At 41.8% G+C, this 66,929-nt stretch overlaps 1 protein-coding gene across 8 annotated transcripts; it reads left to right on the forward strand.

The window, feature by feature from the left end:
- Positions 1 to 23,722: 23,722 nt before the first annotated feature.
- Positions 23,723 to 60,400, forward strand: LOC124249801 (zinc finger protein 568-like). Of its 8 annotated transcripts, XM_046681199.1 has the most exons (6): positions 23,723 to 26,115; positions 26,889 to 26,936; positions 42,993 to 43,116; positions 43,430 to 43,525; positions 53,914 to 55,008; positions 57,010 to 60,400. In XM_046681199.1, the coding sequence occupies exons 1-6, from the start codon at positions 25,972 to 25,974 to the stop codon at positions 57,150 to 57,152; spliced, it is 1,650 nt and encodes a 549-aa protein (XP_046537155.1). In that variant the 5' UTR covers positions 23,723 to 25,971; the 3' UTR covers positions 57,153 to 60,400. The 8 variants fall into 8 exon arrangements, with proteins under 8 accessions (XP_046537155.1, XP_046537150.1, XP_046537154.1 ...); XM_046681194.1 differs by lacking the exon at positions 57,010 to 60,400 and having other exon boundaries at positions 23,726 to 26,115; positions 53,914 to 56,856; XM_046681198.1 differs by lacking the exon at positions 57,010 to 60,400 and having other exon boundaries at positions 23,729 to 25,914; positions 53,914 to 56,856.
- The last annotated feature ends 6,529 nt before the right edge of the window (positions 60,401 to 66,929 follow it).

The following is a 66,929-nucleotide window of genomic DNA, read 5'->3' on the forward strand; positions in this document are numbered from 1 at the left end:
CGTTGCGTCCCTGGCCAGGTTAAACGCACAACACCTCCAGGCGGTTGGAGTAGAAAAACCGAACCGCGGAGAGACCCAGCTCGCTGGCGGCCCTTGGGAACTTTGGGACGCTACACTTGGCAGCCTTCAACACCTTCTTGCCCTCCAAAGCCTTTGAGGAAACTGTTAGTGATAATCACATGGACCTGGAAGAAACTGCTAGTTTTTCGTCGTGGTTCCTTCGAGAATGGCTGGAGCCCTTTCGTGACCCACAGAATTTCCGTCAGTGGCCCAACTGCGGGTCTATGCCTGAGCTGGGTCTCCACAGCCACTAGCTGAAGGAAGGTGGTGGTTTTGGGCGGGGGGTTGACTGGGGCGAGAGGTTTCGCGGAGGGTGGTGGGTGGCAGAATTCCTGGAAGGCACGGGGAGAGGCAGGGCCGCCTGGGCTGTGGCCCCAAGGCATGGGCCTCCTCTGCCCACGTACGTCTAGGGGAGGCACCGGTCCCAGGGTCAAGAGACTTTCGGTTGACTCAGCCATCACTTGGAGCACGACTGGGGATCTTCGTCGCCCCGCCTCACCGGATTTCACCCTTCTCGCCGCCCATCTGACCCCATGCCCACCCACTGCGGTCCCGATTGCGGTCCACAGAGGTGCTCCGGCGTGCGCGCCTCTCGCCAACCGGTAAGGCTGCCACTAGGGTGGTGGCTATGGTGGCAGCTTGGGCAGCGGCGCAGGTTATTGCGGCAGTGGCGGCAGCTACCTAGAGATGTGGGACCTCGGGACCTAAGGAGAGGAAGGCAGACACGCTCTGCCCATCTGTCCCGCGTCTCCCAGCCGTCCTCCTCTCTCCTCCCCCACTCCAGGAGCCCAACTCCGGGAAGTTGAAGCCGGGCTACCAACTGCGCATGCGCGGGCTAGAGCGCCTCTGGCCTAACAAAGGCCACCGTAGTTGCTAAGCAACGTGGCCGCAGAGTTCTGAGGGAGCCGGAGCGCCTTCTGGTGGTGCAGAGGAGCAGGCACAGGCTGTTTCTGCTGCCTTAGAGGAGCTGTGGCCTATGTTTTCCAGGGGATCCTGCAGAAGGGAGGGAGGGAAGGAAGAAAGCGTGGTGTGAAGCAAGCCATCTTCAGTCTGTGTCAAAATGACCTTGCAACCCCACACTGCATGACCGAAGACGCTAGCCGGACAGGTCCTCAATAGGCAGTACCTCGCTTTCACATTTCACAGTTGCGTTTATTAGAGATTAGGGGCATAATTTAACGACGTGCCACGGTCCTTGCCTCCCTCCGCACATGGATAACGTCAGGGTCTCTGAAATTGTTTGATATATAACCAAGAAATTCTTGCTTCTGTTACATTCAATGTACATAATCTAGAGAAGAGCCCAGCTGTACTCTATCCCTTTTTTTTATAACCTACTTGTAAGTTTTTCTTTTTTCCTCTTCCCTTCATGTCCAGTGTTTTGTGAAAGAGATAGAAAGTAGACTTAAATTCACACACCTCAGAGCGGTTCCATCAGAGCAGTTTGTTGAACTGTTTTCCAGGGGATCAAACACCTCACGCTAATCGTGGAATAAGCTCCTTCACTAATATGACTTAGACTGTTCATTTCAGTCGACAAAAGTAAAAAGGAAGGAAAGGAAGGTGGATAGATGAATGGGTGGTTAAAGGTCCCAAGAGTGGAGGATGGCCTGGCAGGGGCCTGGCTGACTCAGCAGGATCAGGAGACTATCGGCGGTCAGACTTCCTCAAGTTGGCCTTGACGGTGTGCCTGGGACTGTCCGAAGAGGGGTCTGTCCAGTGGCCCCAAGAAGTCACTGCCTGTGTCCTTCTGGGTGGCTTTGTTCACTCAGGGGCTTCAGCAACTGGAGCCATAAGCCGAGCCCGTGGAGCTGCCTGTCTGGGTGGGCACTGGGAATGGGCACCCTGCTGTCTCCATTCCTCCCGGTCACCTTGTGGCTGTGTTCCTGTGTTTCACTGCGTGGCTGAGTGTGAATTATTTTTCCTCCTTGAAGTCTCTCCTGGGTTTTCCTAAGGTGCGTCTAGCTTGGTAATGGCTTCAGACTAGCAGTTGTAGGACGCCCATGTCCGTCCAGAGAGGCACCTTTTCAAACAGAACACAAAAGACCTTATCAGGAATTGATTTTACACTTGGAGGAAAAATGCCAAAAGAAGTCAGAGAACGTGGTGATAACTCCAACGCCCAAAGTATCACACCTTCCCCCAATGCTTCAATCTTCTCTAACGCTGGTAACACGATCCAGAAGAGAGTGGATTTGGGACGTCGTCGGGACTGACTCCACTACAGACTTGATGGCCAACTCGCCCCAGACGCAATGCCAGTTGAGCTGTCTGTTTTGGCCTACCAGCACTTCATCTTCTGGCTTCCACTCCTTTTCCTGGGAAGTCCGACGCTGGGGGCTGGGTGCGGTGTTGGCCACGCGGGGGTGGGAGTTCTTCGGTACCGGGGTTTTTCCTCGGAAAGCCCTTTCTCTCTCTCTCCTTTTTTTTTTTTTTTTTTTTTGGCTTGGTCGACCCTGTCTCCAACCTTCTCAGACTTTGGGTGGGCACTCTACATGTTTCCTCTTGGGTCCTGGATAGGATATTCTCCATCGTGACCCCTCTGGGGGTTCTTCTTGCGGTCCAAAGCCTGGCTGGGGTCATCGTGGTCAGTCTGGGGATCTCCAGAGTCTGCCTCAGAAACACTCTCTGCATCTTGTCTTGCCACCTCCCAAGGCCGCAGGTGTGCGATGCGATCTTTCTGTCCCCTGTGCTTGCCTTGGCTCTTCACTCTCTCGCGTGATCCAGTGCTCCTCCGCTTGGCTGCACTCGTTCGATCCCCGTGGGCTCACGTTTCCTTCCGCGGCGCCTCTCCTGTTCCTCAACCCTTCTGCTCAGCTCGTGGCTTTCGTTCTGCTTCCGTCACGGACCCTCCTCTTTTCCGGTTCCTCGGTTGGCTTGGTTTGGTTTTTCAATTCAGAAGAGAGACTGACCCTTCCCTGTCAAGACCGAGCACTTCCCTTCCGAGTCTCGCCCCGGCGCCGTTCCCGGACGCTCGTCCCTCCCCCTGCACCCCCTCCAGGAGTCTGTCTCTCAGCATCATTCACGTTCAGGGACAACGCGCCGCTTTTCCCTCGGGGATCCGACGACTTCTGGTGGGCGTGCCCAGAGGTGGGGTGCTGCCCTTGCCGCCTCTTGGAACACGACGGGAGGGGCCCGAGCCCCCGAAAGGCCTGGAGAAGACCCTTCCTGACCATCGCACGAGCCTAGAAGAGACTGCTTCTTCTCCAAAGGGGATCCTCTGAGGGCGGCTAGAGCCCTTTCAGGGTGATCCCCACCGTGGAGGGGACAGAGGCCTGACAGGAGAATGCCCGTCTGTGGCCCAAGCAGCCACCGAGGGTCTGTGCCTGGGCCGGGTCTCCACGGCCAGCTCCTCGACGGCCATGCCCAGGGACCACCTGAGGGCAGGTGGTGGTTTTCGGGTGGGGTGAAAGGTGGGGAGGGGAGATGCTTTCGACACCTTCCTGGAAGACCCTGGGAGAGGCAGGGCCCGCTGGGCTGTGGCCCCAAGGCATGGGCCACGTCTAGGGGAGGCTCCGCTCCCAGAGTCAGTAGATTTGCAGTTGATCCGACCATCACTTGGAGCGGGACGTGGGGACATTCATGGCCCCCGCCTCAGCAGATTTCATCTCTCGCACCCCAATCCCACCCCATTGCCCCCCACTGCCGTCCAGATTCGGGTCCACAGAGGGGCCCGTCATGCCCGGGTCTCACTCTAGTAAGACTGCCACCAGGGTGGCGGTCATGATGGCAGTTGGGGCTGAGGCTGTGGCAGCAGGGGCATCAGTGGATGTTATGGTGGCAGTGGAGGCAGCCACTCAGAGATCTGGGATCTCCGGGACCTTAGGAGGGAAAGGTGGAGGCGCCCTGCAAGCCTGCCCTCCTCTCCCTTCCTTCCTCCTCTCCCTACCCCTGTCTTCCCACTCACGGAGCCCAGCCTCCTGCTGCTGAAGCCGGCCAATCAACTGCGCATACGCGGGCTCTCTCGAGCCTCCCAACGCCCGCTCCCTTTGCTAAGGTACTTGACCGCGAGGCTCTCAGGGAGCGGGCCCGCCCTCTGGCGGTACCTAGGCGCAAGCACAAGCTGTGACCGGTGATTTCCTGAGGCGGCTGTGGCCCATGTTTCCCAGTGGGTCCTTCAGACGCTTGGATGACAGGAAGGAACAAGGAAGGGATGGAGGGAGGTAAGAAGGAGGGAAAGAAGGAAGTTAGGAAGGTAAAAAAGAAGCAAGGGAGGTAGGAAGTTAGGTAAAAAGGGAGAAAAGAAAGATGGATAGAAGGATGAATGGGTGGTTGGGGCTCCCAAGAGTGGGGCAAAGCCGTGCAGGGGCCTGGCCGAGAAAGCAGCGTCCGGAGCCAGGCGGTGGGATCCCTTCCTCAAGTCGGCCTGGAGGCTGTGCCTGGGACTGTCTGGCACACCCTCCAAGGGGTCTGCCCTGTGAGCCCAAGAGGGGACTGCCTGTGCGCTTCTGGGTGGCTTTGCTGGCTCAGGGGCTTTGGCACCTGGAGCCACAGGCCGAGCCCAGGGAGTCACCAGTCCCCGTGGAGGGACGAGGCTTGCCCGCTGGGCCTGGGCACCCTGCCGTCCCCATTCCTCCCAGTCCCCTCGTGGCTGCGTTGCTGTCTTTCGCTGTGTGACTGAGTGTGACTTGTTTTTCCTTCCTCCTTGAATTCTCTCCTGGATTTTCTTAAGGTGTGCCTGACTTGACAATGGCTTCTCACCGGCTGTTGTAGGAAGCCTCTCTCCATCCTGAGACACACCTTTCCAAACACAAGATCACGAGAAGACTCGATCAGGAACTCATTTGACACTTGGAGGAAAAATGGCCAAAGAGCTCAGAGAAGGTGCTCAGGCCTCTAACAGGACCACCCTTCCACCCCCCTGCCCCCAGTGCTCATGATCAAGAAGAGGAGAGTTGTTTGGGAGAACAGGACCAACTCCACTGCAGACTTTATGGCCAACTCGCCACTGACTCATTGCCAGTTGAGCGGTGTATTTTGGCATACCAGCACTTCATCTTCTGGCTTCCACTCTTTTTCCTGGGGAGTCCAACCCCGGGAGCCGGGGGCATGGTTGGCCAAGGGGGGGGGGTGTTCTTCGGGACCAGGGTTTTTCCTTGGAAAGCCCTCTTTCTTTGTCTTTTTTTTCTTTTACTTTGTTGGCCCTGTCTTCAGCTTACTCAGACCTTGGGTGGGTGCTCTACACACTTCCTCTTGAGGTCCTGGATAGAATATTCTTTTCTTTTTTTTTTTTAAGATTTTATTTTTCCTTTCTCTCCCCAAAGCCCCCGGGTACATAGTTGTATATCTTAGTTGCAGGTCCTTCTAGTTGTGGCATGTGGGATGCCGCCTCAGCATGGCTTGATGAGTGGTGCCATGTCCGCGCCCAGGATCTGAACCAGGAAACCCTGGGCCACCTAAGCGGAGCGGGCGAACTTAACCACTTGGCCAGGGGGCTGTCCCCCAGGATAGGATATTCTTGATCGTGACCCCTCTTGGGGTTCTTCTTGTGGTCCAAAACATGGCTGGGCTCATGGTCAGTCTAGGAATCTCCAAGTATTGCCTTGGAAACACACTCTCTCCATCTTGTCTTGCTGCATCCCAATGCTACAAGAATCCGTTGCGATCTTTCTGTCCTTTGTGCTTGTGTTGGCTCTTCACTCTTTCCCATGGTCCTGTGCTCCTCGCTTGGCTGCCCACGTTCTATCCCTGTGGGTTCACTTTTCCTTCAGCGATGTCTCTCCTGTTCTTCAGCCCTTCCGCCCAGACTGTGGCTTCCATTCTTCTTAAGTCACGGCTCTACCTCTTCTCCATTTCCTTTATTCGTTTGGTTTGGTTTTTAAACTCTGTAGAGAGACTCTCTTCTCTTTCTGGACTGAGCATTTCCCTTCTGTGACTTAATCACTTGTGTCTTTTGTGGATGCTGGTATCTCCCATGTTCCTTTCCATGAACCTATCTTTTGGCACAATTCACATCAAGGAAAATGCACCACTTTTCCCTTTGGGTTCTGATGCCTTCTGGCTGGCGTCCCCAGAGGTGGGGTGCTGCCATCACCAGAACTTGGAACACGATGGGAGGGGCCTGAGCCTGGAAAGCACTTCAGAAATCTCTTACTGACAATCACACGGGCCTAGAAGAAACTGCTCCTTCTTCAGCGTGGTTCCATTGAGAATGCCTAGAGCCCTTTTAGGATTATCCCCACTGTGGAGGTGACAAAGGCCTGACACAGAGAAGTTCCTCAGCGGGCTAAGTGCCCAGCAACAGTCTATGCCTTGGCTGGGTCTCCATGTCCAGGTCCTCGACAATCACGCCCAGGTACTATCTGAGGGAAGGTAATGGTTTTCAGGTGGGGCGAAAGGCGGTGGGGGTAGGGGAAATGGTGTGTTCAACACATTCCTGGTAGGCACTGGGAGAGGCAGGGACTCCTGGGCTGTCACACCAGGGCACGGGCCTCCTCTGCCCACGTGTAGGGGAGGCATTGGTCCCAGGGTCAGTAGATTTGCAGTTGACCCGACCATACTTGGAGTGAGACTTGGGGCATCTTCATGGCCCCTGCCTCACCGGATTTCGTGAAATCCCTCCTGCCCGTTATCTGACCCCATTTCCACCCACAGCGGTCCAGATTCAGGTCCACAAAGGGGTCCGGTGTGCCCATGTCTCACCACCCAGTAAGGATGCCACCAGGTGGGCTGGCTGGCAGTGATGGTGGCAATTGGGGTGGAAGCTAGGGTGGCAGGGGGCAGTGGTTGAGATTATGGTGGTGGTAGAGGCAGCCACCCAGTCATCTGGGATCTCTGGAACCTGAAGAGATGAAGGTGGAGGTACCCTCCCCACCTGCCCCGCTCTCCTGTCCTTCCTTCTCTCCCCTACCATTGCCCACTCCCTCTGGGAGCCCAGCTTCCTACTGTTGAAGCTGGCCAATCACCTGCCATGACTACCCACATTGCTAAGCAATGTGACTAGGAGGCTCCTAGCGAGCTGGTTCGCCCTCTTGTGTGGCAAGGCGCAAGCACAGGCTGTGGCTGGTGCTTTCCTGAGGTTGCTGTGGCCCCATGTTTTCCAGTGGTTCATTCAGACATTTGGATGGAGAGAAGGAAAGAAGGAAGTCAGTAAGGAAGGAATAAAGGAAGGAGGATAGGAAGGTAAAAAAAGAAGGAAGGAAGTTAGGTAAAACAAAGAAAAGAAACGTAGACAGAAAGATGAATGGGTGGTTGGGGATCCCAAGAGTTGGGGAAGGCTGGGCAGGGGCCTGGCTGAGAAAGCAGCATCCGGAGCCAGGTGGTGGGATCTCTTCCTCAAGTTGGCCCAGAGGCTGTGCCTGGGACTGACTGCCACACCCTCCAAGGGGTCTGCCCTGTGAGCCCAAGAGGGGACTGCCTGTGCACTTCTGGATGGCTTTGCTGGCTCAGGGGCTTCAGCACCTGGAACCACAGGCCAAGCCCAGGGAGCCGCCTGTCCCAGTGGAGGGATGAGGCTTGCCCGCTGGGCCTGGGCACCCTGCTGTCCTCATTCCTCCCAGTGACCTTGTGACTGTGTTGCTGTATTTTGCTGCATGGCTGTGAATTTTTGTTTTCTTCCGTGACGTCTCTCCTGGGTTTTCTTAAGGTGTTCCCAGCTTGGACCAGCAGTTGCAGGAAGCCCTTGTCCATCCTGAGAGACATTTTTCCAAATTCAATAACACAAGGCCTTATTTTAGACTTAGAGGAAAAATGCCGAAAGAGATCAGAGAAGGTGCTTATGACTCTAATGCCCCCCCTCCTCACCCTCTGTGCTAGAATATGACCTAACCCTAGGGCCATTATCAAGAGGGGGAGAGTGGCTTGGGGACAGCAGAATCAACTCAACTGCAGAATTTGTGGCCAGTTCACCACTGCCCCACTGCCAGCTGAGCTGTCTGTTTTGGCCTCCCATCACTTCATCTGGCTTCTGCTGTTATGACTGGGAAGTTGGTCCCCCAGGTGTGGTGGGAACAAAAGTTATTCCTTGGAAGATGTTCTTTCTCCCTGTCTCTCTTTCTGTGTTTTCTTATTTTTCTTTTTTGCCTTGTCTGCAAGCTTCTCAGACCTTGGGTTGGCTCTTGTGGCCCTGGATGGGATATTGTTTTGTTTTGTTTTGTTTTTTGTCTTTTGTGGGTGTTTTTGAGGAAGATTAGCCCTGAGCTAACATCTGCTGCCAATCTTCCTCTTTTTGCTGAGGAAGACTGCCCCTCAGCTAACATCCGTGCTCATCTTCCTCTACTTTATATGTGGGACACCTGCCACAGCATGGCTTGACAAGCGGTATGTAGGTTCACACCCAGGATCCAAACCAGCAAACCCCAGGCCACCCAAGCAGAATGCACGAACTTAAGCACTGCGCCACCGGGCAGGCTCCTGGATAGGATATTCTTGATCATGACCCCTCTGGGGGTCTTCTTGCAGTCCACAGCATGGCTTGGGGTCATGGCCAGTCTGGGAATCTCCAAATACTGTCTCAGAAACACACTCTCTCCATCTTTTTTTGCTACATCCCAATCCTCCAGGTGTCCGACGTGATCTTTCTCTTCTCCGTGCTTGTGCTGTCTCTTCAGTATTTTCCATGATCCTGTGCTCCTATGCTAGGGTGCATGCATTCTATCCCAGTGGATTCAGTTTTCTTTCAGCTGTGCCTCACCTGTGTATTGCCTAGTCTCTTCAAAACTCATTGTCATGGACTAAAGAGGTGTGTAGCTTGGAGGGCTGAGGAGAGGTATTGGCATGCTTTTAATAATATAAGTGGTCCCAGATGGAGGATTTGAGAAACAAGAAGGAATGATGAACAAAGAAAATGCTAAAATGTGTGTAAGTAGAAAACAGTATTGACAGTGGAACAAAATAGCAGAAATGACTGACAGCATTTAAAAAGACAATGAAAGGGCCAGTCTGGTGGTGTAGTAGTTAAGTTCGTACTCCACATCAGCAGCCCAGGGTTCCCAGCTTCAGATCCCAGGCACAGATCTACATGCCACTCATCAAGCCATGTTGTGGCGGCAAAATAGAGGAAGACAGGCACATACAAAATAGAAGATGATTGACACAGATGTTAGTTCAGCAACAATCTTCCTCAAGCAAAAAGGGGAAGATTGGCAACAGATGTTAGCTTAGGGCCAATCTTCCTCACTAAAAAAATGTGTATATATATATATATATATAGACAGTGAAAATACTGGAAAACAGTGGCATATAATTCAAGAGATTGGTGTGGGTTTGATTTAAATTATTTCAAGTCCCTTTATTGTTACAGATAGGCCTAATGTTTTGAGACTCAGATTTAGTAAGCTGTAAGAGACCTGAAATAATTGTTCCTTAAAACAAGATAAAAACTTGGGCCAGCCCCAAGGCCAAGTGGTTAAGCTTGTGTGTCTTCTTCGGCCCCCCAGGGTTCACCAGCCCAGGTCCTAGGCATGAACCTACACACCATTCATCAAGACATGCAGTGGTGGCATCCCACACAGAAGAACTAGAATGACTTACAACTAGGATATAAACTATGTGCTGGGGCTTTGGGGAGAAAAAAAAAAAAAGAGGAAGATTGGCAACAGTTGTTAGCTCAAGGTCAATATTCCTCACCAAAAAGTATACCTTTAAAAAAAATAAGGTAACTGATTTTTCTATCCTCACATTTAGTAGTCTGCAGTTAGGTAGTACAGGACTGGTGTAGATCTTCTTTCTTGTTTTCCATCACCCTGAGGATGGTGACCTTATTCACCCAGCCCAAGATGGCACACCATCACATTCACATCCCAAGGAGCCAAGTGGAGGAGGGGGCAAAGAGGCACATCAGTTTACTTTAAGAACAGGAATCTGAGGTTGCACACAGTACCTTCTGTCACGTGCTTCTGGCTAGCACTTACTAACGTGGACAGACGTAGCTGCAGAGCTAGCTGGGAAATTACCAAGAGTTATGACATCCAGCACTGGTGATGAAGCAAGTAAATGAATATTGAACCATTGCTTTTGAGGAAATATTATAATGACATTTAGAACTTAAACTTTGAATACCTGTTTAAAAATCTAGGGCTTCTGTTTTCAGCTCTGACATTTGAGGAGCTTAGAAGCCATCGCTTCTGTCCTTACAACAAGAGAAAAAACTGAACAAACTGAAAATGAATGACTTTTCTTAAACCTATCAGAGAATTGAGGTCACAGGGAAAGCCACCACCCTGAATTGTGGAGAGATGGAAAAATGTGGGTGATAACAACCAAGATCAGTTTACTTGGAGCAAAAGCCACTGGAGCCATGAACTGTTAGGATCACTTAAATGATAATTTTGATGAATTGCTGAAGGGTAAGTATGGATTAGTTTGAGTATGAAAAACTCTGGGGGCCCAGCCTTACACACTCCCTTCTTTCATGGGTTTTACCTCTAGGAACCCCACCAGATTCTCAGGGTGAAGATTTTAGACAACCCTCCCCCCCATTTTTTGGGCAGGGGAAGAGGCAAAGTAACATTTTGAAATACAATCAGAATGTTCTCTATAACAAAGGCCATTCTCCTCGGCAAATGGTATTACCAGAGCCTTTTCTCCTTGAGGGAAGGGCAATTAGCCAGTGCCAGCCCCCTCTAGGCTTCCTGTCTCACCAAAGGGAAGAAGAGAAAAAAGCCTGAGAAATACTGAAGGTCACATCCCAGGGACTCAGACCCACTCAAAGATGAGATTTGGCTATAAGATTATAGAATGCTTCCCCTCCCCCACACCTTATCATGACGTCAGTAGGGTTCCTGTATAATAATAGTGGGTTGCAACTACAAGAGCTACAAGACACAGACTCTAAGAAGGAGGTCTTAGGGAATCCCAAAGACAACAGGGGGGAAAAACAAGTTGTCTAGAGGAAACTGAAGCCTCTGGCCCCTATAGCTGTAGCAAACATTAAGCTTAGTCCATCTACTGGCCAGATCAACATAAAATCTCACACTAAGGCCTCTTAACTTCAGTTTTTATTACCCGATGCATCATATCCAGCTTTCAAGAATTACAAGTTACACTAAAAAGCAAGAAAAAACAGGTTGAAGAGACAAGGCAAGCATTAGAACCAGGCTCAGATATTACACAGATTTTGGAATTATTGGATAGGAAATTCAAAATAATTTGATTAATATGTTGAAGGACTTAAATGGAAAATGTAGACAATATGCAAGACAGATGGGTAATATAAGCAAAGAGATGGAAATGCTAACAAAACATCAAAAGAAAATGCTAGGAATCAAAAACAAATAAAGAACACCTTTGATTGGCTACACCTTTGATAGGCTCATCCGTAGACTGAAAGTGGTCAAAGAAAGAGTCAGTAAGCTTGGAGATATGTCAATAGGAACTTGCCAAACTGAAATGTAAAGAAAAACAGGAGAAAAAAAAAACAGAACAGAATATCCTAGAACTGTGAGATAATTACAAAAGGTGTAATATACATGTAATTGGAATACCAGAAGGAGAAGAAAGAGATAAAGGAGCAGAAGAAATATTTGAAGTAATAATGGCTGAGAGTTTTCCAAAATTAATAACACCAAACCACAGAGCCAGGAGCCTCAGGGAACACCAAGCAGGTGAAATACCAAAAGATCTACATCTATGCATATCATACTGACACTGGAGAAAACCTAAGACAGAGAGAGAATCTTGAAAGAAGGCAGGGATGGGAAGGTGGGACACATTACTATAGAGGAACAAGGCTATCAATGTAATTCTTTCTTTCTTCAGAAACCATGTAAGCAAGAAGACAGTGGAGTGAAATATTTAAAGTGTTGGGGGAAAAGACTAGAATTCTACATCCAGTGAAATCACCCCTCAAAATGAAGGAGAAATAAAACCTTTCTCAGAGAAACAAAAATGGAAAGAATTTGTTGCCAGGAGGTCTGTCTTGCGAGAAATGTTAAGAGAAGTTCTTTTGAGAGAAGGAAAATGGTATAGGTCAGAAGCGAAAGGAAGGAAGATTGTCAGAGCAGGAATAAATGAAGGTAAAATAAAATCTTTCATTTTTCCTACTGTTTGTTGACCTAATAGATATCTTTTCAAAGTAATAATAGTAATGTGTTGAATTATTACAGCGTATGGATAAGTGAAATCAATGGCAGCAGTGTTATAAGGGATGGGAGAGAAGAATTGGGAATACTCTGCACTACCTGTAAGCAGTATACTCTTATTTGAAAGTGGACTTAGATTAGTTGCAAATGTACGTTTCAAACTCTAGGGCAACCACTAAAAATTTTTTAAAAACTATAATTTATATGCTATGAGAAAAGAGAAAATGGAATAATAGAAAATACTCAAAACCAGAGAAAGCAGAAAAGGAGAAGAGAAAAAAGAAAACAAAGAACAAATACAGTGAATAGAAAACCGTTACATTAATAGTAATATTGACAGTACATTAACAGTAATATTAATCCAACTCTATCAATAATCACTTTAAATGTAAATCATCTAAATACACTGATTAAGAGAAAGGCTGTCAGAGTGGGTTTTTTAAAAAGACTCAACTTTGTGTTGTCTACAAGAAATCCATTTTTAAATATAAAGCCGCAAATAAGTTAAAAGTAAAGGGGTGGAAAAATATGTACCAGGCTTAATCAAAATAAAATAGGAGTAGCTATATTAATTACAGACAAAACTTATTTCAGAACAAGGAAAATTACAAAGGGAAAAGAAGGCATTACATAATGATAAAGGAGTCAATTCCCCAAGAAGTCACAAGAATCCTTAAAGTGTATGCACCTATGAGCAGAGTGTCAAAATACATGAGGCAAAAACTGAACTATATTGATAATAGCCAAAAATGGAAACAATGAAAATGTCCACCGACACATGAATGGATAAATAAAATATGCTATATCCATAAGATAGACTGTTATTTGGCCATGAAAGGCATGAAGACTGATACTTGTTACAACATGGATGAGCCTCAAAAACATTATGCTAAGTGAAAGAAGCCAGAAACAAAAGGCCACCTATTGTATGATTATTCCATTTATATGAATTTTCCAGAATAGACAAATCCTTAGAGACAGAAAGCAGATTTGTGGCTGCCAGGGACACTGGGGATGAGGGAATGGGGAGTGACTGCCTAATGGACATGGGGTTTCCATTTGGGGTGATGAAAAATTTCTGGAACTAGGTGGTGGTGATGATTGCACACCGCTCTGAAGGTAGTAAATGCCACTGAATTATACACTTTTAAATCGTTCAAATGGTAAGTTTTATGTATGTGAATTTTATCACAATAAAAATCACTGATAAAACTGTAAGGAGAGGGGCCGGCCTGGTGGCGCAGCAGTTAAGTTTGCATGTTCCGCTTCTCGGCAGCCCGGGGTTCGCCAGTTCGGATCCCGAGTGCGGACATGGCACTGCTTGGCAAAAAGCCATGCTGTGGTAGGCATCCCACGTATAAAGTAGAGGAAGATGGGGAAGGATGTTAGCTCAGGGCCAGCCTTCCTCAGCAAAAAGAGGAGGATTGGTGGCAGATGTTAACTCAGGGCTAAGCTTCCTCAAAACAAAACAAAAAGAATAAAAATAATAATTTAAAAAGTCAAACTTTTCAGATGAAATTCTAATGAAAGTGTACAGTTAGCTGTCCTATGATTTTCAAAGGGTTAGTTGGAAGTCTCCATTTCTGTATGGACCGTGTCCCAAGCATTACTAGGTAGGGTGTGTAGGGTTTTGCTAAAGTAAGAAGGATGGATACATGCTTTATTTAATCACATTACATTGGGCTTTCTCTTTGGATTTAGTGTAAATGTCCTCAAACTTTGCCCAAAGGCAACATAGATTTTGGTTAGTTTTGTTTCTGGGAAAATTTGATGGTTTTGAGGCCTGTAGACCAGGGAGAATGGGTTCAAGATCTCTAGTAAGAAAATCCCACGTCCTATTGATCTTCACTGGGCCTGGTGACAAGTCCTTTCACGAGGAGTTGAGTGGGGACTGAGTGTGCTGAACCAAGTTGAAATGTGGAAGGCAGAGGCCCAGACTCTTGGGGTACATTATTTCCAACTCAGAATTGTGCAAATGAGGGAGACAGAACAGAGAGGGGAGACAGCAAGTGAAGGAAGGGTCAGTGCTATTTTAAGATTGAAATCAACTTTAAGGACTTATGAAGTCTTCAGAGCACTTAAAATCAAATAAATGCAGTAAAAAAAATACAGCCTACGTTAAAAGTATTTTTACATATCTATATAAAATTGTATTAGTATAAACCTGCCAAATGGAATTTTAGACTGATTATAAATGGTAATGTTCATATTGTAGTTCTCATATTTTAAAGCCTGTACATAGGTCTGAAATATTATTAGGGCCTTGGTTAGTCCCTATGTATCAGGCTGTTTGCCCACCATTACTTCTTTCCTTTACTCTATCCCTGACTCATGTCACTAAAACTTCCCTACCCACTTCATTAATGACGAAAGGTTTTTTTTACTGTTTCTCTTTTTAAAAACTGAGGTAAAATTTACATACAGTAAAATATAAAAATCTTAAGTATGCATCATTTGTATATAATTGTGTATCCTCCACCCTGATCAAGAAATAGATTTCTCCATTCCCTCAGAATGTTCCCTTGCCTCCTTCCCAGACAGTAACCACCACCCACTTCTGAGATAATCACTCTGCTGACTTCCATCTCCATAGATTAGTTTTACTTGTTTTAGAACTTCATATAAGTCTTTGGTATCTGCCTTCATTTGCTCAGATATTGTGAGATTCATCCATGTTGTTGTGTATAGTATTAGTTTGTTTCTTTTTATTGCTGACTAAGGGTACCACAATTTGTCTATCCAATCACCTGCTGGTGGATAGTTGGATTGTTTCCAGTTTGGGGCTCTTACACACAAAGCTCCCATGAATATTTGTGGACAAGTCTTCGTACAGAGCTATGTTTTCATTTCTCTTGGACAAATACCTTGGAATGGATTGGCTGGGTCCTATAGAGGGTATATGTTTATGAAAGTTCTTAATTTTTGATCCTATTAATTCAGCCTCAGTAGTTTCATTTTTCTTAGCTTGGCAAGCCATGGAAAATTAGCCACAGTGGCAATTTATACTGATAGTCTTGTACACCAATAAATACAGATAAGCGTCAGCTGTACCAGGCTTTGGGCAGAGTGCCAGTGTAAAAGCTAAGCCACTGCTTCAGCAGCTGTTTCTGAGGCATAATTAGAGGCTGTTTTGGATAACCAGCTGCTATGTATCCTCTAGCTAAATTTAACAATGGAGAACAACCTGAGCACCATTTTACGTAATACTCCCAACCGCCTCTGTTAAATGAGGTTGGCGGACAGCTCTACTATGACTGGAGCCCCATTCCAACGTTGTTTCTTACTACTGGTGACACCTCTGCATGTATTAGGGAGGCCCAAGTCACATACAAATTTGCTGTATTAGCCTCAACCTTGGTGAAGTTTTTCTTTCTTGTTGCATGTTGGACAATAGCTTTCTAAGGTCTCCTCGTGTCTAACATGCAAGTATGATTTCTGCTATGTCTAGGAGTTGCTTAAAGGGACAAATACTGAGGCTAGGGAATAAATTATAAGTATTATCTGAGATATGAGGCAACTGAACTGGTCTGATCTTTAAATCAAAACAATGAAGTGAAGGTGAACACGACAGGTTTACAGCAGAAGGCAATAAGGCATGTCCCCCGGGATGGCTGATGCCCCTAGTGTTCAAGGTGGAAGTGGGGCACCTCTGAATAAAAGAATTTTTCTTTTGCACTCTCTTAGTTAGGACACTGGTCCAGTCCTTAGTTGAGTGGGGGCATTCAAGTACTATGGGAGGCAGATTACTGCTGGGCTTGAAATTTTCATTAAGGAGGTAAATGTGCTCCTATTTTCTTGGGAGTCTTCGGTCATATCAATTAGAATACAGAAAACCATTTAGCTATTTCTTCAAAGAAGACCAAGTAAACATCCCATCCCATCATTTGTTTTGTAAAGTAGTGCTTCTCAGGGCCGCCCCGTGGCTGAGTGGTTAAGTTTGTGTGCTCCGCTGCAGGTGGCCCAGGGTTTCGTCGTCGGTTCGAATCCTGGGTGTGGACATGGCACTCATCGAGCCATGTTAAAGCAGTGTCCCACATACCACAACTAGAAGGACCCACAACTAAGAATACACAACTATGTACCTGGGGGCTTTGGGGAGAAAAAGGAAAAAAATAAAATCTTTTTTTTAAAAAAAAGTAGTGCTTCTCAAACTGTGGTGAAGGACAATGTTTTTTTCTTTCCTTTTTAAAAATTTGCAATCTGTTTTGAACCAAGACTTTTTTGGAAAATATGTAAACACAAATTGCTTGAAAAATAAGAAAAAGACATACAAGACACAAGCCCCATTTTATTTTTAGTTTCAACAGACATAAAATTAGATTTTCATAAATATAACCAGAAGAAGCATAACAGAGAAAAAAATAATATAAAAAACTGTTCACATTGTTCATTAACAAGTGCATAGGGGTGAATGATATACAGAATTACTATTACACTATTACTATTAACTTTTTATCCATAATCATAACCAAACATAAGGGAAATAATTCTCCATACTACGTCTATACACACAGTTTGAATGAAAGTCATGTATAACATTTTTCAAAGTTTCAGTGACAAATGAGCTATTTAAGTTGTGGAGTAGGAACTCTCTCCTGTGCAACCCAACCCCCACCCACCTGTCACCCTCACCTTTGTCCACAGGCCCCAGCATCTACCCTCTTTCTTCCCTGGTAAGAAATGCTCCATTTAAAGTATTGCCAGCCTCTGCCCCTCCAGGAAGTCTTACTTTGGCCCTTCCTCACAGGTTTTGCCAGGGGTTCCTCCCAGGAGTGATTTTTGTTCCTGAGGCCTTGTCCTCTTACTTCCCTCCAAAGAATCTGATTTGCAGGTATCTTTAGTTCTAAATGTGATTTCTGCCCATGTCTTAAGCTCAGAAACATTGTCTCTTTACCTGGAATCTTCACTCTGGGCATCAAGTTTGTATCTTTCCTAGAAGAAACCAGTTCTCTGGTTGTGGGTACTTGTGTTAGACACTGATGTTTGACAGACACAACAGACAGCCTCAGCCCACTTTTTCTTTGCTGATTTCCATTATATATGTTGGAGGAATTCAATATTTTATTTCCCAGCCTACCTTGTAACTAAAGGAGACCACGTGTCATGAATCTGGCCATCAGATATAAGCAGAAATATTCGTGGGTGAGGGGTGTTTGAAAGTATTTGCTTTCTTCATAAAGGGATACAATCAGCTAGCACAGTACTTGCCCTTAATTTTTGCCAACAGCAGAGACCAACCTTGAGTCCATGATATGGCACCATTCCCTGTGAGGACCAGCCGGCCACGTGGCAGAAGGTCGATTACAGTGGACCTTTTCCATCATGGATGGGACAGAGATTCATCCTTACAAGTATAGACACATATTATCTTAGATTTTCTTTCCCTGCCTGTGATGTTTCTGCCAGCATCACCAACCACGGACTCACAGAATGCTTTATCCACCATCTTGGCATCCCACACAGCCTTTTGTCTGAACAAGAAACTCATTTCACAGCAAAGGAAGTACGGCAATGCATGCACGCCCATGGAATTAACTTTCTTACCCCATGTTTCGCTACCTGGAATCAGCTGACCCCACTGAAAGGTGGAATGACTCACTGAAAATTCAGTTACAGTGCCACTTGGAGATATCACCCTGAAAGGCTGGAATTCTGTCTTATAGGATGCAGAATATATTTGAATCAGAGACCATTATGGCCTCCCCCACACCCTAATACATGCTCCAGGAATGAAGGGGTGAAGTGGGAGGGGCTTCTCTCACCATAACACCTAATAGCAGACTCACAGAATTTGAGCTTTGCTGCTATGGACATATTAGTCCCCAAGGGGGCAATGTTTCCGCTTGGGGACATACCGGTGGCAATGGTCATACTGAATTGGAAGATGAGACTTCTTTCTTGAACATTTTGGGCTCCTTATAACACTGACCTAACAGAAAAAAAAAATTAATCTACTGGATGGACTGATTGATCCTAATTACCAAGGAGGATCAGGTTACTGCTATACAATTGAGGTAGGAGGGCTATGTCTGAAACCCAGGAGATTCTCTGGCATTCCTCTTAGTACTTCTCTGCCCAATAGTAAAGGTTAATGGGAAAATGACAGCAATAAAAAGAAAAACATGATCGAGGACTCAGAATCTTCAGGAATGAGTGTTTGGGTTACTCTACCAGGTAGAGAACCTTGAGCATCTGAGGCTGTCACTGAAGGCAATGGAAATACAGAAAGGGTCGTTGAAGATGCAAATCACAAACATCAACTATGACCTCATATCCAATTACAGACATGAGGACTGTAGTAGCTTTGCATATTTTCTCTTTGCTAGTTATATGTATTTGTATATTCTAACATCCTTTTTCTTCTCTTTCGTCATTTTTATTTTATATGCAAGTTGTTGGAGGTTAACTTTACAATTTACTCTTTAGGCAACAGAATATTCAGTAGGACTGTAACTGAATTTGAGAAGTAATTAATGTAGCCATAAATAAATTAATTAATAACTAATATAGCCAACTGTTGGGACTGTGCATTTTCACATTTGGATAGCTGGTACCTTGCTAGGTAGAAATGCAGAGTTGTTTTGTTGCTGTACGGGAGCTCAAATGTGTGTAGAAAAGTATGCAGAAACTGAGTAGCCAAAGCAGTTGACAATGCCTGGTTATCAATTTATTGCCTCTCAGCTCCAAATTTACTCTTCAATACCTGCTCTGTGAAAACGGACTGGATTCTTCCAGCGTTTCCTCTTTACAGTGAGTATGATGTGAAACTTTGTCAGTAGAGGGCGCTGGAGGAGGAAGGGGCTTCTCTTCCTGGTTCTGGCTGCTGCATTTTGCTTTTTCTTGCTCTTGCTTTGTGGTCCATGGGGTGCGTGTATATGAAAACATTCAACGATGCTCAGCACCAGCTGTGCTCCAGAGCATGCAGTCTCTTGGAGATCTTGCCAATCTGGCCTGGGCTCAGTGACCACCCTGCTGAGGCCCTCCTGATGAGACACTCACGCACATAGTGGAATCGCAACTCTCTCTGTATACCTGCCCATCAGCTTTGGCTTGCATGTGCCATGGAAGGCTATTTCCTGCAGCCCTTCTGATGTGGATACCCTGCATCTCACCCTCGTGCCTGCTGTGCCACTCCCACTCTGAGTACTTGGCAACCCAGCAAACTTCTCTGCCATGCAGTGGGATGCAATTACATCTTCTCTACTGAGGTCTGAAACCCAGCCTCTGGGAGGGACCCTCCTTCCAACTTTGTCCTTCTTTAGGTACTCTCCCTCAGCCCGTGTCTGGTATTTTCACCGTAAGCATCTTTGCCATAGACATCTTTCCTGCATGTGTTTTCACTGCAGACATTTTCACTGCATAACTAATTGGCCATAAGGCAATTTTGTTATCAAAGATGAAATAATGAATAATAAAAAAGGGACATTAAAAAGGATATAATAAAACATGAAAAATGAATAATAAAATTAAAAAGACATTGCAAAATACAAAATATTTGAATACATTTAAAATATGTGTAGATTCATGGCAATAATGAGCAAATAACTGATTTTATTTTGTGGGTTGTACCTAAGCACTTGTCTGCAAAGTCTTTCATTCACAATATATATTTTTTTCTGCTTGTTGATTCATTTCCTCATTTGGCATCCATCACACTTTTTCTTTTTTGCTAAAACTTCTTCCTTCATTAAGAGAGATATCAGTTTCCAAATACTAGGATGCATATTTGTAACTGAGCTTTGTATTGCATTGTGAAAAGCCTTCTACACTGTTCTTTGTTCTTGGCTCATGTCTGTGGATAGATGTTCCAAAGTTCTATGGGAAATGCAAAGCTAAGATTTATTTAATATAAAAATGAGAGTATTGTGTCAATGGAGAAATGAAACCACACTGTCAAGCAGTTGAAACCAAATTGTCAAACCAAACTGTTACCCAGTTATTTTATCTTTTATGGCAAAATTGCCTTACGACCAATTAGTTATACAGTGAAAATGTTCACAGCAAAAATGCTTGTGGCAAAGATGTCTATGGCAAAGATGCTTGCTTATGGCAAAAGTACCCTAAGGGTTCTTTGATGTCTTTATAGTTACTCTCATCATTGCTTAATAATTCTTTATATTAAACTTCTGTTTAAATTCTGGTGCAGTTTCTGTTTCCTGACTGAACCCAAACTAGTACAAACTGACTATAGGAATTGGGTGCTGATACAAAAAGCTTCTCATCCATTTTTGGCAAAAGCCCACCGTCATTAATTTCTCCAGGATACCCAACTCCTAAAAGTCTCATAAGGTAGGACAGTTTGCCTTCTGCCTCCTTGACAGATTATAAGCTCCACAATAAACACTCTCATCTTTTTCTCCAAGATACGTGTTTCTGCCCATCAGTCCTCCTATAAGAACATTGGGCATGACGGAGAAGCTCAGCAACTTGAAAATGAATACCTGTTTATAGTAATGTTATATTTTTATGGAAGTTAAATTCAAAAGTCAGGAACAAAATAAAAAATTGGTTGTATTCCAAATCATCCTATAAAATATCGTAAGTAGTTCACAAAGCATAAAACATGGATTGATTATCCAACACTGAAGAATAATGTGTGTGTATATATATGTGTTAACCGTACATCATTAACATGCATATATAATAAAAGGCCCATATACTAAATATAATTTCATGATTCATATTTATACAAAAGAGTAACACATATATATTAATTTATGTGCAAAAGTAACACACACCTTATATTAAATGTGCATATGATTATTGGCAAATCGGAGACTCAGTCCTAAGTTATCAGCCCTCAGGTTACTTACCAATTAGAAAGGAAAAAATATCACTTTACAATGGAAATATCTGGCCATTACCACTTTAACTAAGTGATCAAGTTTAGCATCACCAATAGTGAAATGACCTGACCTCATGTTTCTCCTCGTGTGATACAAGAGGACACAACCTTGTCTATGTAGTACCCTTGCTAACTTGTTTAACCTGGATTTTACCATGAGAAAATAAACAGACAAATCCAGACTATAAGACATTCTGTTGAACAACTAACTTAGATTCTTAAAAAAATCAATGTCTAGAGAAAACAAAAAGGTGGAGGGACTGTTCCAGATTAAGAGCCTAAAGAGACATAACATCAAATGCAATGCATGAACTTTGTGTCCTGCTTAAAGAAAAACCTATATAAGACATTTTCGGGACATTTGGAGGAAATTTGAATATGAGTGAGTTGTGGAATTATTAATTTCCTTGGGTCTGATCGTGATGTGTGGTTAGAAGTATGTGGGATGTATTACTGTGTTTACTGATATGAGTGAGACACTTTTGTATGTGGTGATGTATGTGTAAGACTCTGTGTTTAGTGGTGTGTAGAAGAAAATGTCCTTGTTTTTAGGAGATACGTGATGACATATTGACTAGTGAAGTATCATGATACTTGAATTTATTTTCAAATGGTAGAGAGAGATTATCAAAAGTGGCAAGTTGTTAGTTGGTGAATCCAGGAGATAGGCATGCATAAGGGTTCTTTGTACTATTCTTTCAACGCTTTTAGAGATTCAAAAATTTTCGAAATAAACAATTGAAGAAAATGTGCCTATTAGGTGACTCCACTCTATTATATGGGAGAAATAAATGTGGGAGAGCACTGAGCCGCTTGCTGATGTACCCAAAGACCCCACCAGAACAGGAGAACTAGGGAACCAGTTCCTCAATTTGTTTCTGTAAGAGAAGTTTCAGGAGAAGGAAAGCAGAATATTCTGGTTGGGGCCGGGGATGGGGGGTTAGGGGGGTAGTATCTCAGGGAGTAAGGCAGAATGACTAACTTAATCAAGGACGTGGATTTCTGATGAATGGCAGGGCATTCCATCCTCCCCCTGCTCTGAGGAAAGATTTCCTCATCCAGACATTGGAGTCAGAAGTCTGAAATGGATCTTATGGGTTAAAATCAAGGTGTTGGCAGAGCTGCATTCCTTCTGTAGGCTCTTGGGGAGAATCTGTTTCCTTGCCTTTTCCAGCTTCCGGAAGTTGCCTGTATCCCTTGGCTCATGGCCCCTTACTCCACCTTCAGAGCACATCATTCCAACCTCTCCTTCTGTCTTCACATCTCTCTGACTCTGACCTTCCTGCCTTCCTCTTATAAGGACCCTTGTGATTACATTGCACCCTGTCAGATAATCCAGGATAATCGTCTCATCTCAACAGATCCTTAATTTAAGCATATCTGGAAAAGTCTCTTTTGCCATATAAGATAAAATAGTCATACACAGGTTCTGGGGCTTAGAAATTGGACATCTTGAGGGAGAAGGAACATTACTCTGTCTACCACATTATCTTATTGGCATCATTTGATATATGTATTTCTTTTATCTCTTTTATTTTGTTCATGCAACATATTTTTTTTCATCTAGGGTTATGTTTATTTCTAGGTCTGAAAAGCAATCCCAAATTCTCATTTTTATTTATTTTTTATTGTGGTAACATTGGTTTATAACATTATATAAATTTTGGGTGTACATCATTATTTTTGATTCTTGTGTAGATTACGTCGTGTTCAACACCCAAAGACTAATTTCAATCCATCACCACACACATGTGCCTGATCACCCCTTTCTCCCTCCTCCCTCCCCCTTCCCCTCTGGTAACCACCAATCCAATCTCTGTCTCTGTGTGTTTGTTTGTTGCTGTTGTTTGAGGAAGATCAGCCCTGAGCTAACATCTGCTGCCAATCCTCCTCTTTTTGCTGAGGAAGACTGGCCCTGAGCTAACATCTGTGCCCATCTTCCTCTACTTTATATGTGGGATGCCTGCCACAGCATGGCTTGACAAGCAGTGCCATGTCCACACCCGGGATCTTGGCAGGTAGACCCCGGGGCCACTGAAGCGGAATGTGCGAACTTAACTGCTGCGCCACTGGGCCGGCACCATGTTTGCTGTGGTTTTTACCTTCAATTTATGAGTGAGATCATATATTTGACTTTCTCCCTCTGACTTATTTCACTTGGCATAATACCTTCAAGTTCCATCCATGTTGTCACAAATGGCCAGATTTCATCCTTTTTTATGGCTGAGAAGTATTCCATTGTGTATATATACCACATCTTCTTTATCCATTCGTCCCTTGATGGACACCTAGGTTGCTTCCAAGTCTTGGCTATTGTGAATAATGCTGCAGTGAACATAGGGGTGCATGTATCTTTACACATTTAGTTTTTCATGTTCTTTGGCTAAATACCCAGCAGTGGAATAGCTGGATCATATGGTAGTTCTATTCTTAATTTTTTTTTTTTTTTTAAAGATTTTATTTTTTCCTTTTTCTCCCCAAAGCCCCCCGGTACATAGTTGTGTATTCTTCGTTGTGGGTTCCTCTAGTTGTGGCATGTGGGACGCTGCCTCAGCGTGGTCTGACGAGCAGTGCCATGTCCGCGCCCAGGATTCGAACCGACGAAACACTGGGCCGCCTGCAGCGGAGCGCGCGAACTTAACCACTTGGCCACGGGGCCAGCCCCCTATTCTTAATTTTTTGAGGAATCTCCATACTGTTTTCCATAGTGGCTGCACCAGTTCACGCAATGCATCTTGTCACTGGATTTCTTAATGTTTTTCCAACATTAGGAAATCTTTTGACATAATTCATTGTGCAAATTTCATACTACATTGTTGAAATCAGTCCTTTTATTTGGAATTTTTGCATCTATAATCACAAATGTTAAAGTAATTAAACAAGGAGGCCATTTGACTGAGTTGGCTCTGATGCCTTGGTAGCCTACATAAGCAAACCAAAATCTAACCCAGAGTAGATGCACCTGAATCCAACAAAATCAAACTTAAGACCAACCAATCACAAAAGCCAACTTAGTTTTCCCAAATAGGGCAACTGCTTAAGTGATATCCAATCAAATAATTTCCTTGCTTGGCTTAGTGGTCTTCTTTACAAAAACCTTTCCAATAGCTCCTGTTGGTGGAGTGCTCCTAACCACTTTCGGTTTGATACTGCCTAATTCAAATCAATATATGCTCAAATAAACTCTTGAACATTTTAACGTGCCTCAGTTTATCTTTTAACACAAATGCAACTGATTAATACTTTTCTTTTGGCCCATCTGTATCAGGTTTTATACTAGGTACACAAAATTAGACAGCATTCCATCTTTTCCTTGGATCCAAATAAATCGAATAATCATTATAAGTTCAAAAGTTAGCTAAAACCCAGCTATAACCATCTGGTAACTTTTTAATAGTACATATTTTAAGATATATTTAAATTTTATTTGGTTATTATTCTATTCAGGTTTTCCAGTTCTTAGTAGAAATTAATAATTTAAATTTTACTAGAAAATCTACAATTATTTTTACCATGGTTATAGAGTTGCACATAACAGCCTCAGAATTCTTTCCAAATCTGTGTCTATGGTTTAACCTCTCTCATTTCTAATGTTTTTGTTTTAATTTCTTTTTTGTTTTGTTATTGTTTATCAATATTGTGTTTCACTTATCCTTTAGAACCAAACGGTGAATTTTTAAAATCTGGCCCACTTTTCTATTTTCTAGTTCATTAATTTCAGAGTCTATACTTATTCATTTTATACTTAACAAATTTAATACGTAATGTTTCATAAGAAGAACATGATTATGTCCAAAATATAAGGGAATACTCTTAAGGTAAAAAGAAAATATTCATAATTACATGTCCTAGAAATTAACTACTGTTAACAAATATTAGTGTAACTTTCCAGAGATCTTAAGTGCCTTTCCATCTCTGTTTATGTACTTATACAAAGTTTGAAAACAGATTACATGATATATAGAGGTTAGTATTGGTACTCCATTACTTCCACTCCGGACTCAGGGCTGCCCTCCTTCAACCTCCCGCTGGCCCTTCTCAGAGTCTCCCACCCTGAGCTCAAGACTGCCCCACTTCAGTCTCTCCGCCACATCCCCACCCTGCTAAGCTAGGACTACATTTCCCAGACGCCTCCAGGGTGGGCCCAGCCCCTACTGGGCGCCCCTGTGATCCCCCAGCCCCTACTGGGCGCCCCTGTGATCCCGCCCGAATTATGCTGAACAGCCGGGACATCTGGTTGTAGTCTTACGGCGTTCCAGACTGAGGACCGCGCTTCCCAGTGGAGCCCGCAACTGGAGAGTGAATTCTCAGGGGAAACCTGGGCACCCAGCTCGACCAGGATTGTGGGGCGCCAAGGGCTGAACCGCCCAGGTGCGGGAGGACTCCTAGTTCGTGGCATGGCGGGGAGTGGTCCTCTCCTGATCCCACGCTCAGAGCGCGGCTCCGTGTGGAGAGAACTTTGGACGGTCGGCCTCCCGGCCTCTAACTACAGTTGCTAGAGGCCTCTGGGCATCTCCCAGTTTGGGGCGAGGCTGTTGCAGACGGGTTAACCTCGGGGACTCGGACGTCCTGGTGGCCGACCCCTCCTCCCTTTCCCTGGCTGTGCGCTATCTTTCCCAGAAGCCTCCACGGTCCACAACCTTTTCTTACCCCTGGCGGCCACCTATTGCTCCTGGACCTGTGGGTTCGCCCAGGTCCGCAGAGGATGCTCGGGCGCGGCTGGGCGGCCAGGTGTGGGCTTCACTGAAGGTTTGGAACACACCGCGACCCTGGGCGGAAAAGACTTGTGCCGGCCGGGCACTGGCTGGAGTTTCCTCCTCTGGACAATATTTTCCCAAGGGCTCCACGGCGCATGCACTTCCGTTTAAAGTTGGCTGGCCAGTGGTAAGTTGGCGGGAGTTCGGACGCTAAGGTTCGGGGTGTTCCGGGCGGCCTAGCTCACTGGTTTGGGGCAGATTCGATCACACTGGAGAGCGAGGACCCCAAGAGGTGGGCGGTGAGGACCCCCAGGGCGGGGCTGGGGCCTGTCTGGAGTCTTAAATACGGATGGCTGTCCGGCGTGGCCAGGCTGCGCGCCCGCGCTTGGAGACGAGCGGATGGCGGGAAGAAAGGGGGCGTCGGCCGCGCGTCTGCCTGGGGGGGCGTGGTTGCAGGCTGGCGCGGGAGCGGGCTGGCGGTCGGCGCTCAAGGGTACGGCAGCTTCGTGGCCTCCTGCCTGGGAGGAAAGTCCGTGCGATACCCTCCGGGCGTGGATTGTGCACCCGACGTCCCGGACTCGGCGACCCGTGGCCGCGTCGCCAACTCCGCCTTTGGGGCTAGAACTGGAAAGGGGCCCTCTTTGTACGTTCTTGGTCGATGCTGGGGGCGGGCAGGGGAGTTGGTCCGCCGGTGGATGGGCTCTGGGGGTTCACCTCAGACCCCGGCTGCGTTCGAGCCTTTGTAGCTCACATGGCGCTCTCTGCGCAGCCGAAACTGACACAGCCGCCGCCGTGCGCTCTCCAGCGCAGTGGATGACCTTCTTCCCGAGGCTATTTCTGGTGTCCATTGGGTTTCTAAGCTTGGGACTGGGTGCCCCTCCTACTTCCACTTCTCTGTTCTTTCACTGTGTGGCCCATAGAGGTGCCCCCAGCCTAGAGGACAGGAGTGTGGGACTCTGACAAATGGATTCATTTAGGCTGTGTCTTGGAGCCACAGATATGGACTCAGTGTAAGGCACTGGGGCTGGAAGAATCCAAAGTCAGGCTCTTACGGAGAAAGGAGGCCACAGTCCTGGGGTGAAGTTCATCTGCTCTTTGTGATGATGGGAGAGGGCGGTGGGGTTGCAGGCTTCTTGCGCTTTGGGCTACCTCTCAGTGCCTGGGATGGGACAGGGATTTATTCGGGCTTGGCCGCCTCCGGGCTTCAGGAAGGGACTGTTGTCTCATAGTTTCTTAACCTTTTTCCACCTTTTTCCTTCTCTTAAGAATCCAGAAGAGCAGAAGAGCCGCCGTGCATCAGAAGTCATGGGGGAGGTAAGTTGTATTTGGCACTTTCTTCTTGTTCTTGGTTTCCATGGCACTATCCCATTTTAGGATTCTGTCCAAAAGATTTACAATAGTGAGTTGGAGAAAGGAGGAGAGAGAAGGAAACCACATATATGGAACAGTTTTCCTGCCAGGAACCTAAACCAGGGCTGTCTGCTTTGCATACATTGTCTGATCTGACGTAGAATTACCATTATCCTGGATTTTGTTCATTCCCAAAATACTCTCGATGGATTGTGCCTCAGTGATTTGGCAGGGAAGTTGAAGAACAGAATAAGTTTACTCAGTTCAGTCTCACTAATTTCTTTGTTGTCCACTCCAAGGTCACATGCAGTAGCCTATTTGCTTCCAAATTTCTAACAGCCTGGAATGCTTGCCTGCCCCCTTCATCTCTAGATATTTTTCCCCCGAGGTAGAAATAACCTAATTGCTCACTTTCTAATGATTAAAGCAATATAGGATTCTTGGAAAAATTTCAAAACATGAGAAAATTATTAAGAACGTTTGTCACCCATGGTCCCACCATCTAGAGATAGTCGCTATTAATATTTTCAAATTATTTTGTCCGCACGTATGTGTGAGGATGTAATTTGTTTTCAGAATGGGATCACGTTACTGATAGAAACAACTAACTTACTGAGTGTTTACTCTGAGCTGCTTGTAGTTTGAAGTTCTTCACACATGTTATCTTGTTAAATCCACATAACAACCCTATGAGGCAGGTAGAACTATACTTCGTTAATTCTGTGATGCACTTTTCCCCCCACATTTTAACTTCTCTGAAATCAGGATGGGTTTTACAATTCCTGGCAAGACACAGTTTCATTGATGGCATTTTCCTTTCCTGGTGTATAAACAAATGGTGGCTTTACAATCAGTGGCATCTCAGAATTGATGAAATATGGTATTATTCTTAGTTGACAAATGAGGAAATACATTCAGTTAAGTTTCTTGCCCCTAAATTACACAGTTAATCAATGGTACAACTGTAAAAAGAAGGGGGGCGGGGGGGCCCGGCCTGTGGCCAGGTGGTTAAGTTCACACGTTCGGCTTCAGTGGCCTGGGGTTTCACTAGTTTGGATCCTGGGCACGGACCTGGCACTGCCATCAAGCCATGCTCAGGCGGCATCCTACATGCCACAACTAAAATATACAACTATATACTGGGGGTCTTTGGGGAGAAGAAGGAAAAATAAAAAATAAATAAATAAATGGTACGACTGGAATTTCTAAATTGCGTATTGATTTTCTTTGCCCACTTATCAAAGAATGTTATTATTATTTTTTTTTATTTAAAACAAGTTTATACATTAAGCATATTTTCTGTTTGTCGTTATGTAAGTTGTTTTAGAATTATTATTTTTTTTTGAGGAAGATTAGCCCTGAGCTAACTGTTGCCAATTCTCTTTTTGCTGAGGAAGACTGGCCCTGAGCTAACATCCATGCCCATCTTCCTCTGCTTTATACATGGGATGCCTACCACAGCATGGCTTTTGCCAAGCGGTGCCGTGTCTGCACCTCGGATTCGAACCAGTGAACCCTGGGCAGCTGAAGTAGAACGTGTGAACTTAACCAATGCACCACCAGGCTGGCCTGAAATTTTTTTTTTTTTAATATTGGCACCTGAGCTAACAGCTGTTGCCAATCTTCTGGGGTTTTTTTTTTTTCCCCTACTTTTTCTCCTCAAGTCTCCCAAGTACACAGTTGTACATTATATTTGTGGGTCCTTGTAGTTGTGGCATGTGGGGCGCCACCTCAATGTGGCCTGATGAGCGGTGCCATGTCCGCGCCCAGGATCTGAACCAGCAAAACCCTGGGCCGAGGGAGCAGAGCACGTGAACTTAACCACTCAGCCACGGGGCTGGCCCCAGAAATTTTTTTTATTGAAGTCATAGTAGTTTATAACATTGTGAAATTTCAGTTGTACATTATTATTGTTATCACCATATAAACGTACCCCTTTACCCTGTTTGCCCACCCTCAAACCCCCTTACCCTCTGGTAACCACTAATCTGTTTTCTTTGTCCATGTGTTAGTTTATCTTCCACATATGAGTGAAATCATACTGTGTCTTTCTCTTTCTGGCTTATGTTGCTTAATGTAGTACCCTCAAGGTCTGTCCATGTTGTTGCAAATGGGATGATTTTGTCTTTTTTATGGCTGAGTGGTATTCCATTGTATATATATACCACATCTTCTTGCTTCCACGTCTTGGCTATTGTGAATAATGCTGCAATGGACACAGGGGTGAATAAGTCTCTTTGAATTGTTGATTTCAAGTTCTTTGGATAAAAACCCAGTAGTGGGATAGCTGGGTCATATGGTGTTTCTATTTTTAATTTTTTGAGAAATCTCCAGACTGTTTTCCATAGTGGTTGCACCAGTTTGCATTCCCACCAGCAGTGGATGAGGGTTCCCTTTTCTCCACATCCTCTGGTAAATATAGCCATTCTAACAGGTGTTGGATGATATCTTAGCATAGTTTTGATTTGCATTTCCCTGATGATTAGTGATGTTGAACATCTTTTCATGTGCTTATTGGCCATCTGTATATCTTCTTTAGAAAAATGTCTTTTCATATCCTCTGCCCATTTTTTGATTGGGTTGTTTGTTTTTTTGTTGTTGAGTTATGTGAGTTCTTTATATATTTTAGAAGTTAACCCCTTGTCAGGTATATGATTTGCAAATATTTTCTCCGAGTTGGTGGGCTGTCCTTTCGTTTGGTCCTGGTTTCCTTTGCCTTGCAGAAGCTCTTTAGTCTGATGAAGTCCCACTTATTTTTTCTTTTGTTTCCTTCGTCCAAGTAGACATTGTATTCAAAAAGATCTTTATAAGACCAATGTCAAAGAGTGTACTGCCTGTATTTTCTTCTAGGAGTTTTATGTTTTCAGGTCTTAACTTCAAGTCTTTGATCCATTTTGAGTTAATTTTTGTATATGGCGAAAAATAATGGTCTGCTTTCATTCTTTTGCGTGTGGCTGTCTAGTTTTCCCAACACCATTTATTGAAGAGACGTTTCTTTCTCTATTACATGTTCTTGGCTCCCTTGTCAAAGATTAGCTTCTATAGATGTGTGGGTTTTATTTCTGGGCTTTCAGTTGTGGAATATCACTGACTGTGTGTCTGTTTTTGTGCCAGTACCATACTATTTTGATTACTATAGCTTTGTAGTACATATTGAAGTCAGGGATTGTGATGCCTCTAGCTTTGTTCTTTTTTTCTCAGGATTGCTTTAGCTATTCAGGGTCTTTTGTTGCCCCATATGAATTTTAGGATTCTCTGTTTTATTTCTGTGAAGAATGTCATTGGGGTTCTGATGGGGTTTGGACTGAATCTGTAGATTGCTCACCGTAGTATAGGCATTTTAACTATATTTATTCTTCCAATCCATGTTCATGGAATATCTTTCCATTTCTTCATGTCGTCATCAGTTTCTTTCAATAATGTCTTATAGTTTTCATTGTACAGGTTTTTCACCTTGGGGAAATTTATTCCTAGATATTTTATTCTTTTTGTTGTGATTGTAAATGGGATTGTATTCTTGAGTTTTCTTTCTGTTAGTTTATTAGAGTATAAAAATGCAACTGATTTTTGTAAGTTGATTTTGTACCCTGCAACTTTACTGTAGTACTGATTATTTCTAATACTTTTCTGATGGATTCTTTAGGGTTGTCTGTATATAAAATCATGTTGTCTGCAAACAGCAAGAGTTTCACTTCTTCCTTGTCAGTTTGGATTCCTTTTATTTCTTTTTTTTGCCTAATTGCTCTGGCCCAAACCTCCAGTACCATGTTAAATAAGAGTGGTGAGAGTGGGCACCCTTGTCTTGTTCCTGTTCTCAGAGGGATGGCTTTCAGTTTTTCCCTGTTGAGTATGATGTTGGCTGTTGGTTTGTCATATATGGCCTTTATTATTCTGAGGTAATTTCCTCCTATTCCCATTTTGTTAAGAGTTTTTATCATAAATGGCTGTTGGATCTTGTCAAATGCTTTCTCTGCATCTATTGAGAGGATCATGTGGTTTTTATTCTTCATTTTGCCAATTTGGTGAATCACATTGATTGATTTGCGAGTGTTGAACCATCCCTGTGTTCCTGGTCTAAATCCCACTTGATCTTGGTGTATGATCCATTTAATGTATTTCTGTATTTGGTTTGCCAATATTTTGTTGAGGATTTCTGCATCTATGTTCATTAGTGATATTGGCCTGTAATTTTCCTTCTTCGTGTTGTCCTTGTCTGGCTTTGGGATCAGGGTGATGTTGGCCTCGTAACATGTGTTAGGAAGTGTGCCATCTTCTTCAACTTGTTAGAAGATTTTGAGAAGATAAGTATTAAATATTCTTTGAATGTTTGGTAGAATTCTCCAGAGAAGCCATCTGGCCCTGGACTTTTATTTTTGGGAGGTTTTTGATTACTGTTTTAATCTCTTTACTTAGAAATATTTTTTCACACTTCATCTATTTTATGTGTGCTGTTAGATTCAGAGTTTTCAAAAAATGTTTTTTTGGGGCCAGCCCTGTAGCCGAGTGGTTCAAGTTCCACGTGCTCCGCTTCAGAAGCCTGAGGTTGGTGGGTTCAGGTTCCAGGTGCAGACCGACTCCACTCATCAGCCATGCTGTGGAGGCATCTCACCTACAAAGTGGAGGAAGATGGGCACAAATGTTAGCTCAGGGCCAATCTTCCTCACACGGACAACAAAGTTTTCTCCCCTTTATGTCATGCCAGAATGTCTTCCTTACTACAAAAATAGAAAAATCTCTTATATTTTCCTCAAGTACTTTTGTCCAAACATTTAATCTTTAAAGAAACTGGTGTGAGATATGACCAGAGAATGTGGGCTGTAAGATTCCTGATTTGCGGTGTTTAGGCTTTTCTCTGTGACTTTGGAGTAATCGATTTTGAAGAATGGCATAGTATTTGTAGTATAATCAGGGTTTTTTTCCTGGATGTGTCTGACTGTGGCTCTTCCTTCATTAGTTCTGGCCTGTCAGTTCTCAAGTATTCTTTTCTCTCTAAAGGTTAAGAAATATTCTTTCTATTCTGGATTAATGTTTCTTCTTTTCCTTTTGAATTCTGTGAGATCTTACTGAATTTGTCTTCCCATTCCCATCCTGGCCAGAACCTTCCTAAGATTCTCAGAAGAGGACCACACCCTCCCCTTCCATTCTCAGCACATTGATGAGGAAGGAACTCCAGCTCCCATTGCCCTTCAACTCTTGACCATTCATTTTTCCCTCTGTTTCCTCTTCTCCTCAGAGTGATGTGTCCTTTCTCTATATTAGTGAGAGGCTATGCACTGTTTAAAAGAGTAAAGTCTTACCCACTTCTCTTATTTATTAGCTCTGTGACCATGGGCTTCCTCATACTTCCTCTGTGTAATGTACTCTACAAGGTTTGCGGAATATGCCGGTAATGGAAATTCACTTGAATGTGTACTTAAACTGGCATCGTGGAGGTCTCCCTACTCCTACCTCCTGATCTTCCCAACATCCAGTGAGGTGTGAAATCCCATTGTTTCTGTCCCTTTCCTACTCCTTGATCTCATGCCCTACGACCTCACTCCACTGTCTGTGTGCCGGATCAGACCTTTGTGGGAGTGGATAGTGCCTTGACCTCCTAATTGGGCTCCCTGGCTCTACTTTTACTCCTCACCAGTAAAATAGTCCAGTCATGTCACTTCCTTTATTCAGTGAATCCCTGTTACTTTCAGGATAAAGCTCCACTCTTTCACATTCATTGTGTATTTACTAAGAAGCACATGCTATATTTACTAGAGTACCAATCCTACTATTGGAGTAAAGTGGTGAGTAAGGGTGTGTTTAGTCCTAGCAAGGATGACCTTTCTGTCCTGGCTTCTTTGGACTTTTCCAACGTTACTTCTGTCTACTCCTTTCTCAGAATCCCTCTCCAATTACGCCAGCTGTCTGCTCCTCAGACACACAGGATGCAATTAGTCTTCCTCTCCATCTCCAGCTTATCCTGTTCACTCTACTTGGAATGTTGTTAAGTCTGTTTTTGTCTGTTGGAATCTTGTTCCTTTTCCAGGCCCAAGTTAATCTTCTGCATATTACATGAAATTTTCACGTACCCCTTAACCTTAGTAAGTCACTGTTTGTTTATTTTCCATAGCAAGATTCTTCTACTTGTAACTGGAGCTAACTTGTCCTGCTTAAAACCCCTCACCTGTGAGAACCAGTCTAGACATCTCATGATCTGACCCTTCTTTCCAGCCTCCTCTCTCTCTGCTGCCTCTCTCGCTGTACTCTAGCAGTTCCCAGAATGTACACTGCTATCTCTTGCCTCTTGCACAAGAAACACGAGAGGCATTTGTCCCACACCACCCTTTCTCAGGGTTCTACAAAGCCTGCTTCAGTCTCCTGGTTATGCTTGGTGACTCTGTGTGATCCCCTCCGCTCCGTCTGTTGTGGTTTTGTCACTATATTGTAACTGTCTTTTTAAAACTGCTGTTATTAAATATTGAGTTACAGAAGATGTGTAAGGTATGACAAATGACTGAACACCAGAATTAGGAAGTAGACTGTTAATTATTGTTGAAAACCCATGTGTGCCATGAATCATCCTGATCCAGTCCCCTTCTCTACTCCTCAGAGGTAACTATTCGGAATTTTGTATTTTTCATTTTTAAATTTGATATGAGTAAAATCACACTGTTTGCAATCTTCTGCAACTTCATTACTTATCTCTCAGTGTGTGTATTCAGGATATTCATTCGTATTATGAATTTATCCTACTACATAGCCATCCGTTATACAAATATATCTTTTTTTCCTTTTATATTACAAACCTTGTTCCTGTGAACATTCTAGAATTTGTCTCTTGGTGTCATGTGTAAGAATTTCTCTAGGTATATAACTCAGAATTGTTGGGTCATGGGGTATGGGCATCTTCAGCCTTGCTAGACACCACCCAGTTGTTTTCTGGTGTTTATACACATTTATAAATGCTGTTTCTTCATATCCTCATCAATTGGTATTGTCAGACTTCTAAATATTTGCCCATTTGGTGGCTATGAATTGATATATTATTCTGATTTTAAATTTACATGTTTTGGTACTAAATGAGGTTGAACCCCCTCTCATGCTTTCTCTTCTCTGAAATACCATTTCATGCCATTTGCTAATTTTTCTATTGTTTTATATTTTCAGTTTTTCATTATCTTTAATGTTTTGTAGGCATTTCTTAAATATTGTGGATTGTCATCTTTTGTCAGTTATATGTGCTGTACATGCTTTCTCTCAGTTTGTGGCTTGATTTACAACCTTTAAATGATGGTAGAAATTCTCAATTTTAATGCCATAAAATTTAACACTGTTTTCCTTTCCTTTAATAATTTATTAATGTCTTGTTTAAGAAATCTCTTTTCTCCTAAGAGTAAAGATATTGTCCCATAATGTTTTCTATGAATGAATGATAGTGTTTTGCCTTTTGTGTTTAAGTTTTTAATTCACTTGGGATTGATTTTACGATATGGTATATGGTAGGGGTCCAGCTTCACTTTTTCTACTTGGATAACTAATATCCCAGCATCATTTTTTGAAAAGGCCATTGCAGGGGCCGGCCCCGTGGCCGAGTGGTTAAGTTCGCGTGCTCCGCTTCGGCAGCCCAGGGCTTTGCTGGTTTGGATCCTGGATGTGGACATGGCACAGCTCATCAGGCCCTGCTGAGGCAGCGTCCTGCATAGCACAACCAGAAGGACCCACAACTAGAATAATCAACTGTGTACTGGGGGCTTTGGGGAGAAGAAGAAGAAGAAAAAAAGATTGGCAACGGATGTTAGCTCAGGTGCCAAGCTTTAACAACAAAAAAAGGCCATTTCAAAGGATTAGGCAAACTATACAGTCTGAGGGCATAGGTCCCACAAGACTGCCCTCACTTTAGACACCAGCTGCCACCCTCAGCCATCTCATTAGCGTAAACTTACACATGTGGTCTTAGGGGCCCACCATAAATGACAGAGACCCCTATCACTTGGGAAATTCTAAGTGTTTACAGATTACATTCCATGAGCTGGACAAAAGCAAGACCTCTCTTTGGAGGCCAAATTTCTTACTACACAGTCATCCTTTCCCCTCTGTATTTCAGTGGCAATTCTGTCATAAATTAAGTTTCCATGTATATATATTGATCTGTTCTGTCCTTTGTATATGCTGGTCTGTTTGTCTTTCCCTGCTGGTCTGTTTTTCTTTCCCTACTGGTCTGTTTATCACTGCACCAAAACCACATTGTCTTAATTAAGACAGATTTGTAATGATGTTTTGATATTTGGTAAGTCATGTTCCTTTACTATAGTCTTGTTCTCTAGGAGTCTCTTAGCTGTTCCCTGGGTTTTGGCTTCTCCGTGTAAATTTTAGAATTGGCTGATCAAGTTTCATACGAACCCCGCTGGGATATCATTTTGCGCTGCACTGAATCCTTGATGAATGTGGGGAAGGTGGACGTTTTCATAGTATTGAGTCTTTGTCTCCCTCTGACCAGCATAACTCTGCTTATTTAGCTCTTCTATAATAGTTTTCAATAAGATTTTTAGTCTTACACTTCTTTTGTTAAGTTTATTCCTAGGTATTTTTATATTTTGTGTGTTTTGTAAATGGTATTAATTTTTAATCATTATTTTCCCGTTGTTTCTTGTGTACAGACATGAAATTGATTTTTAGGTATTGATTTTTATGTCCATTCAACTTGCTGAACCCTCATTTATTCTAATATCTGGTAGATTCTTTTGGATTTGGGGGTCATCTAACTAGATAATCATATCATGGATGAATAAGGACACTTTCTGTCTGTAATCTGTAAATATTGGTGTTTTCCTTCTTTTTTCAACCTATATTTAGTTGTAATTCTCGTTTTACTGCACTAGTTTCCCTTGATAGGATGAGGAGAGGCTTCGAGTGCAGTGTTACATTAATCATAGTCTTTATTTTGTGGCATGTTATTATTGGTCTGAGCTAGGCCATTCTCTTATTCTGATTATTTATCTACTTATCTTCCATTCCATTTACCACCCCCCACACAGGCAGTCCTATTAATGTACATCTTTTTATTAGTATGTATTCATCCAAAATGTTTGTGGTTTGTGTTAAGGCCCAACGTGGTCAGTTTTTCTGAATCCTCCAGATATAATTGAGAAGAATTGGGTGCACTGTTCTATATGTGGCCATTAAATCAAGCTTCTTAATTTTGTTATTTAAATATTTTCTATTTCTACTGACATTTTGTCTGTTGTATCTATCAGTTATTTCCATGTGTTCTCCCATAATGATGAAGGTTTGTCATAATTATTATTTTATTTATGTGTATTTGTTACCAAGCAAGGGCTCGATCTGCTTGCTGCAAGATAAAAGGCCAAGCAGGTGGTAGTAGAGAAGGATCTTTAATAAGCGATAAGCTAGCATATAGGAAGATGGTGGACTGTCAACCTGAAAAAAATCCGTCTGAAACGGGCCTGATTTGGAAATGACTGATATAGAGCAAACGGGGTTAAAATGTCAGGTGAAGGATGACCGCAGAACATTGCACCTCTCCGGAGTGGATCTGCTGAATGCAACATTCCTAAGAAAGCTAAGAAAACTTGTTACTTCCTTATCTGGGACAGAAGGAATGGTTTGGGCAGAGGACATAAATTTTCTGCTAACAAGTTATTCTTTCCACCGGTTACAGATTAACTTGCCTACGTGCAGTTCTAAGCGTTTTTCCAAAGCACATTGTGAGAATAAGACGGGGAGGAGGAGCGTGTGGCCTTGGGGACTGACGTTCTAAGAGTCCTCTGAGCAGGGGCGACCGTCTGTTGTATTTCTTCATGGGTCGCATGTGCAAATTTGAGAGGGTTCTGTGTGTCGCATGGGGTAGATTTTTGGTCTGTGATGTATAAAATTTACAGTCGGTCTTTAGCTTCTCAGTGCTCCTGTGAGTTGTCAGGCTGGGGGCTGTCAGCGAGCCTTATCTCTTCATCAGTGGTCCCCTCCTGCTGTTCTCCGGGGCAAGCTCAGAAACTTTGGTTATCTTGTTTCCCACGTTAACCTTGTGCATATAGGCACAGTTGCATCCCAATGTAGGGAAATTCTGACTTCTTCATCCTGGTTTCATTTGTAAGTCTCTATATATAATATATATTTATTTTTAATTAGGTGTGTACACAAATTATCTTTTGGCCTTTTACGTCTAGTCTTTCTGGATATTTGTTTATGTTTTAGATGTCTCTTGTAAACAGCATATAACTGAGCTTTGGTTTTTGAACAACTTTATCTTTTAATGAGAGCATTTAGTCCATTAATGGTTGTTACTACTGATATAATTAAAAGTATCATTATTGACTTAGTTTGTGCTTTTTATTCTATCTTTTTTGTATTTTTTAAAATCTCAATTCATTTTTTCTCTGTGAGTTTGAAAGTTACAAACTAGTTTTGTTTATTCAGTGATTACCTTAGAAATTTTTTTTTTGAGGTAGATTAGCCCTGAGCTAACATCTGCTACCAATCCTCCTCTTTTTGCTGAGGAAGGCTGGCCCTGAGCTAACATCCGTGCCCATCTTCCTCTACTTTATATGTGGGACGCCTGCCTCAGCATGGCTTGCCCAGCTGTGCCATGTCCGCACCCGGGATCTGAACCGGTGAACATGTGCACTTAACCACTGTGCTACCGGGCGGCCCCTTATCTTAGAATTTTTAACATACTTTCTTAACTTACCAGTGTCTCAAACTAAAGAACATCTTTATGTTCTTGCTGAATGGTGTAAGGAACTAGAATATTCCTGCTGATCAAACAACTTATATTGTCATCAGATATTTTTCTCCCATCATTTTCTTTAACCCATAAAACATTTTTATTATTTTATATATTTGAATATTAGGTTATCCACATATTACCACTTTCTCTGTTCACCATTCTTATATCTCAAAACCTCTACCTGGGATCACTTTCCTTCAGGTGGAATTATATACTTTAATGAATTTCTATTTTTTTTAAAAAGGTTTTATTTTTCCTTTTTCTCCCCAGAGCCCCCGTGTTACACAGTTGTATATTTTTAGTTGTGGGTCCTTCTAGTTGTGGCATGTGGGACGCCGCCTCAGCATGGCTTGACGAGCAGTGCCATGTCCTGGCCCAGAATCCAAACCGGTGAAACCCTGGGCCGCCGAAGTGGAGCACGTGAACTTAACCACTCGGCCACGGGGCCGGCCCCTGAATTTCTATTTTTCTGAAAAGATCGTTATTTACCCTCATTTGTGAGAGATAATTTTCTCTCAGCAGACTGAGCTATTCTGCTGTCTTCTGGTTTACATTGTTGCTATTGAATAGTCGTTTGTCAATCAGACTGTTGTTCTTTTGTAGACAATCTGTCTTTAATCTCAAACTGCTTTTAATGTACTCATTTTGTTGTTTTGTTTTTTGCTTCTTCTTCCCAAATCCCCCCCAGTACATAGTTGTATATTTTTTAGTTGTGGGTCCTTCTAGTTGTGCTATGTGGGATGCCACCTCAACATGGGCTAATGAGCGGTGCCATGTCTGCACCCAGGATCCGAACCGCCAAAACCCTGGGCCACCAAAGCAGAGCACACGAACTTAACCACTCGGCCACCAGGCTGGCCCCTTCTTTTTCTTTTTAATGCTCTGTAGTGTTGTAGGATTTCTTTTTATTTATTCTGTTTGAGACTCACTGGGCTTTTGAATAATGCTTTCCTTTACCAGTTCTGAAAATTTCTTAGCCATTATGTCTTCAGTTACAGCTTTTTCTCAGTTCTTTCTCTTTTTTTGTTCCAGAACTCGTTAGATATCTGTTAAACAGTCTCATTTTATCTTCTTAACCTCTCTTATACTTTCCCATATTATGTTTCTTGATAGCATTCTTGATAGCATTCTGCATAATCGTTTTTTATATCTTCCACTCCAGTAATTTTTCTCTTCAGAGTTATTTATTCCAGTTATTGTATGATTTAATTTTAAATATTATTTTGTTTGTTTGGTTTTGGTTTTTTTTGTTTTTTGGGAGGAAGATTGGCCCTGAGCTAACATCTGTTGCCAATCCTCCTCTTTTTGCTTGAGGAAGACTGTTGCTGAGTCAACATCTGTGCTAGTCCTCCTCTATTTCATGTGGGATGCCACCACAGCGTGGTTTGACAAGCGGTGTGCAGGTCCACACCGGGGATCCAAACCTGCATGCGAACCCCAGGCCGCTGAAGTGGAGTGTGCAAACCCAGCCACTATGTGACAGGGCCAACCCCTTAAGTATTATGTTTTTTGTTCCAGAAGTTTTAATTTTTTTTCTTTTATATCTACCTGTCGTTTTTGTGGAGTTTTGTTTTTTACCATCTTACCTCCTTTTTAAAAAAGATGTAATATGCTTGTTTTATATTCTTTAGTATTATCTATATAATATGTGAATCTTTGCAGGTGTGTTATTTTCCCCCTAAGGTTTTATTAATGAAATTTTCAAATATAGTGAAAAGTTGAAACAATCGCATGACTGATTTTCTTGACTTTTTGATCATGGAATTATGCCCCTTTGCATGTTTCACTTTTATTTAATTTTTTATTTAGGTGAAATTCACATAACATACAATTAGCCATTTTATAGTGTGCAGTTCAGTGGCATTTAGTGTGTTTACAATGTTGTGCTGTGATTATTTTTGACTCTTGGGTCGTTTTCTTTGGAATTCTACCCGTGGACTCTTGAGGCCTGGCTGAAGATTGTCCCTCTAGGGCAAGTCTATGTTTGCTTCTGCCAAGAGCACGGCCGAACCAGAACCGCTATAAGAGACGGCCAGTTTTTAGATTCGCCTGAGTGATGTGAATGTGAGCTGCAGACCTGTGGAAGCGCTGACTTGTTACTGTTCCTCAGGGGAGAACTTTCCTTCCACCAACCGATAGGGTTCAAGTCAGGCCGTTTTCCTCACAGCCCCCCAGGGTGGGAATGCTACTGCTGCTTTTCCCCTTGTTCTGAGAGCGTGGTCCTGGAGGTCCCAGGTCTTTGCAGTGCAGAACCAGTTACACTCCCATCTTGACCAGCTGTTGGCTGGGTCTCTCTCCCTGCTCTTTAAGGTTGTGAATGCAAAGTTCATGGTTAGCCCGGCTCAGCAGGTTTTCTGGTAAAATAAACGCCAGTGGCTCAGCACATCTCTCTAGTTCCCATTTTGAGTTAGTTTTAGCTATTGAAGATTGCATGCCTTGTTTGCCAGCTCATCATTGCATTCCAAAATGTTTTTAATATTCAGTGCATTATTTTTCGGCTGGTGATTTAGTTGTGGTAACCAGTCCGCCATAGAGCATGATGTCTTGTGATTGTCTCTACTTTTTTCTTTTTCCTCCCTGATACTGAGCTTTTTGAGGGCAGGTTCTGGGTCAGAGTCATCCTGTCCCCAGTGCCCACACAGAGTCAGACTCATGGAGGATTCTGATGGATATTTTTGAATAAAGGAATTTTGTTTGTTTGTCGCTTCTTTCCTCCCTTTTCCTTCGACCTTTGATTTCCCCTCGTAGAGTGCTGTGCTCGCAGCAAGAAACAGAGCAGACTGAACATTTTCTGCCCCCTGAAATGCACAGCCCAGCTCAGAGTTCTTTTAAAGAATCAGGAAATCCCCGGCTGCATCTGCAAGAGCCAGAAATGGAAGGCAGTCAACTATAGAGGTGGAGAAATTTAGACTCAGAGCCCTGTAGTGCCTCTGCCAACTGCACATTTGTGTCAGTGATTCGCTTCTCTAAGCTAAAGTTTCCTTTGAAACATGGGCCTTTCCTGAGGATTAATGCATATAAGGCACCAGAAACTTAAAGTGCTTAATGCACAATAATTGTACTTGAGACGCAGTGAACACTGCCTCTCAGCTGTGTGTCCGGGGGTAGGGGTGAGAGGGAATAATGTCAGGCAGGAAAGCCATGGGTGATCTTGGTTGGGAACCAGGATGTGCTGGCCACGAGGATTCTGAGAACTGTGATTTCATGTAAAGCCATTGCAACCCGCCTCCTGGGTGAGCTCTGCTGAGGCTGCTCAGGACCTGCTGACCCCAGTGGGCTGTCTGGCTCAGTATTGGTGCTTTTGAACAGGGTCTCTGTGGAAGGAGGTTTCAGTCTGGGTTCTGAGGGCCCTAGTCCTGGGATCTGGGAACAAAGCCAAGGAGACACCTGATGCACTGAGTCTGTGAGGCCTGGCAGAGGCTGGAGACCTGTTGCAGAAACCGTCATTCGGGGCTGGGCCTGCCCCAGTGTCCTGTGTTCCTGGGCCTGAGGGCTCCGTCATGTCTTTGGGATGTCTCCGTGGCTGAGGAGTTCATTGTCTTCCAGATTGTGGAACAAGGGTCTGCCAGGCACAGGTCAGAGCAGGCCCTTGTGGGCCCAGATCAGCTCCTGATGGTGGGAAGGTTGTTTCTTCTGAATACGTTATATACGGTTGGATTCCCTGGAGTTCCAGGAAGGTAAAGGTTTGTTATTTTCCCTCAAATCAAGAGAGACTGTGTGTGTATGGGGGGTCGTGGTGGGGGGGTTGGGGGGGCTGCCCAAACAGGCAGAGTGGAACAGGGTCGGGGAGGAAGATTCATTCTCAGTCCTTTAGGGCCCCGAGGTCAGTCCAGTGTCTCAGGGCTGCTTTTGCCTCTTCCTCCTCTGCCTCCTCCAGCTCTGTCTTTCTCCAAGATGAACCCAGGATGTAAGTGATCTGTGTTTGCAACCCTAAAAGCCATATCATTATCCTCTCCTTCATTGAATGCATTGTTTATTTTGGAAAATTTGAACAGTGGGTTTCTTTTTCCTGAAACTTCCTTCTTCCCTGAGGCCCTCCAAGGAACTTGTTCCCCAGCTCTTCTCGTTCCAATGAGTGAGGCCACCAAAGGCTGCTGTCCCATGTGTCCCTCTGTTCTCCAACAGGTATTTAGGTATTCATTCAGCAAACCACTTAGCATTCCTTAAGTGCATATCCTTCCACTAGGAGTGTTGCTGGAGTGGGGAAACCAGCCCTTGCTGGAAATTTGATACCTCCCTTGTTAGAGCTGCGATTTGATGAAGTGGAGATGAGTGGTTAAGTGGGATCCCATGTTACAAACTTGGATTTTCCAATTAGACAAGAAGGTAATTGATGTTAATTTGTTGCAGTCTCAGTATTTGCCCATATCTCCAGTTCTCTGAGATTTTTAGGATTGGGGACATGATAGGGATATGATAGACTGAGTGTATGGAATTATGTGATATTACAAGGAGACTGTGCCAGGAAGACACCAATAAGCGGGTCCATTTTGAACTTGCATAGCGTATGCTCATCTTGGGCCACATGGATGTGAGTCTGGATCTTCCTCCATCAGTTTTGGTAGCTCAGGAACAAGGAGAATATAGTTAGAGACAATTTATGGTAACAGGAATAATATAGCCAGGTGTATACATTGTTGACAAGTAATAACTCTCACAATTGCAAAAGAACTTTAGAGAACTTGTCCAAACTAGTGTCCCAAAATAAGAACATCGAGTCCATAAGAATACAGCCAGTGAAAATGATGTCTATTTTAGAATTTGTGGTGACATGGAAAAGTGATTAGGATTTAATATTCTGGCATATTTATGAGCCTGAGTTTTTAAGAAATTATTAAATCACTAAGTTATATTCAAATCCTATTTCTCAGAAATTGAAATTTTATGTTATTTTTGAATCAAGCTTTTCAAAAATTTCTTTTTTGGGAGAATGGTCAGGAGATGGTTACAAGCGTTGTGTGATGCACATAGAGTGTGCTGTGTACTTGCGGGTACACTTTCATTTAATTAGGAAACACCAATTATCTGGACTTTGTTTATTCCCCGACCTGGGTAAATAATGGAAGAGGATAATGCCAACGGGTTACATCTATAGTTGCATGTTTAAGACTGATGTGTGCACCAAGAATGATGTGTGCTCTGATCACTCTTGTTTCCACACTGACCATCCGTGTTGAAGGGTCCAGCACAGCCTGTTTTCCCAGTGGTGTTCCCCTACTGAATTTCTTCTTTTTCTTTTGTTTCATTTTCAAGATTTTGCCCATTAATTTCACAAATAGTATATTTATCTATGGTTCCAGGGCTTGAAGTTCAAAGATGTGGCGATTTACTTCTCTCAAAAGGAGTGGGAATGCTTGCACTCTACTCAGAAGGATTTGTACCAGGATGTAATGTTGGAGAATTATAACAACCTGATCTCACTGGGTAAGTTTATCTGCCCCGCGAAATTCCGAATTGGCAGCCTGGAATTTTTATGTTCTTTGTTAAGAATTTCTTGTGAGTGTTTTTCAAGTGCCTGGCTGAATTAATGATTCTTGCTTACTAAAGAATGGTTTGTCCCTTGTGAAGTTAGAAATTGGCTGCTCTGTTGGACGATTTTATCTTTGTTCCTCCGACCTTTACCCCTTCCTCAGACCCTTAATCTACTAATTTCTCTTTCTTGATCATCATGGACTGGTTTTAATTTCGGGACACCCACAATATAACTTTGTCCCATTTTTTTTTTTTTCTTGATCAGGACTTTCTGATTCTAAGCCAGATGTGATCTCCTTATTGGAGCAGAAGAAGGAGCCCTGGATGGTTAAGAGGAAGGAGACAAGAGAATGGTGCCCAGGTGAGTGTTGTAAGGGGAAAGCCATGGCAGCTGGTCACCCAGTTGGCCTGTGAGAAGGCAGCACTTCCGAGATGTTGGTAAGAAAGCACCCCGAAAAAGCCTGATATCTGGAGAAGAAAGTAAGGATGTCTCAGCATGAGGCCTCAAATTTTTACTCCATGTAGCATTCTCTTGCTGCCCTTCCTCACATTCCCCTCTGATTTCACTAAGGAAGTGGCTTCCTCTTTCCCACGAGACAACCATTTTCCCTGCACTTTGAATCCAGTTTTGTCCAGACTTAAAAACAGCTCCATTGAGTTATAATTCACATATCATCAAATTCACTCATTTAAAGTGTACAGTTCTGTGGTTATAGTATATTCACAGAGTTTTGCACCTGTGACAACAATCTAACTTTAGAACATTTTCATCACCCCAAAATGAAACCCCATGCCCATTAGCAGTCACTCCCCACACCCAGCCCTAGGCAACCACTAATTTGCTTATCATCCTTTTTATTTCTGTAAGGTTGGTAGTAATATCCCCTTTCATTCTTGATATTAGTGTGAGTCTTCTCCCCTTTCTTTTGGTTAATCTAGCTAAAGGTTTGTCAGTTTTGTTGATCTTTTCAAAGAAGCAACTTACAGTTACACTTGATTTTTCTCTTTTTTTCATTTTCTACTTTGTTCTTTTCTCCTCTAATCTTTATTATTTCCTTCCTTCTGGTATCTTTGGGTTTAGTTTGCTCTTTTTTATCTAGTTCCTTAAGGTGTATAATTAGATAATTGATTTGAGATCTTGTTTTTTTTTATATATAGGCATTTTAAGCTGTAAATTTCCCTTTAAGATCTGTTTTAACTATATTTTGTTAAGTTTTGGTATGTTTAGTTTTCCTTTCATCCAACTCAGAGGTATTTTCCAATTTCTCTTGTGATTTCTTCTTTGACGCATTGGTTATTTAACAGTATGTTGTTTTCTGTCACCTTGTTGATCTTCTGGCTGGTTGATCTATCCATTATTGAAAGTAGAGCATTGAAGTCTCCAGTTTGTTGAATTGTCTATTTTTCCCTTCAATTCTATTAGTTTTTGCTTCATGTATTTGGGGGCTTTATTATTACGTGCATATATGCTTATAATATAATTTCTGATAGATTAACCCTCTTATCATTATAAAATCGTCCTTCTTTGTCTCTAGTTAAAATTTTTTTCCTAACCTCTATTTTGTCTGACAAGAGTATAGTTATTGAAGCTCGCTTTTGATTACTCTTTGCAGGGTATATCTTTTTTTATCCTTCTCTGTCAACCTTTTTGTGTCCTTCAATTTAGTGTGTCTCTTGTAGACAGCACATACTTGGATCATGTTTTTTTAATACATCCTGCCTATTTCTGCCATTTGTTTGGGTGTTTAATATGTTTACATTTAATGTAACTACTGCTAGGGTAGGATTTGTGTCTGGCATTGTGGTATTTGTTTTCTGCGTGTGTTATTTTCCTTTTGTACTTCTATTCTTCCATTACTATATTTATATTAAAGAGATATTTTCTAGAGTCCCATTTTAGGTTTCTTATTGTTTCTTTTACTATAGTTTTTAGAGTTATTTTCTCAGCAGTTGCCCTGGAAATTACAATTATCATCTTAAAACAATTTAGTTTGGATTAATACTAACTTAACTTTAATCTTATTAAAAAATTGTGCCCCAGTATACCCCTGTTCCCTCCTCCCTTCTTTATACTATTACTGTCATACAAATACACCTTATAACAGTATAAGCCAATATGGGTGGGCAGGATAATGACTCCCTCAAAAATATCCACATCCCAATCCCTGGAAACTGTTGCCCTTACGTGGTAAAGAGCAATTAAGGTTGCAGATCAGCTGGCCTTAAATTAGGGAGATTATCCTAGATTATTCACATGGGTTCAATGTAATCACAAGGGTCCTTGAAAGAGTTAGAGGTGTGACGACAGAAGAAATGTACAGAGGGATGCAGTGTGCTGCTTTTGAAGATGGAGGAAGGGGACCGTGATGAGCTAAGGAGTGTGGGCAGTCTCCAGGAGTTGGAAAAGGCAAGGAAACAGATTCTTCCCTAGAGCCTCAAGAAAGGAGTACAGCCAGGCTGCCAACACATTCGTTTTAGCCTGTCGAGACCCATGTCAGACTTCTGACCTCCAGAACCACGTGCAAGGTAATAAGTTTCAGTTGTTTTAAGCTGCTACATTTGTGGTGATTTGTTATATAAGAAATGGGAAACTAACACACCATCAACACATCTTTATAATTGTTGCTTTATGTAGTTGTCTTTTAAGTCAGATAGAAGAAGCAAAAATACTTTTATATCGTCTTATATTTGCCTATGTAGTTACCTTTACTGATGCTCTTTATTTCTTTGTGTGAATTCAAGGTGTCTTCTGTCCTTTCATTTCAGCCTAAACAGCTCCCTTTAGTATTTCTTATAGGGCAGATCTGCTAGTGATAAATTCCTTTTGTTTTAAAAATAATCTGGGAATATCTTAATTTTTCTTGTTTTTATGAAGGATAGTTTTAACATAGAATTCTTGATTTACAGTCCCTTTTTTTTCAAATATGTTATTCTACTTTCTTCTATTCTCCATGGTTTTGCTGCCAGTCTTATTGAGGATCCTTTGTATGTGATGAATTGCTTCTCTTGATGCTTTTAAGATTTTATCTTTGACTTTTATGAGTTGACTGTGGTGTGTCTAGGTTTGGATCAAGTTTATTCCAAGTTTGTAGCAAGTTTATTCAACTTGGAGTTCATTGAGCTTCTTAGATGTGTAATGTTTTTCATCAAATATAGGGAGTTTGGGGACATTATTTCTTCAAATGTTTTTCTACCCCTTTCTTGTTCTCATTCAGGGACTCCCTTTATGCATATATTTCTATGCTTTATAATATCCCTCAGGTCTCTGAGGCTCTATTTTATTTTTTATTCCTTTTTCTTTCTGTACCACAGACTGAAATAGTCTGTTTACCTGTCTTCATGTTTGCTGATCCTTTCTTCTGCCAGTTCAAATCTGTTGCAGAGGTCTGCTGTTGAATTTTTTGTTTTAGTTACTGTACTTTTCAACTCAAATTTCTGTTTGGTTGTTTTTCTTTTTGTTTTTTGTTGAGGAAGATTCACCCTGAGCTAACATCTATTGCCAGTCCTCCTCTTTCTGTATGTGAGCTGCTGCCACAACATGGCCACTAACAGACAAGTGGTGTAGGTCCACGCCGGGGAACCAAATCCAGGCCGCCAAAGCAGAGCACACTGAACTTAACCACTAAGCCACTGGGGCTGGCCCTGTCTTTTATAATTTCTGCCACTTTATTGAGATTCTTATACTTTCCGTTAATTCTTTAGATATGACTTCCTTTAGTTCTTTGAACTAAAGGCATATTTATAGTAGCTTATTTAAAGTCTTTGTCTATTGAATCCATAAACTGGGCCCCCTCAGATACATTGTCTGTTAGCTGCTTTTTTTTTTTCTGTGTATGTGACATCTTTCCTGTTTCTTTGTATATCTCATAATTTTTTGTCAAAAAGTGGAGATTTTAGATAATATATTGTCACAAGTCTGGTATCTTTTTTTTTAATCAAGGTAAAATTGGTATATAACATTATGTAAGTTTCAGGTGTACATTATAATTCAACATCTGTATACACTACAAAGTGATCACCAAAAGTCTGGTTACCATCCATCACTATACAGTTGACCCCCTCACCCATTTCACCCACCCAAATCTAGTGTCTTATTTCTCTCTCACTGAGTTTGTTGTTGTTTCTGGGATTTGTTTTTTGTTTGTTTTTCTTGTTGCTGCTTTTTAATTTAGCAATTTTCCTTGACTGATTCTCTAGACTCTATTCTCTGTAGTGTGCAGCCACTGAGCTCTCCAATAGCTTTCTTTTTTTAAGTTCTTGTTTTTATTTTTAAGTTTGGCTTCCTAGGGGTTACTCCTGGGTCAGTATAATTTGGTGGTAAGCCAATGATTGGTCGGAAGATTTCTTTAAATGCCTTACTGTATTTCTCCACTCTCTGCCAAGGAGATCTGTGTGAGAAGGCAGGCCTTCAAACTTGAGGTAGTTTACACGACAACCTTAGCTTGCACTTCCCGCTTTCACAGGACCTCAAGTTTAGGCAGATCTGAATGATTGGGCCTTCTCCTTTCTCAGGGCTTTCCTGGGCATGTGGACAACCCTCCCTTTTACATTCCCAGGAACACGTTGGAACTTCTCAGAGTTTCCTGTGGTCATCTAAGGCTTAAGATTTCCTTTCAAATTCCCCTCTAGTTATTGTTTGCCCCAGTTGAAATCACAGCCTTAGGCAGCTGGGACATTGCCAGGAGTTTGCTATTGTTTTCGGTAATGCTCTGGGTGGGACTTCCAGTCTCTCCTCTCCCCTAGCTGAGCTGAGCCCTGATTCAAATCAAATAGCAGCAACACCTTATGAATAGATTTTCCAGGGAGATGCAAGGTCTGAAAAAATATTGGATGGGTGATGTTTTTAATGGCACTCCAGAAGAGGTCAGACCTCTCCACTGGCTGCAAGCCTGCTAGTTTTTAACAACTGTGCCGATGAGCTGGTGAGGGAAGGGGAATGGGAAAGCCCCACATTAAAATGTCACAAATCCTACTTTCTCACCAAGGTTCAGCAGTTTCTATTGGATCGACAATTTTCAGTTCATTTTGTGGCTTTGCTTAAATTTCAGAGTTCCAAAAAGGTTTATTTTGGTTGGGTTTTTTTGCATTATTTTCATTGTTTTTGTTGGAGTGTGAGTTCACCAAGTTCCCCACTCTGAAAACAATCTCCTGTGTTCTCTTTTGCATTTAGAGTTGTTCTGTGGGTCACCATTCAGCAATTTCTTACTGGAGATACAACAGTGAACAAGTGAAAGGCCCTGTCTTGTGGGGTTTCTGGTACATTCTAGTGGGAAAGATGGACAAAAAATGGATACGTACATAATATTTAAGTAGCAGTACATTTTGAAGAAAAATCTCATTCAGTTTAAGCTAGAGAATAATGAGGTATGACTCTGTTATGTAGGATTGTGTTGTTGGGGATGGTCCTCTGAGGAAGTAACATTGGAGCAGGCGGACCTGAAAGAGGGAGGAAAGGAATTGTGCAGAGATGTGGTGAGGGGGAGACCAAGGTAGAGAGAACAGCAAGTACAAAGACTCTGAAGAGGAAATAGACTTCATGAATTGAGTGTCAGCAGGAAGCCAGTATGGGAATTAAGATACAGGTTTGTCATGAGTTACAGACATCCAGATTCCAGGAGCTTTGACCTTACAATTTCATTTTACTCTCACATAGAATGAAAAAGTATTTCATTGTACTCATATGTAGCACTTTGTAAGTGGAGGCTCCAGGGCTTCGGTGGCTCAGCCCCACCCAGCCTCAGGCTCCAGAGGATGAGAGTATAGCCTTCGTCCATATGGTGTGTGAGGAGTCACCATGGGTCCACCTTCCAAGCAGCAGAATTGAAGAGTGGGAGTGGGAGTGGGAGAGCATGTTCCTTCTCTCATTTCCATTCAAATCCCACTGGTCAGTTTCAAGTCTCATGATCAAACCTAGGCTGTCTGGAAAATGTAGTGTGTGTTCGGTATTACCATGTGCTGAGCTTACAACAGGGTATCACCTAGGGAGGTAGAAGTTGACAGAGAAGGAAAGATGTTGGATGACTCAGCCCTGGAGCACTTTGACATTTAGTTGGGAAGAGGAGGAGGATCCAGCAAGAGAAAACAAGTAGGAATAGGCAGTGAGCTAGGAGGACTCAGGAGGATGTGGTGTTCAGGGTCCTAATGAGAATAGTGCTTTAAGGAGGAAGTAAACAGCCGCGTAAATACTGCTGATGGGTAAGACAGTAATTGAGGATTAACTAACTGTCGTAATTGGCTACGTGGAGCTTATTTGAGACCTTAAAATAGTAGTTTTGGTGGGGACTAGGGACAAAAATCTGACTATAGAGGTTTTAAGAGGGAAAGCGAATGGGAAGAAAAGCAAGAAAATGAATTAGGAAGACATACAAAGATTGCCCAACATTGTGGAAGGCCCATTTGAGGAGCCCTCAGTGTTTGGGGGTTTGTTTCCTTTTAGCTTTTTATTTTGAAATAATTTAGACTCAATAGGAGTTGCAAAAATAGTACAGAGTTTCTGTGTACTCTTCACTTAGCTTTCCCCAATGATAACATCTTACCTAATCATAGAACATTGTCAAAACCAGGAAATTGATGTTGACACAATAGTAGTAACTAAATAAACTACAAACCTTACTCAGATTTCACCCATTTTCACATATACTCTTTTTTTTTTTTTTGGTATATATTACTATGAAATTTTGTAACATGTAGATTCAAATAACCACTACAACAATTAGGATACAGAACGCTCAGCATTTGAAATATTTTTTTTTTTCTGGTGAGGAAGATTGGCCCTGAGCTAACATCTGTTGCCAGTCTTCTTCTTTTTGCTGAAAGAAGATTGTCCCTAAGCTAACATCTGTGCCAGTCTTCCTCTATTTCGTATGTAGGACACCACCACAGCATGGCTTGATGAGTAGTGTGTAGGTCCGTGCCCGGAATCCAAACCCATGAACCCTGGGCCGCTGAAGTGGAGCATGTGAACTTAACCACTACACCACAGGGCTGGCCCCTTAAATATTTTTTATAAAATATTTTTTAAACAGTGCTATAATGTTTAGTGAAATAAAGTCAGATACATAACATTTAGAATCTGTGCTGTTTCAGTTTTGTAAAAAGGCTGTTAAAAAACATTGGAAGGAAATATAAAAGGTGACAGTGAATAACCTAGGAAACAGCTAGGGTCAGGAGGGGTGGTAGGCCTGCTGGAATTAGTCTTGATTGACTTTTTAGGGGAAAATAAAGGATTGTCTTAGTTACAGGCTCCTTCTGGGAATGGTGTCTCTGGCGGGGAGGGAAGAGCCAAATGTGATCAGGGTTTATGACTCAGGGCTTCTTCTGGCCCTGCCCTTGAATCATGGCTCTTGAATTCATGGGAAATGTTGAGGAAGAGCCAGTCTTACCAGTAATCTGCAGAGGACTGAAGGGCTGACTTAAATCCCTAATCACTGATAACCCTGCAAGGTTTTCTTTTTAGAAACCTGGCCTGTGCTGTAGCCAAAGTAATGGGTGTCTTTCTAGGGGCGATGGTTACAGGTGAGACACTGCTGTGAGAGAATAATAGGGGCAATATTATAATACTGGAAGACTTTTCAGATTGTGACAAATGATAGGAAGCCGCAAAGTCAAGTAGTAGGATCCAGGCAGAGTGGTGGGAATGCTGTACCAGGTAGAGGAACCTATACATTGACGGCGCTGAGGAGAGAAAGCTCTGGGTATTGAACACTTGAATGGAGGTCAGCATCATGCAGGGCCTTCTCACCAAAGCTGGGAGTTTGAATTTTTTTCTTGAGGACATTTGGCCCCCATTGAAGGATTTTAAACAAGGTAGGGACGTGATTGGGTTGGATTTCTAAGACCTCTCTCTGGCTGTCCTGTAGAGATTGAATCAGAGGGTTCATGAGTGAAAATGGTGAAGCTTGTTAGGAAGCTGTTTTGGGGTCCAGATGGTTTGGCCTTGTCCTAGAATAAGACCGTGGAGTAGGGAAAGTGAAGGGATTGAAGATCGATTCAGGGGAATGGTTCTTTGGCATTGACGAGTGATTGTACGGGGTGGGAGCATCCTTGATGGATGTTACTTTTTTGCTGTCAGCATTCCTTTAAGGTCCATGATTATTATTTCAATCCATGTGTTTTGCATAATTTTCATTTTCTCATAGATAGTTTTTCCAAAATATTAAAATAATAGTGTCTTCTGACATCTGATGTCTGGAACTTCCTATACAACATAAAATGCCAACATCATTTTACCAATCACTATGTAGACCTTGCTTAGTGCCCTTCTCCCAAGGACAGAATTATAGCCTCCCCAGTGTGAGTGGCATTTTCGTTAGATCCCAGATACAGACTATATGTTAGTCACAGAAGAATCTTCTCTGCTCACCAGTTGTGCCAGGCTTATTCATCTCTCTAGATTTCCCAGCTATGTGTCTTTTCTGCATCCTGCCCTGGGCTGGTCCAACCACCCTGAACCATAACAAGAGCAAGGGGAATAACCCAGGCAGCAAGGTGCTTGCATAAAACTCTGACACCGTAACTGAGCATCTGGAGAACAAGCATCTCCCTTGTCTCAGACCAGCATTCTTAATTTCTAAATAGTTAAGTAACTGTCCAGTGTCATACAACTAGCACATCATGGGACGAGGATCCATACCCAAGCACTCTGGTTGTAGAGTTGTATTCTTCCTCACAACACTATATAACCTCTCATAAATGGTTGCCATAGTATCCTCATTTTCCATTAGAATTTTCTCAGAATTACATAAGATTTTTATTGTTGTGTAAAGCTGTCAATATTCTAGGGGCCTGGTGTCAGCACATATACAGATTTACTCTAATGGTGCTGCCTTGCTTGTGCGTTACTGCCAGGTGCGTGGAAGTGATGTAGGGAGAGCATACTGCAGTTGGGAGGGATTGGAGGCAGGAAGACTCCTCTATCACCTGTTAAGTAATTAAAAGCATGGAGCAATGACTCTGATTCTCAAGTCACTCTCCTAATTTCATTATCTTTAGCATGTTTCCCTTTATTTCCACCTGAATACCCTTAATCTAGTGACTAGTTTATTTAACATTAATTGAACTGTGTGCTGGGGATTGGTTATATCATGGTGAGTAAAATAAGTATTATGTTAATTCTAGGCCACTTTGGGCAAAATTTTACCAGTAGGTAAACTGATGAATAAACATGTAATTCCAGAATTGAGGAATAGATTAGGAGGGCAAAGAAGAGGATACTTGACAGAAAATTAAGATATTTAGAATGAGAGAAGCTGGCCATGCAGAGATCCTGGAACAGAGCATTCATGGGAGATGGAGCATTTCCTGAAAGGGTCTAGGATGAGAAAGTAATTAGCATGATATAGGAGTCAAGTAGAGGCCAGTCTAGTGGGCTCATGGTGAATGAAGGAGAGAGCACTTCAAAATGAAGGTGAATAAGGAAGCAGGTCCTGATAGTGTGCAGTTTTGCAGGTCTGCTAAGGAATTTTATGTTTTATCTTATAAAGTGCAGGGAGAAGCACCGTATTTAAACAGTGAGTCCCTCACTTTGAATGGCGTCAGAATCACTGAGGGAGATTGATAAAAATACCAATGGCCATTCATTCATCAAACAAATAGTTATTGAGTATTTACTCAGTGCAGGTACAGTGAAGGGAGAGCAGACAATACAGAAGTGAACAAGTTAAAGTATAATCGAATCTGTTGAGTCTAGAGGTGAAGTTTACTGATGTCTGCAAGATGGATTGATGGATGGGATCGATAGATATGTGATAAGGCAAGTAGAGCCAAATGGTTATTGTAGGATTTAAGCAGTGGGAATATGGGGGTTCACTGTCCAATTCTTTCCATTTTTCTGTATGTTTGAAATTTTTTATAATGTTGGGGAAATAAATAAAATGACGTGATGATAAGTACTCTGCAAAAATGGAATCAGTAGAGTGATGAGGGTCCTGTTTTGTAAAGAGTGTTCGTATGCGTTGGCATTTGAATAGAGGTCGGAATGAAGTAATGGAATGAGCCATATTGACATCTTAGGGAAGAGATTTGCAGGCAGAGATTCTGAAGGAGGGATGTGCCTGGCAAGTTCGAGGAACATCCAGTTGATCAGGCAGTTGGAGCAGAGTCAGCTGAGGGGAGGAGGTGGGGCAGCGAGATCAGAAAGGGGTAGTGCAGGACAAGTTCAGCGAAGTCCTTGTAGACCACATGAGGACTTTGACTTTTACTCTGCACGAGAGGGAAATCCAGTGGAGGGTTTTGAGCAGAAGAATGGCATGATCCAACTTACTCTAACAGGAACACGCCGACTACTGTCTCGGGTATGGAATATTGAGAGGGCAACAGTGGAAGCAGGGAGAGCCATCAGGATAGTGTCGTGTTAATCTTGATGAGGGATGGCTTTGGACAAGGTGAGAGATACTGATAGAGAAAAGTAGTGAAAATCTGGATGTATTTTGAGGCTAGAGATGAGGGGACTTGCTGTTAGATATAATGTAGGCTTTAGATTCTCATTTAGTTGGTCTTAGGTGGTTCCTGGACATCGTATTTTTAACAAGTTCCCCAGCTGACATGAAGAACCACTTCCCTCACAAGCTCTCCTCATTTTCTCTATTCTCATTCTTCCCTCCCCCTTATTTATTTTTTCTTACAAATTGCAATGCAGTGTTAAGAGTATTTAAATTATTCGCTGTTTTTAGTTTGTTATTTCTACTTCAGAACTATCCTTGCTTCTGCAACGTGAAAATCTCTCCTATTTTCGTTTTTGTTATCTTACAGATTGGGAGTCCAAGAGAAGAGAGACCAAGAATTTATCTCCAAAGGAGGACAGTTGTGAAATTAAATCATTACAACAGGAGATAACAAAAAGACTTACACACTCTAACCTTGAGTGCACTAGGGTCAGAGATAACAGAGAAATCAAATGCCACCTGGAGAGACAACAGAAGGGCCATTTCAGACAAGCTGTAATAACCTCTGAAGAAAGGTCCACTTCCACTCAGTGCACAGTTCATAGAGTACCTCAGACAATTCATACCAGAGCAAAGTCCTGTGAATGCGAGGAACGTAAGGAAGCTTTAGGGTCCCAATCACACCATATTCAACATGAAAGAAGTCATAATAAGGAAGAAGACTCTAAATGTGGAGAATGTGGGGAAGCCTTTAATAGTAGGTCAGACTTGATTAAGCATCAGAGAATTCATGAAAGCAAAAAAAGTACTGAAAATAAGAAATGTGCCTTTGTTCATGACTCTGAAATTACTAAACCTCAGAGCATTAGTACTGGTGAGAAAACTCATAATTGTAAGGAATGCGGGAAAGCCTTTCACTCTAGCTCACAACTTAGCAAACATCAAAAGATTCATATAGGTGAGAAACCCTTTAAATGTAAGGAGTGTGGGAAGGCCTTTCCATCTACCTCACAACTTAATTTACATCAAAGAATTCATACTGATGAGAAATACTATGAATGTAAGGAATGTGGGAAAGCCTTTACCCGTCCCTCACACCTTTTTCGACATCAGAGAATCCACACTGGTGAAAAACCCCATAAATGTAAGGAATGTGGGAAAGCTTTTCGTTATGACACACAACTTAGTCTTCATCAGATCATCCATACTGGTGAAAGACGCTATGAATGTAAGGAATGTGGAAAGGTCTATAGTTGCGCCTCACAGCTGAGTCTGCATCAAAGAGTTCATACTGGTGAGAAACCTCATAAATGTAAGGAATGTGGGAAAGCTTTTATCTCTGATTCACATCTTATTCGACATCAGAGTGTTCATACTGGTGAGAAACCATATAAATGCAAGGAATGTGGGAAGTCCTTTCGTCGTGGCTCAGAACTTACTCGACATCAGAGAGCTCACACTGGTGAGAAACCCTATAAGTGTAGGGAATGTGAAATGGCCTTTACTTGTAGCACAGAACTTATTCGACATCAAAAAGTTCACAGTGGTGAGAGACCCCATAAATGCAAGGAATGTGGGAAGGCTTTTATTCGAAGGTCAGAACTTACCCATCACGAGAGAAGTCATAGTGGTGAAAAACCCTATGAGTGTAAGGAATGTGGGAAGGCCTTTGGTCGTGGTTCAGAACTTAGTCGGCACCAGAAAATTCATACTGGTGAGAAACCCTATGAATGTAAGGAATGTGGGAAGGCCTTTTTTCGTGGCTCACACCTCAGTCAACATCAGAGAATTCATACGGGACAGAGGAGTGAATGAAGACTTGGGAGAAGACTCAGAATTTAATTGACATCAGAAAGTCATGCTAGTAAAACAAACAAAAACCCCTGTGATTGTAAGGAATGTGGGGAAGCATTTGAAGATAGGAGCTTACTCAGTATCAGAGTTCATACTGTGGATGTAAGGCCTTTATTTAAGGGCCAGAATTTATGTGACCTTTGTTACTGATGAGAAACCTTATAAATGTTAAGAATTGGGAGAGGGTTTATGTGTGTTTCAGAGTTTATTAAACATGAGAGTTCAGTTGGTGAAAACTCTGTGAATATAAGGAAAGTGGGAAGGCTTAGGAAGCAGTGAATGTGGTAAAGACAGTCATTCAAACTTGGCTCAACATCAGGGTCATTAGCCCTTATGGGAAATAGAGGATTCATAGTAAAAGTGTCATATATATGAGACACCAGTTTGTTTTAGCTAACAAGTTATTCATATGATAATTATTACTTGAGGAAGGCTACGTTAATGTTAAAAATATAGCACTTCTTCCATCCCACTCAAATCTCATTAAATATTTGCAAGCTCATTCTCTGAAATTAACCTGGGCTGAATCAGAGTGGGAAAGGATTGAACCAGTGTTTAGGCTTTACTCGCCTTCACCATTGTAACTCATTTCTTACAGGGCAATTTACTTAACTATGTCTAAATTTTCTCAATTATAAGTTAGTAATATTAGCACCATATTTCTTAGTAGCATTGTGAAGATTAAATAATTACATTATATCCCTTAGAATAGTGTCAGGCTCGTATTGAAGTTGTGTTAAATAGGAGCTGCTTTTATTGTACTTTTCTTTATTTTCATAATTGTGTTTATTAGAGATCATATGAGAGAAAGGCCTATGTGTCAGTGACTATAAGACACCTTTCTTTATTGAGTGTTAGGTAATTCCTTCTGGAGGAAGATTAAAAACTGACGTTTTCCTTCATAGGTTGCCCTTTTCCCCATCAGTGAATTCACAATGGAATATCCCCAGGAGAATAAAGAGGAGTTGCTGGGAGATCAGAGGGAAGATTTAGATGATTTATTAGAACCTTTCAAAAACAAGACGTATGCCACAATCTGCCTCTCTTCTAGAGAATTACAAAATAACAAAGCCTTAGCCAAAATCTATTCCTCCACAAGGAAATTTAAAAGATACCTGTATAAATACTTTTTATATTAAAAAGGGAATCAAGGCAAATTACCATTAGGAATGAATGACAAAGAGACAACTACATGTTGAAATTTGTAGGATGCAACAAAGCTGCACTCTGAGGAAAATTAGCTTCTTTCAATATGTGGAGAAAACAGGAACAATTAAAGGCCAGGATTCCTTCTCAGTTCACTGTACTTGGTGCACTGCTTGTTTCTCGTAGGTTCCCAGTAAACATTTGTTGATGGGAAGAATGAGAGGGAGAATGAAAAGGCATTTGAGTATGTAGAAAAGGTCTAACAAAGTAAGTGCAAAGCCAGAAAAAAACCTTGAAAGCTTTTTTTTTTTTTTAAAAAAGATTACACTCTAAAAAGAAAAAACTCAAGTACATGAATGAGAAAGGATATGAAACTACAAAAACAGGTGATTTCAAGAAGGCAATGTTGTGGCAGACACCGTGGGTTGCCTGTCATCAGTGTTAACTGTTCTCCCTTTTCCAGGATTGCCTGCTCCCCACCTTAGTCCGTGCCAGATGTGGGCTCTCCTAGCTTGCTTTGCATCTGGGCATGTGTATCACGGTCCTGGCCACAGAAGTTCCAAGCAAGAATCTGCAAGTGGACTTCAGTTAAGTTTTCTTTGCTAATAAAGTAGAAGGAAATAGTCTTCCTATATACAGGATGCATGTCTGTGTGTCTGTATGATACCTGGCATTGTGGCCATTTTGCAAGCAGAAAGGAAGGGGCTGAGATTGGCACAGGGAGAGGGTGGAATTACGTGTGTCCTTGACATTATTGAGCTGGTGAAAAAATTCAGAACTACCCTGTCCCTGGGTTTGTATGAAATTAAGAAACTCCGTACGTACCTGTTATGAGTTTATACTCATCTTTTTATAATATATCTGAGTCCTGGAAAAAATTATCTTCATATATATATACACACATTCAACTTTAGTAAGATGAGAAAATGTTTATATTCAGCTTTTTTATAGTATATCTGAAATTGTAGAAAAGCATTTTCTTAAATATTAGACATATGTATGTGTTTATATGTATACGTTTGTTCAGTGAGATGTAGGAAGTGTTCATTTACATTCAACATTTTATAGTGTATGTTTATATTCAGCTTTTTACAGTATTTCTGAAATCTTTGAAAAGTATTATTTTCCTGAATAAAGTAAGAGCCATGAAAAAACTGATTAGAGCTACACCATGTAATTCCTCTAGTACCAGAGATACTACAGATAACATCTTCTACGTCTTCAAGATACAAAGAGGCACAGCTATAAGACTAGCTTAAGCCTTGTACCCTTTTACCAGATTTGTAAAAGGACAGCATCCAAATCAAATGAGCTATAAAAATAATCCATTGTACTCATAGCATATGAACATTCCAATTGAAATAGCAAGTCAAATCTAGGAATTTACGGAAAGAAGAAAATAGGGTTTTAAAATCTAAATCATGACTTTACCTGTGCAATTGTTAAAAAATGTAATATATAAATGTACTGTTTACACATTGAAAGCTGGACACTAAAGTAACTATTACCCACTGAAAGTAGTAGACAAGAAACTATTACAGCATATGCATACTCATCTGCTGTGAAGAGCCTGCAGCTGTCCATGTAATCCTACCTCATGGTCTGTGGACGTTCTTAACATTTGCAATAATCACCATCCAGTGGATTCCACTTTTACCTCATGCTTTATAAAAACAAGTTTAATGTAAACATGTATTACATAATAAACCAGTCATAGCTAAATATCAGCCTGTTGGAGGACAATTTATAATAAAAATTCAAGCAGTTTTTAAAAGGGGGAAATGATCACTAAATTTTATCTGCACTGGTATATATTTTATGTCACTTCTTGAAAGTTGTACTTGGAGAAGTTGTACCCTTTAGAAGAAGAATGAATAAAGCTAGGCAAAACTAGGTGCGTTCATAGTACTGGTTTCATACAGTTTCTGACATTTTTTTGAGTTATAATAAACGTTGAGGTGGTTCTCTTTCATTTTTTGCCCATGTGTACATATTTCTGTTTTCAAGACTTGAAAGTCCCCTTCCAAATTTATATAACGTTTTACCAAAAACTTGGGTTATAGTGCAAAGGTTTAAAAAGAAAAAATAGACATATCCACACTTACTCTCTGAAGGCTTCCATGCCTTCACACATCTAGGAGGTTTGTTTTGGTGACAGTGTGTGTGTTGGGAGGCAGGGGGTAGTTTAAATGAGATTGTCTTACACATTGAAATGCGCCCTCCTTACTTGGCCACATAACATGGACATCCTTCCGGTCAGTACCTACAGACATAACTATTTAGCTTTAGATTCTTACATAATATATGCAAACTATAATATATGCAGCTCATTCTACCAATGAAAGTTCAGGTTTGTTATTTTACAAGTAATCGTACAAGAATAATTTTACTACAGATGTGTTGTTGCACGTTGGTGTGTTTATTTCTGTAGAATGGTGGATTGCTCCCAGTTGGAGTCCTTGCCTTGCAACGTAGAAGTTAATGCCTTACTACTTTCTGAAACTCGCCATTAATCTACAGGACTATATGTCCATTCCCGACAATTTCAACCTGGACTGAACCCTTTTCAATTAGGTGAAGAAAAAACGTGCCTTCAATCTGCATTTTCTTAATTGCCAGTGAGGCTGAGCATATTATACCGTGCCTAAGAGTCATTTGAATTTTATTTCCGTGAATTGCTTGTTTTTATCTATTCCCTTTTTTTAATTGGAGTCGTTTTGAAGTAATTTGTAGAAACTGTTAAGGAGGTTGTTTTGTCATTTACTTTGTAGTTTGTTTGCTTCGTCTAACATCTATCTTTTCCCTTTTTATGGCAAAAGGAGTCAACAAGCTTTTTCTGTGAAGGGCCAGATGGTAAATATTTTAGGCTTTGTGGTCATACATTCTCTCCTCCGCCTTGGTAGCGCGAAAACATGGACGACAGAAACCAGCGGTTCTGAACTAGGGCTAATTTTGCCTGCCTTGCCCCCAACCCTAGGAAACGTTTTCCGTTGTCACTATGAAGGGAGGTGCTGCTGGCATCTGGTGGGTAAAGGCTGGAGACGCTGCTCAACATCCTCCAGTGTATAGTGCAGCCCCCCACAGGAGAATTATCCGTCCAGAATGTCACTAGCGCTGAAGCTGAGAAATCCTGACCTGTAAGCAAATGGGCATGGCTGGGTTCCAATAACACTGTTTACAAAAATAAGCAACTGGCCACATTTGGCCTACAGGTTGCAGTTGGCTGACCCCTGTTTTAAATAATCTTTTTTGCTGTGTAGTATCTAGTTTTCTGGTTTTGTTCCTGAATTGTCTCTCTCACCTCATTTTCCTAAATTTTCTTCTATCTTATTTCATGGTTTTAAATATTCTTGAGTGAATAAAATAATACAGAAAAACAGCACCTGTGTAACTACTATGTAATAATTAGGCATCTTACTGTCTCTTGATTAAAATTTTGTAAGAGAAGGAAATCATTTCAGAAACAGGCGAAGTCTCTGTTCCTTTCTTCAGTCCTGCTCTCCTCCCTGTGTCTACAGTGCGCCTGGTATCTACAAAACCAGTGCTTAGGTGCACACACAGATGGCACATGGTATTATGGGGTTCTAAGTAATACAAGTGGTGACACATCTTTCTGTAATTTTCTTTATTGACGAGATGTAGGATCTAAAACTATTGAAAAATACTGATCCAATTCTTTTATCTGTGTTGTATTTTTATACAGTTTATTCATTGATGTCTCTTTATTGGTGAAATAGAGAAAGATAATTGTAGATAAAATCCATTCTATATATTTTAAGCAGAAAGGGATTTAATAAAGGCTATTTTGTAATTTGAAGAATTTTCAGGAGACCAAGGAATCAGGCTTATGGGCTGCACAACCCTGAAGAAAGTAGTAAGGATAAAGGCCCAGCTATACCACAAGTATGCAGATAAAAGCTCAGATACACTGTTCCTCAAATGGTGCTTGACACAGGACAGTCACGTGCCACATAACAATGTTTCCGTCAACAACAGACTGCATAACGGCTGGTGATCCTGTAAGATTAGTACCCTGTAGCCTAGGTGTGTGGTAGGCTGTACTGTCTAGGTTTGTGTAAGTCCACTCTATGATGCTCACCCCATTATGCTTGCTTTCTCCACCTCCAAAGTTCAGGTAGTGGCTGGTGGAACCAAGATTGCCTGCCAACTTCCAGCCACAGTGGAGTTGGGGTGAAGTATGTAAATTGTAATGAGTAGTCACAACTTGGGGGATGATAAGGCAGATTCATTCTTGTCTGGCACTGTCCCATTAAATTTTTTTGGTGAAACAAATACTTTCTCTGACCCTGGATGAAATCATGTGCAAACCATGCCCTGACTTTGAATCCTATGTAGAAAGCAAAACCATAAGCATTGTTCACAGATGGGGCTTCTCCCCTCCCTTAGCTCAGGCGTGTTGCAAGGTGGGTAAGATGGCAGATGAGGAAAGAACACACAGGATGGCATCTGCCTTTCCAGTCCTCTTTCTCATCTCTCAGCTTGCTGTCCCTGGTTTCTGAATACTTCGTGGGTGAGCTTAAATATTGGAGAGAAAAAGAGATCAAGTTCCTACTTGCATGATAACTCATGGTCTTGCCACACTGCGCTCTGCACTTGGCTGGTTCCCTGCTGGAGCCCTTTTATAAAATTCTTTGGAGGTCCTCGATATATGAGAGAGATCATCTGTCCAATAATCTTTTTGCATTCCTTTTCTGATTTGTGTCTACATTGCTGTACTCTTCTTAAATTTGTCTAAATAATATGATTTTTCTTATTTAATCTGTTAATGCAATGAATTATATCACTCAATTTAGTTTGTTAAAGGTTTCCTCATAATTCGGTTCAGAATATGTATCTTTGCATTAATGAATTTTTGACAGAAATACTATATAATATATCTTCAGGCATTATGTCGGGGTGCATGATGTGGCTCTGACCTATTGGTGATGATAACTAATCACCTCATTAAAGTGGCACTTTCCAGGTTTCTCCACTGGGAAGAACACTTTTCTCTTTGTAATTAAGCAGTAGTATGTGGGGAAATGCTTTCAAATTATCAAAATAGAATCCCATTCCACATCAAAAGTTTAATATCCATTGATGATTCTTCATTGAATCAATTATTAGTATGATGGTCATATCCTATATGATTCTAATCCTTTAGAAATTTGTTGAAATTTGTTTTATGGCTCAGCATATTTGAAATTTGCAGAAAAGTTCTGTGCTTGCTTGAAAAAATGCCCACCCATCAACTCACTATTCATGAGCTTCCCAGGCTGCTTCTAAAGGTTGTACAAAGAATCATCCATTCAATGAATTAATATGTTTAAAGTGTTTAGAACAGATCTTGATTGACCTATTAACTGTTGATGATAATAATAATTCACATACTATTATGTAAATACATTTTAGCTGCTGTTACAACTGCCTTCATCAACAGTTGTGAATTTTCCTTTATTGTATAGTATATTAATATAATTGCAGCAATGTCCCATTGTGGAATTGACTCTTTGGTTTCAGGCTGAGTCTCTAGAAGGAAAGGAATCCAAAATGGAAATGTGTTCTGTCTGCTAATATTTGAGAGGGAAACTCCCCTGAGTATAGGTAGAAACTGACAACAACAGTTATCCATAGTCTTTACTACCTTTAAAGATAACTTAGCACATTTCAGAAATCTACATATTGTGACAATTACGATGGAGGTGTGATAACAAAACTGGGAGGGTCCACATAGGATAACTAAACAAGGAGCAGAATGACCAGAAAAGTGAAGAGACACAGACTAGTGAATGCATACAGTGCTTAATTCTGTTCCTTCCTAAAATCCCATTAAAATGACAGTAAAGGAAAGGAAGTATAAAATCAAAAGAACAGAGAGAAGGGAAGGGGAAATAGTAGAAAAACACGTCAAATTTTTGGAAGCTGGAAAGCATATGGAAGATTGTCAACTGATACCATAACCTTAGGAGCGTAAAGAAGTCTTAAAGAAAAGAATCTTAGAAAAGTGAGACATTTTATCAGAGAGGCTCCCAACAATCCCATAGCAGCAATGGCGGTAACAGCAGAGGCAGCTGGGCCAGTGCCTAAAATTCCAAGGGAGGAAAACCACCCTCTGACCAGAGGAACTGTTTCTGAGAACATATGGGGAATCCTGTTGCTTTTTTTCTCTCTATCCTTTCGCTACTTGGCCCAAGAGGTTCATAGGAAATGCACGGCAGAACAGAAAAGCTAATTCCCTCACCTTTCTACCCAGAAGATAGGGAGGAGGGGTCTCTGAGTTGGAACATGTTAGGAAGATTGGAGAGAACGGAGCTCAAGGAAACAAACTCATAAAGTTGTGTGAACTGGAGTCACCCCCAAGATGTGCATTTGTGGGACTAACCTCAAATAGCATATCAAAGCCTTGAGAACTGAAATATGGGGTAGACCACTGCCCAGGATTCAGACTGGCCATCGTGTGGCACAAATATGGAACTGTTCTGAAGAGAACTGCAACGGCCTTGAAAACTGAACTGATATTGAAACCACAGAACACGGAAGGTGAGTAGGAGCTTGTGGTCTGAACTTTACTGGGTCAATTGTCTGCTAATCCAAAAAATAATTTAAACACTATCCAGAGAAACATAACAGTAAAATGTCCAAGATGCAGTCCAACATTGGCTGGATGTAGAAAGAACCAGGAAAACCATGTCGTCTCTCAGGGATAGAGATAATAAAAAGACACCAATCCTGAGATGACACAGGTGTTGGAATTATCAGATAATGACTTTAAAGTAGCTATTATAACCAAGCTCCTTATAGCTATTATAAGGGTAAATACACTTGGAATAAATGGAAAAATAGAAAGTGCAGAGAAATGAAAGATATAAAAAATATACAAATGGAAATATTAGAACCAAAAAATACACCATCTCAAATAAAAAGTTCACCATAGGACTCACTATCAGAATGAAGATGATAGAGGAAACATTAAGTGAACTTGAAGATTGATTAACGGAAATATTCTAATCTGTGAGACAGAAAAAAAAAAGACTGAAAAAAATGACCACAAACTGCTGGTTTCAGCACTGACATGCAAAATGCTTGGAAGTCATCACTCGCATCCTCACAACAAGAAAAAGCTGGACAAATTAAAAATCAATAACTTTTCCTAGACACATGAGAAAACAGGTTGCAGAGCAAATCACTTCCCTGAAATCTAGAGAGACAGGCAAACCCAGACACAGTCAAGATCTGTTTACCTGGATCACAGCAGACTTCAGAATAAAGAACATTTTCAGGGATAAAGGGGGCACAGCATAATGATAAAGGAGCAATTTTCCAAGAAGATGTAATAACCATGAAGGTGTATGCACCTGACAACAGAGCATCAAAATACGTGAAGCAAAAAATAATAGAATTGAAAGGAGAAATAGACAAATCCACCAGTGTAGTTGAAGACTTCAACACTCTCCTGTCAGTAATTGATAGATCAAACAGGTAGAAAATTAATGAGGATATAGTTGACCTTAACAGCACTATTAACCCACTTGATTGAACTGACATTGTTTTTTTTTTGAGTTTTGAGTCATTTTTATTTTTTCTCAGTTTTATTGAGGTATAATTGGCATACAGCACTGTGTAAGTTTAACGTGTACAACATAACGACTTGGCATACATATATTGTGAAATGATTACCACAATAAGTTTAGTTAACATCCATCACCTCATATGGTTACAGAAAAATATTTTTCCTTGTGATCAGAACTTTTAGGATTTACTCTGTTAGCAACTATATACCATACAGCAGTGTTAACTATGGTCATCATGTTGTACATTACATACCCAGTACTTATTGATCTTACGACTGCAAGTTTGCACCTTTATAGAATACTCCATCCAGCAACAACAGAACACACATTCTTATGCTCCCACTGAACATTTACCAAGTTAGACTACATTATTGGCCATTAGACACCTTAACAAATTTCAAAGAATAAAAATCATGCAAATACATTCTCAGGCCTCAATAGAATTAAAGTAGAAATTAATAACAGAAAGATAGCTGGAAAAATGTCCAACTGTATGGAAATTAAATAACACGGTTCTTTATAATAAATGGATGAAAGAAGTATCAAGAGAAATTTTTAAAAATATTTTTAACTAAATGAAAATAAAATACAACTGTAGTAAGTTGGAAAAATGGCCCCCCAATGATTCCTAATCCCTAAACCTATGACTGTTACCTTCTTTGGAAAAAAGTGTCTTTGTAGATGTGATTAAGTTACAGATCTTGAAATGGAGAGATTATTATGGCTTATCTCATTGAGTCCTAGGAGGGAGATTTGATGCACAGAGAGGAAAAAGTGATGTGAAGACACAGGCAAAGTATATTTGAAGATGCCAGTGCTAAAGACTGAAGTGAAATGGCTCATGGACTGAAGTGAAATGGCTCAAGGACGGAAGTGAAATGACTCAAAGACTGAAGTGAAATGGCTCAAGGAATTCCAGCAACTGCCAGAAGCTGGGAAAGTCAAGGAATGGATTCTCTCCTGGAGCCCATGGAGGAAACCTGACACATGAACCCTTGATTTCAGCCAAGTTCTACTGATTTCAGACTTCTGGCCTCCAGAACTGTGAGCGAATGATTTCCTGTCGTTTTAAGCCATTGAGTGTGTGGTAATGAGTGAAAGCAGTGGTTAAAGGGAAATGTATAGCATTGAAGAGAGAGATAAACTCAATAACCTGAGCTTTCACTGTAGGAAAGTAGAGAAAGAAGAATAATTTCAGCCTAAAAAAAAAAATTTAGAGCAGAAATCATTGAAATAAAAGACAAGAAAACGATAGAAGAAATCAATGAAAGCAAAAGCTATTGAAAAGATGACTAAGTGAAAAGATGACAAATCTCTAGCCAGAGTAACCAAGAAAAAAGAGAAAAGACACAAATGACCAATATCAGAAATGAAAGCGGGGTCATCAGTACTGATCCCACAGACATTAAAAGAATAACAAGGGAATCCTATGAACAACTCTTTGTCCACAACCTTGATAATTTAGATGAAATGGACCAATTCCCTGAAAACATAAACTACCAAAACTCACACAAGGAGAAATAGACAACTGAATAGCCCTTTATAATGAAGAAATTGAATCGATAATTAATAACACCCTGAAGAAGAAAGACCAGGCACAGATGGTTTCAACAGTGAATGCTACCAAACATGTAAGGAAGAAATGACAACCAATTTCCACAATCTCTTTCAGAAAGTAGAATCATGACAGAACACTAATAGCTCATTCTATGAGGGCAGCATTATCTTAATACCAAAAGCAGATAAAAATATTATAAGAAAACTACAGACCAATATCTCTTATCAACATAGATGAAAAAATTATCACAAAATATTAACAAGTTGAATCCAATAATATATTAAAAGAATTATACACCACGACCAAGTAGGATTTATTCCAGTTATGCAAGGCTGGTTAGCATTCAAAAATCAAATGATGTAATCTATCACATCAACAGACTAAAGAATAAAGATCATATGATCGTGTCAATGACACAGAAGAAGATTTTGACAAAATCCAACATCCATTCATGATAAAAAAAAAAAAATCCCAGAAAATTAAGAAAAGAGGAAAACTTCCTCAACTTGATCAAGAGTGTCTACAGAAAACCTGCAGCTAAACGTCATCCCTAGTGAGGAGAAACTGGATACTTTCCTCCCCATCAGATCAGGAACAACACAAGAATATCCTCTTTCACCATTCCTATTCAACATCACACTAGAAGCCCTTACTGGTTTAATAAGACAAGAAAATTAAATAAAAGGTATACAGATTGGAATAGGAACCAAAACTTTTTTTGTTCACAGATGATACAATTGCCTACGTAACCCCAAAGGATCAATAAGAAATTCCTGGAACTAAAATGCAAGTATAACAAGGTCACAGGATACCAGGTTAATATACAAAAGTCAATTGCTTTCCTTTATACCAGTAATGAACAATTGGAATTTGAAATTAAAAATGCCATTTTAAAAAGTGTTGCTTTTAAAAGTACCATTTATATTAGCGTGAAAAAAAAATTAGGTACAAATCTGTTGAGAGTTTAGCTAAGCTACCCATCATATTGCTGCCTCAGCATCCATTTTGTTCGGCCAAGCAGCCTGCAGGGGACCTTAAACTGACACTAGCCCCCTCATGCAAGTGCATACCCTAAATAACAGCCCGCCGCGTCACAAGCAAACGTAAGCTCCTGATACGACGTCCTCAATAGCCCTTGCGATCCACACTCTCCTCTGCCTCCAGCGCCTTCTTGTGCACCCTCACGTAAGACTCCTGTGGGACCGACCAAAACGCCACTCTTTTGGTTTGAATTGACCAATCCAACCTTAGCCC

This window comes from Equus quagga, chromosome 13 (genome assembly GCF_021613505.1).
Source record: "Equus quagga isolate Etosha38 chromosome 13, UCLA_HA_Equagga_1.0, whole genome shotgun sequence".
Taxonomy (NCBI): domain Eukaryota; kingdom Metazoa; phylum Chordata; class Mammalia; order Perissodactyla; family Equidae; genus Equus; species Equus quagga.

Excerpts from the sequence above, each read along its gene's own strand:
- LOC124249801 (XM_046681194.1), top strand. The coding sequence starts at position 25,972 with ATGGCTGTCCGGCGTGGCCAGGCTGCGCGCCCGCGCTTGGAGACGAGC. Across the intron at positions 26,937-42,992 it reads CATCAGAAGTCATGGGGGAG|GGCTTGAAGTTCAAAGATGT; the intron begins GTAAGTTGTATT and ends CTATGGTTCCAG. Across the intron at positions 43,526-53,913 it reads GACAAGAGAATGGTGCCCAG|ATTGGGAGTCCAAGAGAAGA; the intron begins GTGAGTGTTGTA and ends GTTATCTTACAG.